Here is a 72,089-nt window from a genome sequence, read left to right on the forward strand (position 1 = left end):
ACGTCAGAATGTCAATGGCAAGATGTCAAAAACTGCTGTTCAAATGGCAATAAATAATAAAAAAGGGACAAAGCTATATATATATATATATATGAAAGCTATACAAATGAAACCTTTATTTATCCCCAATGGGTAATTAGGTTGGTACAGCCGAATTTGAGTCTTAAAATAAAATGTGTATCGCATGGTACCTTAACATAAACCTATTTCAAGAATTTGGTCACAAAGCTGAATGTCCCCAACAGGGGGGGGGGGGGGGGGGGGGGGGGGGGGGTTTGGAGGACTGACATTCTAGATGGGGGGGGGGGGGGGGAGGATACCAATGGATGCCACTTAACAGGATGACTACATGATTCAAGAAAGCAGGTTCACCAACATGCATACCAAGTGTTTTAAAACATCGAGTGTCCAACGCTAGGATCAAATGATGCCAACGAGATACTGTAGTAGATAGCAGGGGTAATTATAAGGAAATGGCCAGCGGTTTGATGTTACCATAACACTTAAACAGGTAACAAGAGGTAGAACACACGGCCACTTCCATACAATTACACCAGTGTTAATACGCCTCCTTGCTTTGATTGAGACCAAAAAAAACAAAACAAAAAACACCTACAGAATTATTATACCAACTATCTCCAATGAAAAGTGCACCCAAATTGTTGAATTTACACTTGAGACCAGCACCAATAAAAAAAAAACAATATTGACATAAGAACATCAAGTATGTGATTTTCAGAATGCCCCTCGAACACAGTTAAGTCTGATCTCTACTAGTTTACTTTTACAGCTAATGGGGGGGGTAACAAAAAAAGTCGTCAGTCAGGGGGAGAAAATGATCATCAAAACGCTTGAGGGACTTTCACGGTTAATTCCGAAGCCTCTTGCACCAGTTGACTAAGGGTTTACGGTGGCTTTGCAGTGAAAACAAAAACGTCTTAGCACCCAGAATAAAGATGTCCTTATTGTGCTTCCATTTCTTTTGAATGTTCTTTTGAATGTACATCTTGTAAAAAAGTTTGTAATCTTGTTTGGCTATGAAAGATCGTTTAAAAGAACAAAAACAAAAAGAATATACCCAACGTTTGTGCCATCATATCTACAACAATACAAACATAAAAATCCTGTGCCATCACAAAGGCATAAGGATACTGACAAGCACTTAGAAGTTAGAAACACTGTTAAACTGCTTTTTAAAAAAAATCTCTAATTAGATATCTATATAAATGACCTAAATTCATGAGATTCCCCACTGCTAAATCTCTTGGTTAAAAATTATGCATAGTTATAAAATATAGATTTACATTACTCCCCCCACCCTGTTAATCAAGACTATAACAATCGCCAGGTTAACTTGTAATAAGTAGTAAAAGGTGTGATGATACTATACAAAATGCCTAGTTATTAGTAAAACTTCAGCGACAGTGTTGGAAGGCAATACAATATTTGCATTTAATTCTGTCTGTTAGTTTGGACTACATATGGGCCAGTCATTTTACAAATGCCTCTACAATGATAACCCTCAACCTCCCATAAAAGCTTATTCAAAATATACCTTATTCCCCAGCAATGTTAAGCTATAAAGATCCATCCGACGTCATTTGCATAAGCTTCTGATGAGACAGAAGGTGCTCTGAGTTCAATTTAACAGAAACTCTCCATTATTGAGTCCAGTCCCTAAGCTGAAACCAAACCAAATGTTACAGGCCTCATTATTCTGTACTGAATAGCCAGGCTGACATCTAGCTCTGACAAACACATAGTAACGAGAACTACTTTGCTGCTATATTGAAAACACAAAAGTGGAAATGAAAAAACAAAACAAAAAAAACAATCACAAAATAAAAACAGGACTAGGGGGTTAATAATAGGTATATGGAGAAAAACAAATCACAAACTTAAATGTTAAAAAATAAAAGTGTAAGTTATCTACATGCATATTCATAAAAAACATGATTAAAATTAGAATTAAGAGGAACTCTTATGAGATTTCATAATGTTCCCCTACGTAGTTTTTCTATGACTTGTATCATCTCCTTTTCAACAAGGCTCAGAGTACAATAAAAATGTCGGGCGCCAGTCCCGATTTTCTTTCCCCCCCTAAGCAGCAAGGGAATTAGGTTACTGATGTGACATAATTCATGTTAGCTAGACAGGGAAGCTGAAAACAAACATTTTGCTTTCGGTTTAATCTCATCAATATTAAAAGCCCTCTTCCTCTAGCCTAAAGTAAGTTAGTATAAAATTTGTATAACAAATCTGATGGGGAAAAAAAACAAAACAAAAAAACAATCCGTTACTTTTGTTGTCACCAGATTTCGCATTAAAAATGTGTTGGTCAACAGTGTCTGAGGACAAATACTGAGGCTGAAAAAACAAAACACCCAAGGAATGCAGGCTGATTAATTATTGGTGGTACATTGAAATGACAGTCATCTCTGTCTCAAATGACACTTCCCTTCACACGGTGCCCTAACACGTGAGAGCTCACAGCAAGTACTGTTGTCCTGATTTGTAAAGTAGCCATTCTGGTCAGTGCACTTTGCTTTGATTGGCTGATAAATAGTATTTGTCAGAAGGAAGAAGAAAATAAAATAAAAATAGAGTTTAGGTTTGTAATGGCGCTGCTCTTCTGTCGATGTCCTCTCCTCCCTTTGACCACCAGGCCCCCCCTCAAATAAAATGTAAAAAAAAACAACAGAAAGAGGAGGAGGAAATATAGCAGGTGAACAGACCACCTGTAATGTAATGACACCGCTCGATGGTTTACAGACCGTACGTGTTCTGTCAGTGTGTACACATCTGTCGTCCTTCTGTAAACAGCTTTGTCCCCCGCAGGTTGCACAATAATTAACAAGTAAAACACTCAACCAAACCCAACCGGTCCCACCCTCTCGATTTTTCAGGAATCCTTTTACCATTTTTACAGCCTTTAACATTTAGACGGGAAAAATGTGCTGTGGGTTTCAATGTTAATTGATGAAGTGACAACCCGGAAAGGTTAGAGATAATGTGTGAGGACCAATGTGATGGTGGTTATCACCTGATACTAAGGACAGTGAAGGCTGGTGGTGGCAGGGGTGGTGGTGGTGAGGAGGAGTCACCTCCTCAAACCTGGACCTGCTTTACTCATGCAAAGTACATGGTTCGCAGTGTGTCTTGGTGGATCTGAACGGCCTTGGCCAAGGCTTGCTGGTCACGCCCGTTGCTCTGTCCGGACGTGTGACTGCCCTCGGCACTGAAATGGGACAGTTACGCGGAGTGTTATGACATTTTGGAAACCGGCAAGTTTCTACTTGCGATGTGACAGACAGACAGACAGGCTGTATGGCTTACCTGTCATGCTCCTTGTCCACCAGGTGATAACGAGCACGGAATGCCACCAGGTGTGCGTAGTAGGCCGGTGCGGGGATGGACACCGAACGGGTGCAGCGCACGTACGTGTGGCACAACTGGTAGGTGAGCACCTGCAGCTCGTCTGACGTGAAATGGTTGTCGTCCCAGAGGACGTGGTAGTGGGATGGCCTGCTGGTACCCTTCAAGGGGTGATGGGAAACAGGGTTAATTTTGTCAGTTTTAGTCAGTCTAGTCACCTGAAATGTCTTAGGTGTTTTTGTCTAGTTTTAGTCCACTAAATATCATACGATTGTGGGCCTTGATGCCGTCGTAATGACTGATTTTACACTTGCTGAAAATAGACGCTCTACAAGCTCACAACGTGTCAAGGTGCGACGCGTTGTGACTCGTGAGCTTGCTATTTTCAGCATGCAAGCAAAAAAGGCTTCTACTGGATCTCTTGTCCAATAGTCACTTCCTAACGGCCGGGCTCCACCGGACGCGTTGCGTCTCCGTCGCGTGCGTCAAAAAACGCACCGGTTCAATTTTAATGCACGCGTCGCGTCTCCGTCAACGCGGGCTGTGGAGCCACCCTTCATTGATTAAAAAGGGAACATTCCCTGACGGTGACGGAGACGCGACGCTGATGCGCCCGGTGGAGCCCTGGTGTAACATTTTTGTCTAGTTTATGTGTTGACGAAATTTAGTCTTAGTCATCATAGCTTAGTTTATTTTGTTTTCGTCAGTGAAAAAAAGGTAGTCGACGAACATCTTTTGTCATAGTATTAGTAGACGAAATCAACACTGATGGGAAAGTACTTTTTTTGTCTCCACTCCGATTTGAAATGCAAATACATCAATAGGTCTTTGCCTGAAAATGCAAACTAAGAAGAATTTGTCCCGATTCGCTCATAGCACTATAAAACCCAGTTTTAACTGTTGCCAATGCGATTCTTACCTGTATGCCTGCGTGACTGCAAAGGTAGAAGTCAAACTCGGATGGGTGAGTGATTTTTGTATCCACTGTGGTACCAGCAGGGATGTTGCCACTCTTGCCAACCTACACAAACAAGCCATTAGGAAAGATACTTCAGCCCAAGAAAGATTATACTATGTTCTACTATGTTAGTTAAATAACAAACATGAATAATATACCACTTAAACCCATTTAGACCTGAGGACGCATCTGTGTCACCTTATAGCTTTGAACCACCATTATTTAGAACTTTAGCGGTTGAAAAATAGCAGAGCTACAATCTCATAGCGCGGGACCGAGTGCCGCGCTACGAACTTGTAGGTCTTTTTGAAAAGTCGGGAAATCTTTGAGTTAAAAACGTTTGCTGTGAAAAGAGTATATATATATTCAAATCTTTGCTTCTGGGTGGTTCCCTGGAACAACATATTTTCAGGTGGGGGTCGGCAGCCGATTACATATAATTTTTGGGGTCCTCCACATGAAATTGTTTGAAAACCCCAGAGGCTTTTCAGAAAACAGTCATGATTTAGAAGCCATTTGTAGAATCGAACTTGGGTCTGAATGGGTTAAAGTCTCAATGGGATAAAGGAAACTTAATGATACACACCCTCTCATTCCTGTCCATGCAGAACAATCTGGTGTGATGTCTCTTCTGGACGACCACAAAGGTGATGCCAGGCTGGTAGTCCTTCTCAAGCTTGATGCAGGCTTCACGGATCGCCAGCAACTCATGCTGAAGGACCTGGACAGACCGACACGGATTCACAATGTCATAAAGGTGGATGCACACTGGAAGCGGTTTTCGGAAAACAGACAAATCCGAAAAACGCAGCAGTGTGCAGGGACCTTACGTCACATCTAAAGAGAATATGTGATCAATTGTGATGGAAATTGGAATCTTGAATAAATAGCATAGCAACATCTTCCCTGTCATTTTGCCAACAGCGATACTCGTTTCTCCAATATGTAGGCTCGGACAACTTATCTAATTGAGATCATCATTTTTGTGTTTGTTTACCTAACATTTGTGATATCCTTAGAATAGTTGGTAACCTGTTGTACCACTCCAGAGGGAGGCATTGTTATACTAGTCTAGACACAGAATGTTGCATGGGTCGGTTCGACAGTGACCCTTAAAAATGGCACAGTTAAGATATCCCAAAACGAAAGCTTCAACTTTTAGAAGCATCTCTGTTGACGCCCTCGCCCAGTGGAGAGGGGTGGGTAATCGCAACAATGTTCCAACTACAATAGAGATGACGTTGCGTCAAGTGTCCAATCTGGTGTTCTGTCTGCTTCAAATAACTTTGACACTGTCGACCAGTCAGTGTGCTACTCGACCCCAGGGTCAAACTGTCTCCTCTCCACGCTATGTACTAGGGAGACCACCTCCCTAGTACCTCCCTACTTCACCTCTGATGAAGTAAAACTACAGGCAGAGAAACAAGTAACAGTTTTGCAAATACGTTCCCACAGCAAAAACAAACCAAACCCCAATGGTAAAAAAAAGCTCCTGCAGTTACGCACATCTCTGACCTGGTTGAACTGGCCCTCGGATATGCCATCACGATAGTAGATGATGCGCGTGGGCTTGAAGCGGGTGGACTTGTAGAACTGGATGAGCAGCTCGCGCACCATGGTGGCCAGGTCCTGGATGATGTCCTGCCGGTGCTGCTGCACGCGCACCGTGGCACAGTAGCGGCTGGGGTGGGCGTCCATGCTCCCCACCACCTGGAGGAGAGGAGAGGAGAGGAGAAGAGGAGATTTCGTCGACCAATACTATGACAAAAAATGTCCGTCGACTACCGTTTTTTCACCGACAAAAACTTAATGGAAACTAAATGAAAACTAAGCTATGATGAAGAAAACGATGACTAAATATATTGACAATTTGGTCAATAAATTAAAAACCAGACTAAAATTTTAGGAGGGACAAGTGACAAGATATCCAGTATAAGTAAAAGACACAAGTCAATTGACACTTGGTTGCATGCTGATTGCAAGCAGATCTACAAACTCACAACAAGTCGCGTAGTTCGAGCTATTTTCAGCAATTATAAAATCAGTCATTATGACGGCATCAAGGCCCGCCAAAATACATTTTAGTCGACTAAATCAACTGTAGATTTGGTCGACTAAAATCGTATATTTAGTCGACTAAAGCTAGACTAAGACTAAAACATTCCAGGTGACTAAAACTAAATGAAAGCTATTGAAGAGACTTATCAGTATGAATAAAACTAAAATCTAAATTTGCTGTCAAAATCAACACTGTTCGCTACAGCTGGTAGGAAAACGCCTAGGAAGAAATGAACATCTGTTCCTTGCTGGGAGCGATGGGGAAGCATGTCATTTATATCACAGTGCATCCTATGATGGATTGCTCTGCATTAACCCAGTCTAGACGGGAACCCCTTTGTGTTTTAACTAAGCATTATGTTATACTTTAGCTATTTTTGAAAAATCGTGAAAATACGGCACAAATCTTTGAATATATATTCTTTCAGAAGACTTTTTGCCTTGGAAGACAGTGGGGAAACGGAGAAGAGATTTAAGAATAGATTCTTTTTGGTACGTTTTGATACATTTGAACGAGTCAGTATCTATACATTCTAACCTTTTCACTGACCCTCACCTTAATACTTACGTGATAAGCTTTTCCCATATTTGAGAAGCATTTTAAGCATTACATCAAGCATTCCTTCATTGTCCGTTTGCATAGGCGTATAGAAAAAAAAGTGTGTACATGACTAATCCCATCCCTCCTTTCTTTCTTAGTGCTGCCGCTGCTGTACAATTGTACTTACAGCAGCGATGGAGGGCTTCTTCCCATCTCCTGCTGGGGGGTGAGTCACATCTGCTCCCAGGAAGATAACAGGCTGCTGGAACACCAGAGGCCTGGGGAGCAAAGAGGGAACCAGGATCACAACACATCAGCACATACACACACAGGAAAAACAGAAGTGTTGTCAAGCCCACTTACAAGAGGAGATTCTGAGCCCATTTTGGAACAATTAATTTCAGGCCCTGCATATAGGCATGAAGATATAAGTTAGGATAAATGTGCAATCTATCACCTTTGCACTGAGTAATGAGTAATGCATGGAATAACGCTAAATAAAATCTCAAGACTGAAAATGTTATGATGTTTTAGGGACCTCCAAAAGAGAAGAGTTGTGTTTGTGTTTTCAAACACCTTTAAGATTTTTCAAAAATAAGCACATATACAAGCTCTACAAGCTGTGAGCTTGTAGATCTGCTATTGTTGAATAATAATAATGACGCAGATGCTTCCCTGGTTTAAATGGGTTAAGTATTCTATTGCTAGTTTGATCACTTCAAATACTCTTTCATCTGAAAATAACGAATGACAGAAAATAGCAGATCTACGAAATAAAAACTAACCTAGGATGACTAAAACTATGACTAAATATAGACAATTGTCAACAAATAAAAACTAGACTAAAATGTTAGGGAGGGACTAGTGGACAAGAGCATATCATGTTTGGTTGTGGTCGTGTGTTGCTTGCTGAAAATAGCAGATCTTCAAGCTCACAATGCCTCGCAGCGTGTTGTGAGCTTGTAGATCGGCCATTTTCAGCATGCAACCAAGTGTAAAATTGGTACTGTAAAAGCAGTAGATTTAGTAGACTATAAATCATATTTTTTGTCAACTAAAACTAGACCAACATTTCAGGCGACTAAAATATGACTAAAACTAAATACAATTTTATCAAAAGACTGACTACATAAAACTAAAATCAAATCAACACTGGGAGTCACACTGACCTGCCCTGCGGGAGGAGGATGTTGTTGACTCCACCCAGCTTGACGTTGATCTTCAGGCAGAGGTTGGAGAGGGTCTGAGGAGTGGTCTTCTGAACATTCTTCACCTGAACACACTGGGTGGCCATGCCCAGCACCGTGTCCCCAACACGCTTCACCTCAGCTATAACACCACCAAGAAGGGGAGGACAAGCACGTTAGCTCACCAAACCATAAGCACAGCGGTAGATATTCAGAATCAGCCGGGAAGGCGTTTTTAAAATCGGCACTGGATCTTCTCGCAGCCCCTTTCACACACAGCGAGCAAAACCTCGGCGATCAAAGCCCGATCTTGTGTCAGATCGAGAGTTGTCGGCAGGCGCCACAAATGATCCCCGACAGCATAATCGGGGGAAATATCGTGCAGTGTGTACGAGCCATAAGGACATGTTCCTCACCATAGACGGGTGTTTTCCCAGGTAGGATCACCACCACCAGCTGCAGGCCCTGGTAAGTGTACTTCAGATGCTTGAACATGGGCTCCACGCTGTCGGCTCCCTGGGCGTACTTGCAGAAACAAGGCTGGCCCTGGATGGGCATCCCTGCGTCCCTAGAGATCTTCCTCAGCTGGTCTGTGAACGCTCTTTTAGGTGAAATTCGGAGAAATTAAAATCATTATCTTTGATGCGGACATGGCAGAACACGTGCCACTCTGTGTTGTTTTCGTCGACTAAAACCAAGACGACAAATGTTAGCCGACCTTTTTTCACTGACAAAAACTACATGGAAACTAAATGAAAACTAAGCTATGACGAACTAAATAGGTTGACAATTTCGTCAACCGATAAAAACTAGAGTAAAATGTTAGGTAGGGACTAGTGGACAAGAGATCCAGTATAAGTAAAAGACAAGTCATTTTACACTTGGTTGCATGCTGGAAATAGCAATCTACAAGCTCACAACGCGTTGTGACCAAGGCCCGACAAAATACATTTTAGTCACCTGTAGATTTAGTCGACTAAAATCTTATGACATTTAGTCGACTAAAACTAGACTAACGTCTAACACTAATACATTCCAGGTGACTAAAATGTGACTAAAACTAAATTAAAACTATTCAAGAGACTAAAATAGAAATTTGCTGCCAAAAACACTGGTGCCACTGTGAATCACTATGCATAGGCTGGGGGGGGGGGGGGACACACAAAGAGAAAATGTGTGTAAAGTCTGTGATAAATGTTAACAATTCACCTTTCCCCCCACCCTGAAAATATAATGACACCAGGTTAGAAAAATAGGGACACCAGGTTGAAAGTCATCATAGAAATCCCATTCAATTTTGGAGATTTTACTTCACAGGTAAAAATGTTAACAAAGTCAAAATGCAATTTAGCCTCTGCTCAAACAAGCTGTCCGTTTAGCATGCCTGCTTGGTGCCAGGTTCATGTCCCAGGGTAGGACATGAAAGGATTGCATGTTCACCGCCACCAGGGGGCGCCAAAAGTCCCAGACCAGAACCATATATATATATAATTTTATATATATTTTTATTTTTTTCAAAAAAAAAAGTCTAAAAAAAAACTAAACCATTTTTTTCTTTTTTACCATGTTATAAAACACGAAAAACACGTCCTTGGCGCTCCAGGACATCATGAAAAAGAAGTTAAATAAGTCCTTGGCGACCATTGAGTTAAAATATTACATTCACAACCTATTTATTCAAAGCACTGTGGAATTTATCTCCATATCAATACAAACGACTCATTTTAAAAACAGTGGACGTAATGGCACATGTTGTGAACAGAGGCAACACTTACTTGAGCAGGAGTTCGGTACACTGTCTCTGCGGGGCAAAGCAAGCGATGGCCCACACTTTGATCTCAATGCCTGTGTGGAACTGCTTGTTCCTCATGTCCCACACTCCCTGGATTGGCGTGGCTATTGCTTTGTTCTGCTTGTGTAAACATCATAAAACCAAAGGCTTTAACCAAGGATTCATGAGACAAACATCGTTTTTGTGCCACTTCAAAACGGTTACATTGAAAAATAAAACAGTAGAATAAGTTGCTACAAATTTACTTTTAGATGGCAGTTTCAAATGGCTGATAAGGACTTCTAGCCCTTCAACACTGAGATTAAATTAGACTAGGTCTGCATTCAAGGTATCCAAGCGTAATGTTGATTTTGTCGACTAAAACTATGACGTAAAATGCATAATTTTTTTCATTGAGGAAAACTAAATAAAAGCTAAGCTACGATGACTCAAACTAAGACAAACTATACTGACAATTTCGTCAAATAAAAACTAGATTAAATGTTAGGGAAGGACGAGTGGAGAATAGATCCAGTAGAACTAAAAGTCATTTTACACTTGGTTGCATGCTGAAAATGGCAGATATACAAGCTCACAACATGTCGCATTGTGAGCTTGTAGATGTTCCATTTTCAGCATGCAACCAAGTTTAAAATCAGCCATTATGACACCATCCAGACTCCAAAACACATTTTAGCCGACTAAAACTGTAGATGTAGTCTACCAAAATCGGATATTTAGTCGACTAAAACTGGACTAACACTAAGACATTTCAGATGACTAAAATATGACTCAAACTAAATTCAATTGTATTCAAAAGACTATGACTAAAACTAAAATGTGTAAAAAACAGTTAAACATACAGTACTTACCCTGCCTCCGTAGAGAATGGAAGGTGCCTGGAGGACGCGGCCGTTCACCTCCGTCATCTCGTCCCTCACCATCACTCCAAACTCCCGGACGTAAGGGTCCGTGTTAAAGTTGGCACTTCTCATCTGGGAGACGCGACAGACAAAAGATAAAAGCTCCATTACTGCTGGGCTGGACTGATGGTGCAGCTCAACTTCCGTGTGGTTTTCTGCAGTATCCGATGTAATCATTTTTTTCAAGTTTTTTTTTAATACTGGAATGACACGTTTTCTATGTATGGATTGCGCTAATCACCGACAGTGCTCTAAAAATGACAAAGGCTCTTTCTGAGAGAGAGAGAGTGTGTGTCTGTGTGAAAGGATGGCTTGTGTGCACAGCTATGAACAACAGGTGTGTAGTGCTCAGAGACTAATTAGGGCCAGGTGTAAATCAGCCATCGCCCACCCTTTTTTGGAAGACTGTGATTGGTGTAGCACTGTCATCTGAGCAGTAGTTTGTTGTGATTGGTCTACTTTGGTGACACACACACACACACACACACACACACACACACACACACACACACACACACACACACACACACACACACACACACACACACACACACACACACACACACACACACACACACACACACACACACACACACACACACACACACACACACACACACACACACACACACACACACACACACACACACACACACACACACACACACACACACACACACCTCCATATTTGGGCATGCCTGACAAATAACTCCATATATGGGCAAAAATGAGACAGACATAATGACTGGGTGCATTTCCAACTTGCATCGTTCCAGGTAGGCGCCAGTGCCCAACGGGCACCGGCGCCTACCTCAAATTCATGGTAAACGTCTCGGACTGAGACAGGGTAATGGCAAGGCTACACACCAGTTTGCTGATTTCGTCCTGCCGGTCGGGTGCCGATCTGGCTGTGGCACGGATCATAGTGGAGGTCTGATTGTCTGTCAGTTTCTTGATGCAGCGCTGCCCCGCCACTATGTTACACACCTGGGATGGAAACACACAGCACGGTCACATTTAAGAAATGCTATCAGCCATGATCTTTTTCCGAACAAGATCAGAATCAACTTTGTTGACACATCAGTTTTACAGTACAAAAGTGGTGAAATTAGTTTTTATCAAATCATTTCCCCCCCCCCCCCCCCCCCCCCCAAGAAAAAACAAGAAGGAAGCGGGGGCAGGGGAGGTAAGGAGAGCAAGGAAGGAAAGAACGTTTGAGGGTTTCAGATTATTTAGAAACTTGGCGCAGCCGTTGGGTTTATCTTTGCATATTTACAAGCTGTACAGCCGTACACCCAAGGGGTCTTTCTTTCCACAAAATATATTTACACGTAACACATAGTACTTGAGACGATATACCTTATGCACAGTACAATACAACAAATATAGAAATAAAGTGTATGTTAACACCTTGAGGGCCCAGACCTATTTAATCCATTAATAAAATGGGCCCATCATTTATAGCGCCCGAACCACTTTTACCGGAAGTTGTTGTGAATGTCTGTGTAGCAGCTAACAATAGCCACACCACTCTAGAGTCGATCGACAACAACGGGAGGTAAGAATAAATCTATCGCGACTAGCGACTGGACAACGGAGCACCGTCTAACACAGGATCTTTTTTCAGAATTAGACGGGATGATTTAGATCGCGAGTTATGAACGTTTTAAGATTTTCGTTTTCGTCCGCTAAACAGGCAGGGAACATTTTCGATGACGTGTCACTGTTGTGCAACACCGAGGATTGGGCAACAAGCGCTCCTAGGCTGTGGAGCGATGCGATCGGTTTTGATATCATTAATCTCCGTCCCGATTATCAATCTCCGTCTGGGGCACTTGACCATGAACTTGAACTTGACTGTGATCTCCGTCTGGGGCCTCTAAACTGTTAAACGGGATATAACACCAAAATAATCACACCCGTGTGAAGTAAGTGGTGCAACTCCGTGTGGGGGTTCCAGACCCACAGGAACGCACCCAGGGTGCCGGCCCGATTCCGGCGAGCCGCCCCGCGTCCGAAACGGTTGAGAAATGACAGAGTTACCGTGTCCCTCTACTGTACAATCTACTGTACCGTCACTGTACTGTACTGGCACACCCAAATCACCATATATACAGTTAATATGTGCGTGTGTGTGTGTTAGGTTGCGCACAGGTGGTGAAAAACAACCATGCTGTTTTCGTGCTCAGACGCACCCACCCAGCCACACACATAGTCACTTAAGGAAGTGGTTGCACCACTTAAAAATAATCGGTTGTGATTATATTATATTTCTATAGAGCATTGCAGTCCCACCCCCTTTCATGGCCCAGAAGAGAATTTCCCATTCATTTTTCCCATAGACGTTTCAAAAAGTATTTATTTAAAGACTTTTAAGCCTCGGACAAAGCCAACTCGGCTCCTGACAAATCATGACAATAAATAAATAAACATGTTTGGGGCCAAACAAATAATTAGAAAGAAGAAAAAAGGGCAAGGTACAACACTTTTTTTGTTTTTGAGTTTTTCTTAGTAGTTCAGCCCAAAGAAATGTGTTTATTGTCATGATTTGTCAGGGGCCGAGTTGGCTTTGTCTGAGGCTTAAAGGTCTTTAAATAAATACTTTCTGAAACGTATGGGGGGGGAAATGAATGGGAAATTCTCTTCCGGGCCGCTCGTCTTTCTGAAAGGGGGCGGGACCAAGACATTCTATGCTCAACATAATATGGAAAAAAAAGATGAGGGATTGTGCCGAATAGATGCTTTACCTCTAGAGGCAGGTAGGTGTGCTTCTGTTCCTGTCCGACCTGAAGACAGGGGAGGTGGGGGTACCGCAGGATCAGCTTGTACTTGTCTTTAAAGTACTGCGCTACAGTGCATTCAATGGTTTGGCCATTCTCTTGCTGCAGGGGGAACCTGGGGGAAAAAAACACAACAAAGAAAAATATGTGAGCTAAAAAAATAATAATACAGCAACTTCCCATTTGCTCCACCAAGCAGTGTTGATTTCGTCGACTAATGCTATGACAAAAAATGTTCGTCGACTACCTTTTTTTCACTGAGGAAAACTAAATGGAAACTAAGCTATGACTAAAACTAAATATATTGACAATTTCATCAACAAATACAAACTACACCAAAATGTGAGGAAGTGACTGAGTACCGATCCCTACGAACTTTACTGTGTGTCTCCCCCCCCCCCCCCCCCATCTCTCTCCTCCTTTCCTGTCTACCTACTGTACAACTATCAATAAAGGCAAAAAGCCCTTAAAAAAACATGTATAAGAATTGAAGGTGGAGGAAGTTAGGACACATGGGGTCCAACCTTGTAACACGTACCATGGCACCACAACAAATAATAATAACCACAATGTATTCAACACCAGACAGCTGTATAACTGCACAGCTTACGATGGTTAATACATGAACAATGGCTGAGCATTCTTACGTCTGGTGGCTGGCTGGTCTCCTGGTCACGTTGCACACTCTATATTTCCTCTTCATCTGTCCACAGTGGGTGATCTCCACCTTCAGTCCTGGACCGTGGCATAGGCAAAGTGGTTAAAACACAACCCTGCCCCAATCGAACTACCCTAGCATGATGTGACGTATCCAGTTTGTGGAGTTAAAAATGTTTTTATTTGCTCTGTACCTTCAGTAATTGTCACTGTATATTTTCACATACAGTAAGATTTAAGCATTTAACCCACCCAGTGCCTCAGGGAGCATTTGGGAATTCAGTGTCTTGCTCAGGGACACGTAAGGCTGGGGCCAGGACGTGAACCTGGGACCTTCTGTTTCCCATATGCATATAATTCATGTAATATATGCATTGCCGCATTTTATTTTAAATAACATTTCTCTGTTGCAAGAGCATAAAAAGAACAAAAGAAAGTCTATTTGTTACTCAACCACTACTACACCAGTCTTCGAGAATTAATGTCTGACAGTCACGTTAATTACAATCATGTAAAAGACCAATATTATGCTGGGAAAAGCAGACCAGCTAAAAAACAAAAACAAAAAACATTCTAATTGCAACAACTTGAATGACCAACCTTTGATTTCCTTGGTAAACTTCACTCGCTGGGAGTCCGTTAAGGGCTTCTGTTGTTCTTCAATGCTTTTGAAATCCAAGACCTCACACATGAACTCAATTACAGGCTGGGCCTTGTAGAACGCAGTGGCCGAAACTGCAACCCAAGATCACAGCGATTAGACTGAGGAGTGAAATAGCTTCCATGAACGGTGCCACAAGCTTAAGGCCGCAGCTGGTCAAAAGCTACTCAAAATCAATGCAGGTATTCACTGACCTTTTCATGTCAAGATCCAGCTGTGTGTGTGTGCATGAGTGTGTGTGTGTGTGTGTGCATGAGAGATTTTCCGTAATTTGGACATACGCTACTGCGTGGTGTGTGTGTGTGTGTGTGTGTGAGAGAGAGAGAGAAAACGCGGCTCGTTAAAAGAGGGGGTCGCGGTTCGTTGGGAACAGATTCTTGTGTTTAGTTTCCTATGTGAACGTGCAGTTTATTTGTGTAGCCTAGTATAGGTTTGTATTTCTTTTAGACAGTATTTGTTTTATTGTTGAGAACGGGTGTGAGAGGAGAGAGAGCAGAGCAGCAGGTCTGACAACAACACAGCAGCCAGACCGCACGGCCAACAAGAGGCAGCTATACTGCTGCCCTCTCTGCGGAGCTCACCTCCCGGCCTTGTGTCTCTTACAAACTACACATTAGCACATTAGTGCTGTATGAAGCCTACCATCAATGTTCAGCATCATTTTCCAAAGGGAAGGCCTGACGGACTGATGGAAGCCAAACCACACCTCCCTGCCGCCGCCAAGTGGGTTGGAACAGCCTTCTGAGGGCGTGAAGAAAGAGCGACCCACTGGGGTGTACCTGTGACAGACAATGGTGGAGGACGCAAAAGCAATTAACAGTTCATTATAAGAACAGAAAGGATGAAAACATGGACAGGTTCAGAGAAAGGAAGGTAGGAAAACAGGGAGTCAGGGACTAGACTATTTGACATTCAATGTTATTTTTCCACAAATGAGTCTTGAAAAATGGGGGTCGTCTTATAATCAGAGTCGTCTTATATTCTGGACAATACGGTATATAGTATTCAATTTATTTATTTTACAATTTCCATGCCACGCAGCCACGATGAGCAGTCTTGACCCTGGATATATCATCACTCCTTTGTTAACATTCATCACATCAAGGATATCTAAACTGTGTATTTATGACACGTTCAAGTTAAAGTTTACTCACACCATGCTTTTTAGCCGTAAGCCCTTAGTTTGAAGAGCCACCAGCTGATTTGGTGACCATTGCATTATAAACTAATAATAAGACTCGTTCAATGTCGTCCTAGGCGATCTGGGACTTATTCTAAATGTCGTTCAATGTCGTTTTTAGCAGAATATGAGTTAAATGGGTAACGGGGATGGCCGAAGGTATCTAGCATATTGCAAGCATTACATGACAGCACAACAACTTGAAGTAACAATATGCTTTTCATTGGTTGAAGAATTATAAATAAACCACGGAAAATCGAGTCGACCGTAGACAATTAGCAATAATGGCTGACCTCATAGAGGGCAAATGTCTCATGACTACGTCCAGGGCCTGGATGGTCTCAAAGGGGATGTTGGGTAGCCGTCCTGAAAGGGCCTCGTGCAGAGCTTGCAGGCTGACGCAAGACACCCACTTTATGGCCACTTTGAAGCTGCGGTCCTTTCCTTCGCCGGGAATGGTAACCTCGAGCTCCACCTGCGCAGATGAGACAAGAGGAGGAGAAAATGATGTTGGCCCTTAACCCATAATTTAAAACTTTATCTGTTGAAAAATAGCAGATCTACAAACTCATGGCGCGGCACCGAGTGCCGCGCTATGAGCGTGTAGATCTGCTATTTTTTTTTTAATCGTGAAAATGTGTGCATTTTTGAATATATATTTTTTCACAGTGAACATTTTTAACTCATATCTTTGCTTCCCTGGAACAACATGTTTTCAGATGGGGGTTGGTGGCCAAATACAGAAAATGCTGGGGGTACTAGACAGTGGTTCGAGAACCACTGATAGAGAATCATAGGATTTTATGAAAATTAGAAGACATTTTCTTCAGATTCTCATTCTATAAATGTCTTCTTTAAAAGATCTGCTATTTTTCAAAATAATGGTTAAAGTGTTTAAAAGCTAAGGTGACACGTCTTAATGGGTTTCTGATGCAAAGTTGTTCTCCCCCCACAAACCGATACCATACTCTTGACTGGCTGTCAGAAAGGAGAGGACGTACTTTCTCTCTGCCTATAGGTAATGGCATGGCTGTGTAGAGATTCTTCCTCCCGTCGTACACTGGCTTTCGATCTCCAAAGATCTGTGTTTTAAAGTGCTGGACCATGTGCTCAACGATTTCACTGAAAGAAGAAAGAAAGACAATTCACCACAATGTCCAGGAAATCACTGCCAACTGAAAACTACTGATCGGGGAACCAGGTGTTAAAAAAAAGAAAAGAAGAATCACTCATTAAAATCAATTTGCTGGACAAATACGTACATTTACACAACAATAATGAAAAGAGAGTATTGTATGGTCACTGAAGGTGGGTACATTTCTTTTACTGCTTTGCCCAGCTTTACCCAGCGGTAAAAGCTGGTCAAGATGGCTCAGATGAGGAGCTTTAAAGTGCTCAGGGTCACTATAGACATGTAGACTGGGTGAGCCGAGGTTCAACTAGCAACCTTCCAATTGTCAGATGGCCTCTCTACCCATGCAGCTACGGCCACCCCATAAGCAATGGACCTGCGAGTATAATATAAGAATAGAAACATCATCAGTATGAAATTTGCATATAGAGAAAGAGAATCCATTTCATGCTCACCGATTGACCCTCCTTGGGCATTTCTCCGGCTTGATGTCAATGTCATAATGGTACACCTCCAGTTTGGGGATTTCCATCTCAAAGAAGTTGGCCTGCAGCTTGATTGTCCTGCCCATGGTGCCAAAGTCTGGCCGCGACGGGGGCTTGAAGACATACTCGGGCACTGGGGGTGAAGGGGGATCTGAATCGGAGGGGTCAAGAGATGGAAAGCAGCGACAATTAAATTAAATGAATATTGTGACGTTATACAGGAGCGGCCGTTGTAAATTCCCAAGGGCTCATCTCAAATGCAGTAAGCCTGGATCATACTCCCTCGACTGTGTACACTTGTGTCGCAAGCCGAAAATAGCCAATCTACAAGCTCACAAAGCGGGTTGTGAGCTTGTAGAAAAGCTATTTTTTGGCGTGTGACACCAGTGCGCAACGATTTATAAATTAAGCATTAGACATTAATGAACCAGGAACCATTTTTGTTCATGTTGGCACTTGTCATCAGAACTCAGTTATTGAAGATAGGTTTAACGTAGAATGAGTGCCTCCCTCTCTTATACCCGTCCTGAACATGAATCATTGGTCAGTACATTTAAGCATGAATAATTCTATTCTAATGAACACTAGATGACACCTTTGAAATCAACTGTTACTTACAGGGAAAAACAAAACAAAAAAACACCACACATTTATGAGAATAATCTATGAGTAAAAAAAAAGTAGCTCTGTGTCAGATTGTAAGTTAACTGGCCAATTGTAGTCAACGCTCAATGTACTGTAGTCATGGTGGTACCCAAAAAGCACACTCCCTAAGGCATGCTATCTTGGTCCTACAGCCCTGTGAACTCAAATACCCCAACACCGATAAAGCCCACTAATTACTGACTATTGAATGTTTTTTTTTGGCTATTTAGTTAGGCGACCATCCAAAATGTATTCAACCGTCAGCTTGGACGGTGGACACACGACAGTGCAATTCTAAAACTACCATAATAACCATAATAAATACCATAATAAATAAGGTCTTTATTTTATTATGACAAATGGTAGAAATGTAAGCCGAGTGGCTATATAATGCATTTTGTTGTCAATAACCGTCCGTGGACCATTTGACATTTATCAACCGGAGGTCCCCAGGGTTCAATCGTTCATGTGGTTAAAAGCACTAAGGAGAAGAATCTTACCAGAGCCTATTGACCCAGAGGAAAGGGGTCTCTCAGGCATCTCGGCACTGGCAGCAGCTAAAGAAGACAAGAATTACATGTTATGGCATCTCACATGATATTATTCCCTTGGCCGTTGCACACAGAGAACGTTGAAAGTAGAATCGTGTTACAGTCAGTTTCATTACCGACAACTTGATGCGTTTTACAAAATGTAAAACAAATTTTTAGTAATATCTTGTGCAACGGAGAAGCGGTGACCAGTGCTGTTGCGTGACTCTTCTTAGGTTTCCATGGTGAACACTTCCTTGCTTCGTAGCCAGAAGGCTTGCTCTCTTATCTGGCTTATCTGCCCCAAAACACTATCGTGCACAACCAAGGGCGACTTCTCTAAAGTCTTATCAATTGCACACACACACACACACACACACACACACACACACACAGTATGATGACCCTCCTAAAGCCACTCATTCTCCTCTCCTAGAGTTGAGAGCTGTTCCCATTCCCAACTATGGTATTCTAGATCCTGGCTACAGCTGGTTTTCTATCCTACAGGGGGTTGCTGATTAGAAAGCTAGAATTACAAGGACATCAAATGAGTGCAATTAACCAACGCTGGCCCGTAATGGGGACTATTAATAATGTTGCATGACAAAGTACAGACGCCTAGTGAATGAATGTACAAGACCTCCTTAGTTCTTCTGCTTAAGATTCCACTAAAGGTTCGCTAATGGCAGTGGTGATGAAGTGTGATGTGTGTATTGATTGATTTATTTATTTATTAACAGTTTGCAGAATTACAGTACATTTCAAGCACAACTCAATACAAAAACTGTTAACTGTGAGTGAGACACCATAAAAGCATTACACTTGTTTACAAGAGGGTCCACCGTTTTTAAATTAATCATAATTGTATAGTGTATAGATAGATATTGTATTGTGGATAGATAGATAGATAGATAGATAGATAGATACTTAACATAAGTGGCTTCAAGTTCATGCAACCGGCCCCTGTCTAGAAAACCTATTCTATAATCTTAAACATAAACAATAAACGGGCAAACAAACAAAACAACAAATTGGCCATTGGCATTTCTAGGAAGCCAGGCAAAACGTTGATGACCATCGCTTCTAACACATATGTGTACATTGATTGCATTGTTCAATAGCAAGCAACTTTCTTATGGCAAAAAATAGGGACGATTATTAGCTTCATGGCCACTATGGCTTGGCGATAGAAGCTTCAAGCTACAAGGGGCTAAGAACGGAGATCAGAGGTTTGATAGCCCCTTGTTTCTATGTGTATCAATGTTCACTCAAACTCTCTTTACATGGGGAAATGCTGATGTTTGTTCAGTCAGTTAATTTTATCCAAATCAATATACTTAATTGGCTAGCTAAACAGCTAACAACAATAACAAGGTCGGGGAATGTGGCAACGCTAGCTAGCCGGGACGTGCTAATCTGCTAGCATCATTTCTGCTGTACTTTGGGGTTGGGGACGACGTGTTCTTGAGCAAGGCAACGATTACAATTCAACTGTGAGCAAAAGGTGCGAAGATGCCCACGTTCAGATCTAACCTAACGTGATGACAAAAGTACTGAAATGTCAATAAGAGAGTGGAATGTGTAACTAACTATAAAGCTAAGTCGCCTAGTAGCAAACTAGGCTGCTAACACAACTTGGGAGGTTTTAGTTCACTTGATCCGCACGAGCTTTTCGGCTCGACAACAATTACGTATTTTTGAACTGGGGGGGAAAAGTGGCGACGCGACTTTAAAGACACATTTTGTTCAGTTGAAAATGTGACCTTAAGTGTCGAGCGAAAGGCTCGTGCGGCTAAAAGTATAATGGAATTAAAGCCTTACCTCCAGGTCCAGGAGCGGAATACATTTCGACGGTTTTAAACTCGTGCCGTGGATGTGCCGATGATGATACTCCACTGTGTTCTTCTTGCCGGGATATTGTCTTCCAAACACATACGGTGCGCGAAATATATTTCTGTACAAAAATAAGCCGGGGTGCTGCCCCGGGGTCCCTATAATAACAAAGTTTTTTTTGGTGGGGGGGAGTTTAATCAAGTAGTAAATAATAATTGCACCACGGGAGCTTTCTCATCCTCGGCACGGCCCCATCCCCCCAACACACACACACACACATACGAACCGACAGAGAGTGATGTGCCGGAATTGGTGACCTATCGAATTCTGTGACCACACCGGTGTGTGTCTTCTTCTTTTTGTTGTTTTACGGCGGTTGCCGGTTGTCATCCAACATTAGCGCCCCCATCTGCTCTGGTACTACTTATTTCAAACGTAGGCCAGTGGTCCGGGGACCACCACTGGTCCTTGAGGGGGTTCCAGGTGGTCCCCAGCTAAATGATGGAGAGTTGGTAACCAAATAGACCCTTATATAGTGTAATTCTCAAGAGTTAAATTATTGTTAAAACAATACATTACTTTAATTTAAAAGAAGTCTACACAATTCGAGAATGTAGGAAAGTTATTATTTTGATTAGGTTATCTCCTATCGTACCAGCATCAATACAGCATGTAGCCTACAAAATGTTGGTTCTGAGAGGCAGGACCACCTGGTGGTCCGTGGCTCAAATGTCCAATAAATAATGGGCCTTATTAATTTAAAAAAGGGTTGAAAAACACTGGTCTAATTGAATACATTTTAAATAACTGCTTATTTCAAACGCACTGTGTATGTTTTCTTTTTCCTTTTTACCTCCTTTATGATGATTTCCTGTTCTTTGGCTATAGAAGTGCATATTTGTACGTCTCTAAATGTTATGATGACTTGAACAAGTTGACCCTCTTGTAAACAAGTGTAGTGCTTTATTGGGTCGTCCACTCACTGTTAACAGTTTTTGTATTGAGTTGTGCTTGAAATGTACTGTAAATTCTGCAAACTGTTAATAAATACTTCAATTCAATCAATTCAATCTTTTTTGGGGCTGGTGGTGTCGCTATTTTGCACAGTCGCTGTCGACTGAAACAGTAGGAGCTGTTCACAAATGTAAGAATGGATACAATACATGCTGTCACTTCAATTGGAAAATATTTGGTTGGTTTTGGGTTGTTTTGTGTAGTTGCAGCCAAGTCACAATGATATGCAGTGGTGGAAAGTAACTAAGTATGTTTACTTAAGTTTACTTAAGTACTGTACTTAACTTAAGTACAAATCTGAGGTATTTGTACCTTTCTTGAGTAATTCCAATTTGTACTCCACTACATCTCAGATCCAAATATTGTACTTTTACTCCACTACATTTATTAGAAACTTTAGTTCATACTAAGATTTTGATTATTACAAAAACAAAACATACATTAACCACTTCAGCCCATACAGTACATTTCGGCCATTTGAAAATAGCAGATCTACAAGCTCACAGCTTTGCAAGCATCGCAACAATGCCCACAAGCATTGTGAGCTTGTAGATCTGCAATTTTCAAAGATTATTATACAAACTTTAAATGGGACATTCTGCATAATTAGCACTTTTACATTTGTACTTTTTAGTATATTTTGAAACCAATACTTTTGTACTTTTACTCAAGTAATTTTTTTGCACCACTGGTTTTTGGATTGTTTTGTGTAGGCCTAGTTGCAGCCAAGTAACACTGATAGGTGTGGTACTGTACTGTACTGTACTGTACTGTACTGTACTGTACTGTACTGTACTGTACTGTACTGTACTGTACTGTACACATTTTACGAAAATGACAAAACAGTGACCTCTGTAGCCACAGAATTAATTAATGCGACAGGTCACTATTTTCTATGTAACATCCCAAACACAAAACTGTGACTCAAGCCCTCAAGCTAGCGAGCAAGGCTGCCAGTGACGTCAGACGCACGCTCGGCGCGCCGATTTATGGTAGAGAAGGGGGAAAAAACGAAAATAATAAACCCATGCACTGTAGCCATTTCCATTCATTACATGTTGCAAACATGGCAATTGTAGGCTAACAATATAAACAAAGTTTAAATTAACAAAGCGCAATGTTTTCAAAAAACACACAGGAAGAAGATAACTATCGCAAAAATGGAGAGTGCTTCCGGGGTTAACAAAAATGTTTTCTGTTTTATTTAATTTTCTCATCAATGGTCAAACCATCAAAGTTATTATAGCTATTGCCTCTAAAATTTACGATTTGTATTAGGCCAGTCCTGTCTCACTGTCCTAATATTTATAATTCATTTCATTTGATTTCTATCCCATTTAAAACAATTAGCCTACATTTTTTTTAAATAGGCAGAAATACATGCCTGTTGATCAAATAGTTGACCACTTAGATTCTTTACTCGAAACTATATGTTCTGTTTGTTACTTTGTTGTAAGCGGCCTGCTATTGATCCCGTGGGGCGGATTCAATTTGTGCTAGGTCTACTACAATTCCTATGAATAATCACTAACGTTGTCGGCCTACCTTTATTGCCGGTAAATTTCCTAATTCAGTTTTGTAGACTGGGAAGAGGCATTTTTTTATTATCGTATCCTATATTATTTAATTGTTTTGTAATAATACAACATTTCCACTGGGTGGCGCTATTCGACCACGGATTATGTTCCTTCAGGCCTCATATGACTGATGTGCTGATCATTGGATTTGTTTTGCGTGTGTGTGTGTGTGTGTGTGTGTGTGTGTGTGTGTGTGTGTGTGTGTGTGTGTGTGTGTGTGTGTGTGTGTGTGCGTGTGCGTGTGCGTGTGCGTGTGCGTGTGCGTGTGCGTGTGCGTGTGTGTGTGTGTGTGTCCTGCCCTGCCCTTATGGGCTTAGTAATAGATTTGCAACACAGTAGCATATTCAAAATTGATATCAATTAATTATAACATGTATATTAAAATCTCCCTAAATGCAAATTTAGGATACGAATCCTTGATAACCTAATATGAAAAAGTAAGTAACTTTACACAAGCTTGTGCTTAATGTAGCCTATTTTGAACACGTCAAGCATCACATTTCCATTCTTTAATTTTGAGTTTAGTTAAATCCCATGGCTCTATAATCTACACAAAATGTTGATTTAGCTATAGGCTACAGTCTACCCCTCCCCCCTATACATTTAAATTAACTTAGTTATTAGCAATGCATCTTGACATGTCTGTCTATAGATTCTGATTTCAACTTTCTGAAAGAAATTCTGACAATATATACCCTATATATAGTGTAGCCTACCAGTAGTCCTCCGGCCACCAGTGGTCCTTGAGGGGGTTGCAGGTGGTCCCCAGCTAAATAATGGAGAGTTGGTAACCAAATGGACCCTTATACTGTAGATCTGTAACTCTTGAGAGCGTAAAATGAAACAAATGGACCCATATACGGGTCCTTTTGGTTTCATTTTACGCTCTCAAGAGTTACATTATTGTTAAACATCTGCATTAGGCCTATAATTTACAAGAAGTATATACACAATTAGAACATGTAGAATAATTGTAAATTTGATCAACATTTGCCATGTAGCATGCATGGCATTGTGTGTCAACATTAACAACATGCTTTAGTTTTGGGTCTGAGAGACTAAATAGCACCAAATGGTGGTCCGTGCGTGGATCAAATGCCGAATTAATAATGGGCCTTGATATGAAAAGGGTTGAAAACCACTGGACTATCTTAAAACCTATAGTCAGTCAGTCAGTCAGTCAGTCAGTCTCTTCAAGTCTGACACCCCTCCTCCTCCCCCGGCCTCAAAGTGTCGCGATAGCTGGAGTGTAGCTGTTGTCTGCGCCCTGGCCAATGGAACCAGTACCTCCCTTCAGTGCGTAAGAGCGCAATTTGGGATTTAACCAAGTCTGTGCTGCGGGGCTGGTTGCAGTCTTCAACAGAGCCCGACAGCGCGAGGAGAGATCCTTCACAATGTCAGTGTAGCCTATAGTCTTCAAACGCATTTGGAGTCACGTATATAGTTCTTTGATTTAAACAATTTTAATTTTTTTTAAACGCTTCTGCCTTCAAACTATGACCGGAGTATTCGACAGAAGGATTCCGAGTGTTAAACCCGCCGACTTCCAGAGCTCCTTTCAACTTTCTACGAGTGCCATGCATCACCCGTCTCAGGAATCTCCTACCTTACCCGAGTCCACGTCCACGGATTCTGGCTACTACAGCCCCGCTGGTGGGATGTCCCACGGTTATTGTTCCCCGAATTCCAGCTCGTATGGGAAGCCTCTCAACGCCTATCAGTACCAGTACCACGGCGTAAATGGATCCGCTGGAAATTATTCGACAAAATCGTATCCTGATTACAGCTCTTACACAACCTCTGCTTACCACCAATACGCTGGGACATATAGCAGGGTGCAGCCACAGACAAGTCCACAAGGTAGGCTACGGGTTCGTTATTATGATTTGATACAACTATAGATTATTGATATTTTTTTGCAATTTTTATAATGTGTACACACATTGACATTGTTATAACAAATAACATATTTACATGGAATGGATAATTCATTGTGGATCTGTAATGTATACATATAGGCCTATAGTTTTATCCCATCTTTAATTATGAACAAGACAAATAGACTATATGTATCCACAATCTTAAAACGAATTAACATTGTAAATTCTGATGGGCAATTTTCTTGCCCTTAAAACATAGTTTGCGTTATGTTGAAATAATAATAGGCCTATTAATAATGACCCTTTTTTTTAATAGTTAAAAAAAAAAAGGATTTGTTTTGCTTGCTGTGGCGAAGTCGGTGAATACACCATAGGCTACATAAATATTTCTTATTTTGAATATATAGGCCTGGCTTACCATTATATACGAAACTATTTTGCACGCGGAATATACATATACATAGCCTGTAATACGTCTCGTCCTATTTTCAACAGAAAAAGACGTAGCAGAGCCCGAGGTGAGGATGGTAAATGGAAAGCCCAAGAAAGTTCGAAAGCCCCGAACCATCTACTCCAGCTTCCAGCTGGCGGCCCTGCAGAGGCGCTTCCAGAACACACAGTACCTCGCCCTGCCGGAGAGAGCCGAGCTGGCCGCTTCACTGGGGCTCACGCAAACGCAGGTGCGTTCATATGAAAACACAAGCCGGTCTTCTTCATGATTTATTCTTTTGTCTTTGCATGTTAGGCTTTATGCGCTCACTGTATACAAGTGTTAATTTCACTCAGTTGGACCATTTGCGAATATAGACACATTAACAACGTGTGGTTGTTGCTTTTCAACCGTAAATATGTGAACGGCCCGTTTGGGCCACCCATCCCGTCTTATTTGTGGTCCTTTTTTGTAGGCTATGCTTTCTCCATTATTATTTGTGTGCGTCATGACGCATTCCTGTATTTCTAAATACTTAATTATTACGTTATAAATGTGAAAATGCTCACGTTCCTTTTAATCTCTTTCCAGGTCAAAATTTGGTTCCAGAACAAAAGGTCAAAGCTGAAGAAGATTATGAAAAGCGGCGAGCTGCCACCCGATCACAGTCCCAGTTCTAGCGACCCAATGGTGTGCAACTCTCCACAGTCCCCGGCCGTCTGGGACACACAAGGCTCGACCAGGCCTCACAGCCTACAGGCACAAAACATCAACACGGCGGCCTCTAACTTTTTGGAAAACTCTGGCTCATGGTACTCCACCGCGGCTGGTGGGTCGATGAATTCCCACCTTCAGACCACCAACTCATTACAGCACTCGTTGGCTCTTGGAACGGGGACGTTATATTGAAAACCCGCGCGGTGTTCACCTCGAATATATATTTTTCCTTCTATGGGACTCGTGTTTAACATTTCAGAGGAATATGCAATGTATTTGATGCCAGTCATAGAAGAAACGTGTAAAATGTGTAAATGTGTGCATGTAATTTATTGCATTTTTGGAAGACTTATTAAACGTTTTAAATGGACAATGGGCTTGCAAAACTTGCAGTATATGAGTTACGACCTCAATGCATTTTCTTATTTCTATCCCAATATTTTGCACTGAAAATCCACTTGGACTCTGAGAAAAGATGTTTATAGCCTAAGCCTTAGGCTATACATATCCACACGTGTCACGGATGTAAATCACAGCTATAACTATCCAGAAAGTGCCATAAATTATATTGGTGGTGTAACTGTAAATAATACCTTTTAAATATGTTTAAGTGGATGCAGCATGTCCACTTATATTTATCTCGCTAGCCTTTTTTTGACAAAAGACAAGGTATAGAGGCCTAACATTTTAAATCATGAAACTCAGGGTGATGTCTGGCATCTCACACATAAGGTCGCTTTGAGTGACTAAATAACTGACGTTAATTAGACACGTCATGGGGCCAAAGAAATATTGGCCCGAATTTTGAGAATACTTCATTTGTCTTGTACAGAAATATGCTGAAAGAGTCGTTGATATTATTAAAATCATGTTAGAACACAAGGAATGCCATGCAAATTTGTTACCACTTCATTAAACAGACATAACAAAACACGTTTATTTATTTTTATTTTGGGGGTAAATTAAATGTGATAGTTATAAGGAAATATAGGCCATAGACTGCAGTCGGGCATGCAACATGCCTACATATTTTTTCTATAGGCCTATCTCAGGTTATAGCTAATTGGCTACAGAAAGTCGCATGTCAATGTTTTTAGATACGTTGGTTAAGCCTTATATTATTAGTATAGTATTCGCTTATAGCTTTGCTGCCACCAGAATTGTATTCAGGAAGAGACAGTGTTCTCCCGAGTCTGAGACTGAGAATCCGCCTAAAGAAATTTGTCTTGGAGCAGTGCAGACAGTCTGCAGTCGTGCTCCCTTTGTGTCCCCTACAATTAGTTGCTTTGAATGGCAGAGAGGAGGCGAGGGGGCGGCACGGAGATCTGAGACAATCCGCATTCCTGTGGGGGTAGACCGGCTCCAAAGCTCTGCCACTCCCGGCCGCAGCCCACCTTCCGAGTAAAATAAAAATCCTACACATTTCACCGTGTTATTAGCAGGCAGGCAGCAGCACTATATACTAATGCTGCCACTGCAAAACCACTAAACAAACCATTCTACTGTGAGAAGAAGTATTGAGGCCTTGAAATTGTCCTAATTGAATTTATCCTGAGAAGAACATATAAGTGCATTCTCACAAACAGACATTTTACACAAAGCATTCCCCCCTCAACTCTCTCTCTCTCTCTCTCTCTCTCTCGTACACACACACACACACACACACACACACACACACACACACACACACACACACACACACACACACACACACACACACACACACACACACACACACACACACACACACACACACACACACACACACACACACACACACACACACACACACACACACACACACACACACACACACACACACACACACCATCTCTCTCTCATGACCATGCACATATACACGGCACCTCTCGCCTTGCCTCCCATAGGGCAGTGCACACGCACACAACAATGCAGTTCCATGTGAGCTACACACTGACCCGCATGGCCATGCATGTCCACCTGACACTGAATCCCCCCTTTACACCTGCACGGGTGTAGCTCGTCCAACCAACTGTAAACTAATCATACAACATTTCGTAACAGATATAGATTACATTTTCACATAAACCCACATGACCACGCAGTAGCACTATAGCGTGTTTGTATGTCCAAATTACGGGAAAACATCTCTCATGCACACACACACGCGCGTGCACACACACGCGCGCACACACACTCACACACACACACACACACACACACACACACATGTGCAGACGTGCACCCAGCCACCCACCAAAACAAACAAACACACACACACACACACACACACGAATAAGTAGGCCTATGCTGCGCCCACAATATATCGTGCACCCACCAAAACATGCACAACACACGCACGTGCGCGCGTACACGCGCACCATTATATCGAGAGCCCCCCGTTTATTTCCAAACGAATATTTTTCCACAAGTCCCCCCTTGTAAATTGAGTCTAAATAATGACAGTTAGCTTTACTGGACAGCTTCAACTGTAACACTCCACAATAATTATTCTCCAGGATTAGGCCTCCATTATCATAATCTGGACATTGACAATTATCTATAATTTGCAAAGATGCGCTTGGTTCTTGATTGCAGAGAGTTTTTTTCCCCCATGCAAGCTCGCCATCACTATAAACAGTGACAGTAATAACAGCTAATTTTGCAGGCAATATATATAGAGCTACCGGGGTGTGCAGACACTCACACCTGGATTTGCTTATTCAACACGAGCAGTAAAACCCCGGTACCGTCGCTGGTGTTTCCCTGTCCCGGCCGTGCTACAAACTAAAGAACGGTAAGCATATAGCCTATTTATCACGTTTCATCTGTTCGTTCGGTTTTGCAGTGTAGAACACATGCAAGTGATATTATTTCTTGACCGTTCATATATTAGGCTAAACTCTGTTTCACTTCCAGTGGCATAAAGCAATTGGAACATTTGACATTGGCCTATATGTAAATGTACTATACGGCAAGGCCCGTAATGTTAATATCGTATTGTTGTCACTTGTCACTTGATCATGCAGGAATCCTTGTGGACCGGTCCTTGGATATCTATATTTCTATTAACAATAAATTGTCTTTGGCTACTGGAATTATTTGTTGATGACTTATGTGTTATGAACATTGTATACCTTATACCTTTATACTGTATCCGCTTGTTATAATAAGTAACTCCACCTATCTTTGTCCCTATCTCTTTGACCATTCTATTACTATCTATCTATCTATCTATCTATCTATCTATCTATCTATCTATCTATCTATCTATCTATCTATCTATCTATCTATCTATCTATCTATCTATCTATCTATCTATCTATCTGCATGCATGCCTGCAGTAAGTTGTCATTATGTCGCATGAAAATAGACATCAGTTGAGTTGATGAAATGTGCTGAACCCGTGAACCGCATATTATATTCAGCAACTGCGCGCGCGTGCATGCGTGTGTGCGTGTGTGCGTGTGTGTGTGTGTGTGTGTGTGTGTGTGTGTGTGTGTGTGTGTGTGTGTGTGTGTGTGTGTGTGTGTGAGAGAGAGAGTTGTGGGGGGGCTATATATACGGTGAAAGATTTGTCAAATTGGTTATAGGTATAAGGAAAGGCAAATGGCCCCCAGGGTTTATGAAAACGGGGTCCACTGCATCTCAGCTCCAATGGGGCATCCACGACCTGACAGCTGTGTGGAGCTTTTCAACGTCGTATAATTTCACATATAATATGGCTACCACCAAAGCGTTCACTCCTCTCAGTAATTTGTATATGAATAACGGAATAATTTTCTCTTTTGTTCATTCTGTGCTACCTCAAATCCAAATAAAGATGCCTTTTAGTATTAAAAGTGGTAGAAAATTACAGGTAATTATCTTTGACGGTAAAAACGCTGTAATCAGCGGGCTACATCAAAAATTACCCTAATTATGCCTGCATTTATGAGAATGGAAAAAAGCCCTCACTTGGATAAAAACCCACAAATTGTCCCAAATATCTCCTTCATATTGAACGCGACTGCAGCTGGGTGCTTTGTTCGAGATCGATCCCGTTGAGCTTGGCATTTCACGTCTTGCATTAGGACAGAGAGAGAGAGTCAGAGAGAGTGAGTGAGTGAGTGAGTGGAGAAAAACATTTCGTCAATGCTTCTAATAATTGAGGCAGAAAATAGATGAGGTGGACCTGGAGCAAAATGTCTTTCGAGGTATAAGAGATGAGCTGCATGTGCACGTGTGCAGGGTAAGTTAATTTCCTCTGGTGGTCAGTGTATTTCACAGATCTATATGCTACTTTACAAAGCAGCCTATACTTTACAAAAAATCTTTACTGTAATGTTTTATATAGGTGAAGAAATGGGCCATATACGCTTAATTGTCTGTATTCTTCAGATTCTATATGATTGTTAGTATGACATGATATGATGATATGAGAACTAGGCTACTTATTTTTAACGGGTATATTTTTCATATAATTTCTTTATGTATAAATCAGGATCAAGAGACATCTGGTTCGAGTCATGGTTTACTCAATCTGACAAAACATAAAAAGTGTATGTACAACTAGAATCGCAGAATATATTTACAAACAGACAAATTGCTCGTTTTTGCATGTATATAGATAGAAGAAACAACCAATCAAATAGTGGAGTCCATGGATCATGTGGCGACAGGCTCCGGCAGCATAGTCCTTAATTGCCCGAATCTGCTAAAGATGTCACTGACATATTTGGTATATTGACAGCCATATCATGTAATGAAAGCATAACAAAGGTGAGTCCATTGAACAGTCTAATATGGTTAGTTCCCTTGTTTTGTGTCACATCGCCGACAAGGCCTGCATGTCCGCGTTTTATCCTTCACGAAAAGAGCAGCCAAGCCTGTCTTGTTGAAGCGGGGGAGTAGGGGGGGTGTTATCTCCCCCTGCATTCAGTCTCCAAGCAGACGGGAATTAATTGTGCGAGGGGGAGGCTGATGGAGATCCAAAAAAGGCCTCCAGTCTCCGACCTTTCCCTGCATCATGCCAGTCTATCTCTGCATTGAATCTTGGTGTGGGGACGAGTACCAGTGAGAGTAACCGGGCATATAACTGTTGGTCGGCATGTTCACTCCTTTGGACGACGCGGAGACGTCCCATATGGGAGGAATGCTCGGAGAGCGGGGGGAGAGGGCGATGGACGCGGCCATGGGGTCGCTCTCGTTTGGGTTGTGGCCCGCCTTCAGCAGCTTCTTGAACTTTGACCTCTTATTTTGGAACCATATCTTCACCTGCACGAGAGGAACACGCAATGCATTATTAGATGGATGCTGCAGTAGAGAACATTAGATGTCATACCTGGAAAAAATAAATAAGTTCAAATAGGCCTATACTATTTCAAATATGATTATTCATTTCAAAATGAATAATAAACCGCAACATTAATAATACTAATAATAATACTACTAAATAATAATAATAATAAGATGGCGATGATGACATAAGGTTAATATATAATATAATATAAATAATATAAATAATAATAATAATCAACAATACATCTAATCATAATCATCAATATATCGATATTAGTATTATTAGTATTATTGTTGTTGTTGTTGTTGTTGTTGTTAATCAAAGTACGAGTGTTGTTGAAATGGCAAACATTTGATTTCAGTACCCAAAGATATACTGTAGTCTAACAAAGGGCATTCAGGCTGATATTGGCATCCTGTAAAATACCTGCGTTTGTGTAAGCCCAAGAGACGCAGCGAGCTCAGCGCGTTCTGGCAGTGCGAGGTATTGTGTTTGCTGGAAACGGTGATTCAGTGCTTGGAGCTGCAAACTGGAATAAATCGTCCGAGGTTTTCTAATCTTCTTTCCTTTCCCATTGAAACGAATTTCTCCGTTTTCAATCACTGTCGTCTTCTGCTGCTCTGCAACAAAAATGTGCAATGTTGTCATTCATAGATATCCGCATCAAACACTGAATGCCAAAAAACAACAACTAAAAAATATATATTGATGGCGGAGATAAGCAATGATTCCCAGAATGAAACTGCATAAAAATCAGTGCATGGGCGATAAAGATTGACAGCTCGCATTGCCTTATCGGCCATGTGTTCAAAATCGTCAAACGCGGTGTCATATTTAGGATATTGCTCGTAATGACATGCCAATTAAATGCTAATTATAAGTTGCAAACCGAATACGCCGCCTAATTCCACGAATAGTTCGTGAGGATTCCACAGTTGTCATTACACCCCGGGCATTAAATGTTTTTGTGGGAACGGAGGGGAGTGTTCTATACAGATCAACAAACCAGGACACCGAAATTTGAAAAATAAAGGCAAAAGGGAAAATAGGTTCGGGATTATTTGATGCCATTTACGCACAATTCTCTCCAAAGTGACCGTCCACCTGCGCGTGGTGATTCGTCCGACATTTTCGTGCGTCATTTTATTTTCATGTTTTATAGATAAAGCGGTGTTTGCCGCGGAACATTACATCACACGATATAGCCATTTTCTCGGCGTCGGTGGAAAGGAATTCTTTCTTACCTGGGCCGTCTAACCGTGTCTGTCCGCCAGTGTTGTTGTGATAAGATGGCAGGTAGGGGCTGTGGTGCGGATGGCTCACGTAGGAGTACGGTAGGGACCTGTTGTAGGAATTGCTCGCGGGGTACGGGGAGTTGTCGTGCTGGTGGTGCGGGTGGGAAGAACCAGAGTGGAGACAGTGCAACGGGTAGTGACCGGCGGCCATCGACGGAGACGAACTCTGCTGTGAGTGAGACTGCTGCTGACCAAACTCCATGAAAGCAGACTTGGACGAGTCCTGAGCTTCCAGACCGTCAGCCATCGTAGTCATGGTCATCATCAAATTTTCTGCCTTGAGAGCCACTCACCCCCCTCTATCTCTCTCTCTCTCGCTCTCTCTCGCTCTCTCTCTCTCTCTCGAGTCCAAATGGGCTTTCTCAGCCGCGCTGTCTGTCTCTCCCTCTCTCTCCGCCGCGAACAGCTATGTCCTAATAACAACACCCGAATTGTCTATAGCGGCGACTTTTTTTCGTCTCCTCCTGTTAATATTCTCACTCAATGTGGCGGAAAGTGGACATACGTTAAGGAAGAGATTTTAAGGTGGATTCTGTTAAAATTGAGCCCTTGCTTCCAGACTTGATGCAGACACTACAAGTAAAATGGTTTGTCTCCAAAGGGCAGCGCCTTCCGATTGGTCATTCAACCTAACGTCATCAGTGCTCTGCGCTTCACGGAGACTTCAGTTCCAGTTAACCCACCTTACCAACTCCCACCGCAGCCACAACAACTATGGGGGAAATAATATATGGCGACAGAGACGCCTAATTCCCACAGACAAGCATCACACGCGCTAATCGCGTAAAACCACCGTCCTTGGGAATCGCCAAGTCGATTTTGTTTTACTTTACCCAAACCCCAAAATTACGCACGACGCGCAACGCGGCGTGCGCTTTAATTTAGCTTAATGAGGAATCTCTCTTTGATGCCCCTCTAGCTCCTTCTGTGCAAGTAGGCTATCAATTCATTTCCAAACTCTTGGTTTCGATGGCGGCTAATGACCATTATGATTAAGGATGCTATAAAATACTAGAACATGTGACACTTGAAAATAAATGCGCCGGTAGAACAAAATCTACTGAACAATTGCCCAATTTGCCGAAATAAACTTTCCTTTTTTTTCCTTTTTTTTTATCCTATATTTGAAACAGGAGACCTCAATATAGTAAATAACACATCTTGTGGGCTGGGTTGCACGGTGGATTTGCAATAATACTCCTTTAGCCATGCAGTCTTATAGCATGTATAAATACACACACACACACACACACACACACACACACACACACACACACACACACACTTTATATATATATATATATATATATATAGTATGTATACACTTTTATTCATCTTTTTAATAATGCTTTCAGATTTAAAAAAAATGAAGTGACAGGGCGATGAAAAAATAATTATGGTCCAATCAAGTTATAACCAAAATCTCTTTGATTATCCACCACCACACTTTGTTAAAATTGCAGCCAGAAAATTAAGAACAATTCGCCTAATGATTACGGACCGGGTTTATTTTGGGAGGGAGGCATAAAAGCTGATATAGCATATATCCCCTAATTATATGCCAGTGTCGCCTCAATTATCCTCTTATCAAAAATGGTTGCCTAAATGCAGCGTTTAGTTTCAATTTTCTCCTTTTCTATAACAAGAACTTGGTACCTTGCTATTATTGCCATGCAGCTAGGGTTGTTATTTACTTTGAGGAGATTTAAAAGTGCACAACCTGCAGTGGGATAATCACTGTACCGCAGTGGACCGGGGCGAGAAGCACTCGGTGCATGCAGTTCATATAAGAAATGCATCGTTTGGATTTGTCCATATGTATTCCTATAGCTCTCTCAGAATAAAATAGCTATTGTGTGGGGTTTTTTGTACGGACACGGGATAAAGGTAAGAATGTTTTTTTTCCCCGCATCATATGTTCACTGCAATTATAGAGTGGACGCTTTTCAATGATTGTATTTGTCAGTGCGAATTATAGTGAATTTAAGGCACAGACCTTGCATACCAGCAGCACACCTTCGTCACTCCTCAGTGATCTAACATAGTGGCTTTATTTCCCAGTCCGGGTTCCAGTTCGACACGCAGGAGAGAAACCAGATCCATACCTTTTCTAATCGCCTTTGAATGGCTAGTACAAAGGCACGGGCCTATATATATAGCATGTTTTTTTTGCAGTGCTGCATGCATGTTTGCCTCTCAATCTCCATACTTGATGAGAAGAGACGCCTTCTCATGTCATTTTTTGTTGTTTTTTGTGTGTGAAGGAAATGGCCTGAAAAAACCTGTGATGTCCGACAGGTTTATGACATTATTGGATGACACGTGTGGATGTTCGAGCGTCTCTTATACGCACAGAGATAAGTGAAGCGATGAAAGGGAGGATGTGTTCGTTTGAATGGAAAGAACATGACATATAGGCCTATAGCCTACTGTATATAGTGCCGCCCTCGCGTCCTTAGCACGTTTGAAATGTTTAAGATGCATTCCAAAGTCATAACTGCGCAATTTGGTGCACGGAGTTATGTTATAACGCCATATTTGTAACATTTAATATTAATGACATGTATAATTAGCCTACATATGTTTAGAAAATAAACATGTATGTTTATGTTTTATAATTTCAGATGAAATTACACGCGGGAAAATGAGGCCTATATTTAAAAATAATCACACCCGTGTGAAGTGAGGGGCGCTAATATAAAGTCTAACTCATGTTGCTATGATTATAGGTGATGTAATGGTGATGCAAAACAAACTCTCTTTATTGTTAATGGCATTTAATGTTTGTGTTAGCGACTAAACAAACATGAAACTCTGTCCATTGTCAATGGCGTTTTTAATTTGTTTAACTAAAAACAAACATTAAACCTGTATATAGGTGCAGGGCTAGCGCCTCTCAATAATAGAGCCGGATAGCATGCAGTCATTACAAAATCATTTGTAATTTCTCAGACTGAGTTAAATTAACACCGAAGATTTTAAAGGGTAGTAAATTGTGTTTGTGGCCACTCATCAACAGCCATGCGGTACAAAGGATCACTTTGATGATCTACATTAAAATATATGAGACATTGCGCCATTTATGTTTTCACCTGCAGCCTTCAATCATGCGGCCTCAGTTAATTCCTTCTGCTTGACCGTGTTGTGGGATTTTATATAAAATGCTGTCTATTCTGTTTTGGATTATAGGCTACAGCCGCTACACTACAGTCAATAGTCAATTTAACAACGCATTAGGCTAATAAAAACAAACAGCGTTTTGTCTACATTATCTAGAAATCATTTTTTATCTCTATAGACAATTGACCTTCAAGCACAATCAGTGGTGGTTTAACAGAAGTGCATGGTCTTTATTTCCAGCTGTCCCATATAAACGCTGATGAATGACTCTTTAAAAATCACTCCAATGTCCAACGATGTGGACCGTGCATGTTGGACGCATCAGTCCCGGGGTTTCCCTGACCCTCATGCGTTGGGGTATAGCCTATATTCCGGTAGACGGAATGATCATATTTTACATGTCCTTTTTTGAGGTAACACGGCGTTATTGGGAATTATCTCCCTCTGCTATATATATAGCATAGAGCTGGGAGATAATTCGTTTTCTCCCAGTAGGCCTAATGATCATAATAACAAGCACAAAATATAAGTTAAAGCTGAAAGATATATTAAGTTAAGGATGGCAAGTATTTTGTTCTCTCTCTGTGTGTGTGTGTGTGTGTGTGTGTGTGTGTGTGTGTGTGTGTGTGTGTGTGTGTGTGTGTGTGTGTGTGTGTGTGTGTGTGTGTGTGTGTGTGTGTGTGTGTGTGTCTGACTCTGTCTCAGTCTCAGTCTCTTCGCTGCATGGCTTCTTCTTCTTGTCTATCTGGTAACATGTGTTAATCATATTTGAACGCTAACATGGAGTTCCCGCAAGTCACAAGTCGTATATTTCTTCCAAATGCCTGGGACTTTGTGGTCGGGTCCGTCTAACAGCTATTGACTAAGCTTTGCACGGAAAGCCACCTCCTTGACTATGTGGGCCCAGCGCTGCAGTGTGCATGTCGTGGTGGTGGTGGACGCCGAGGCAGTTGCTGCCAGTGAAGTAAAGAGACCGAGGGGAGGGCGGTTAAAAATGTCTCCCCTCTCCAGAGCTCAAAACCCACTGGAGCTTCACAGACAGGCAGGCGTCGACGCCTTCCCATCGCTGCCGTGTGAGGGAGGGAGAGAGGGAGGGAGGGAAGGGATGCATGCATACCACACACAGCTGTCAGTGGAACATGGTTCATTGTAATGAGATTCAGAGGGAGCAGCAGCACGCGTCGTCCCCCGGCCCGGTCGGGTCGGGTCCCCCACCAAAACATGATGCACCGAACATGCATTCTCTCTCCACAGCAGCAGCAGCAGCCAATTTATGCATGCAATTTTCACATATATTTTGAGAAAGGAGTCGTGTGTTGTCTTCCTGCATGCGCTGCGAAAGAAACAACCATTAGGCCTATAGGTTTTGTCAAACGCAAACGATGCATGACATTCACAGTCAACACACAGGTGTTTTATATCGTTTTGAATATTTAATTGGGATAGCATTATCCCTTGCAGTATAGCAAATTGGCACATTATATAGGCATACTATTACGCCATGGGTGCATGTGACGTGAGGGCCTTCAGATATAGCCTATAGCGTAAAGCCGAGCGTGCACCGTGCAGTGTGCATGGCCCGTTGTGGGCAAAATGACCACAAATAAACAAGGTCTACTCTTCACAGCCTCTCGTAGTTTAATGGATTCAATTTAGCACGTGGGTGACTCCCACCCCGTGCTCATTAAGACGTGCTTGTTTATAGGCCTGGATGTGGATGATTGGCTTTGCTGTTAGCGCCGTTTACTGACGTGCATGACGCAACTATAACCTATAACCTATATAGGTTTAAACGCCAATATTTCCCGAATCAAACAAAAAAGGGCCAATAAATAAATAAAAATATACAGTGATGTAAATAGGTTTTCAATAATAGTGGGTCCCGGGACCCATGGTGTGGTCTTTTAGATGGTCCCATGGACATTTTATGAGTCCTATACATCAGTACAGAGTAGCCTACAGTATTGCATCCCAGGACCCCATGCAGGGTGATTGCGTCCTTTCTCAATTTAGTTATAGTCTTAGGATGCAGGATACCGGATATTTGCATCAGGCCAAACAGGTTAGGTGCAGAAATATGTCAATCTTCTGTTGCTGGCGCGCGCACCTGCAGTTATTCTGTCAGGCAGGTTGCAATGACATAGCCATTCCTATATCTTTTATGATAGAATATCTATATCAGATACAGTCTGAATAAAAATGATATAGGCCTTTATGAAACAAGTGTTAGGCTAGCCTGCCCCATGGGCTGTCGCGTATAGGCTACTACGGAGATATATTTGTCATTAGGTGACAGCACAGGCGCAGCTAGTTGGTCGGCCTTGAAGGAGAGGATTTCGTTGGGAGATGACAGACAGAATGACCAGCAACAATCGCAGAGGGTATTTTTTTCTCTCTCTTTTCTCCCCCCCCCCCCCCCCCCCCCCCCTCTCTCTTTTATCAGAATGTACTGTTCGTTGCCGTTTATCCCTGATGATAGAAAATTGCGCTGTTGCCAGGACGCTGCCGCCGAAATAGGGGGCAGGAGCAACATTTCCATTTTCCAGTTTGAAAGCCATTGAAATGAATTAGCAAAAAGGAAAAAGGGAAAAAAAGGAGAGATGACCCCGTGGTAAACAAAAGAGGGCAAACAAAGATACCATTTTCTTTGCCTCCTCCGTTTTTTTTTCTCTCACGCGAATGATGGGTTTCACTTCAACAGTTGCAAATCACATGCTTGGCTTCTAATGCAGTCTCTGGGCCCAGAACGACTTCAAAGACCATGATTTATTTTCAAACCCCCTGAAATAATTAGCGAATTTCTCATCTGCAGTCTGACAAGCAAAATAACAGAATCCCTGACAGCATGAAGTAGCACAATGTAAACTTGTGTTTAAATGTTTAAGCATAGATGAGCTCGAGGCTATACTGGCACAGACTACAGTGAGATGTACAGTAGTCTATTGACTCAATGTTGCCATATTTACAGACTATTCAACCTACCACATCTCATGCTGAATATAGTATTGAGCATTTATATGGGCCTATAGTATATAGTAGATTTCATTAAATAGTCTGTGAAAATGGGTTTCATCAGCATCATCTATACACATTATCACTCCCAGGTCATCGCCCTATAGGCTATAGGCCTACTATTAATATTTTTGCTATTGGCTATTATTATTATTATTATTATAGTCCTATATACAATAGGCCTAATAGTCGCCTGTATGGCCCTGTTTTAACAAAGAAGCAGCAATTAGGGTGCATGAGGATTATTATTGTTTTCTTCTACTTCTATCACGCATGAAATTTAATCTCACAATCGAGCATAATTCATAGGGTGTCCTGCATGCGGCGAGGCTATCAATATACGGGCAGATTGGATCAGAAGGCAGGTGGCGAAAACTGAAGCTGCTCTATAAAATGAGCCTGTTAATAGGCCTGCGCCTGTTGTGCCCTATAATCTATACCGCGGCTAATATCATATGACCCTGCCCGGACAAAATAAATGCGGAATATATACATATACGAGACTGAGAGATACTTTCAAATATTCATTCAAATATCATCCCAATATCCTCAATCAATCTTTCCACATCTTTCCATAACGTATAGGCCTGCCTATATAAGATTAATTTGTTTTGTCAAAATGTACCCTGTAATGTTGACTAATATTAATCTGACTAAGTTATAACTTACACGCCACGTTTATATGCATGGGCTGGTGCTGTGGATGTCGAACACAGCCACTTAAACATGTTGCCCCTCGCTCGGTTCGCTGTATAAACATGTGGTATTTATTTATGCTTTGTAGGCTAGCCATATTGGTGGTTTGAAAGGTGGTATAGGCAGAATTAACAATTATGTTAAATAGCCTATATACCTTAATAAATCCTGACTAAAACGTCAAGGGCAAATACAAATATGGCTAAAGAAAACTATGTATATATATAGCCTACACACACAGACACATACACACACAACTTGAGTTAATTGCATTAATTTGCAAGTTCGATCAGCAGCAATGAATCAATCAAGCAAAAAAAAATACTCAAAACAATATATAGGCTATAGTTTAAAATGCGCTCGCCTTTAATGAAAAACCCTCAGCCAAACAAACCACAACATAAAACAAGCACTCTGTGTTCCAACAAGCAACTCAGGAGTGAATGAATGCACCGCGGAAGTGGTTCATACAAATACAATAGCCTGCATTGCCTGCAAAATAAAGGGAGCTTGAAATTTAAGAGCACATGCGGTGAAATGAAGCAGAAGTAATATGCGGAAAAAAATGTCACACCTGGTGAAAAGCTGTGTGATGGACAGGCATGTCTCATTCACAGGGCTGCTTAGGTTCCCATAAGAACCGCAGGAGTTTGTCAGATTATCCTTCTGGGGTCATTGTCTTATATAGCCTTCTACTGCACCTTGAATCACACCTGCCCGAAACTGCATTTTGTTTTGGTTTGCAATGTCAAATATATTGGCTTACACACAATGTGCACATGGCAATTAATATAATGATGCAGTTATATAATAGCAGCAGAAACACTGTCAAATGCATAGTATATAGGCTATAACATTGCAGCAGGTATCTGCCGTGTATCAGGGAACACTACAGCTCAGACAAATAGCTCTTTCAGTTGCCCCCGACAACTCCAAATTTGGTCAATACATTATTTTGTTGAAAACAAACAAAAATAAAGTTAAGCAAATCAGTCCAGTAAGCAGTGGGTATACTGATTATGATTTATGTGAAAAGATATTAAAAGGGCACAGGTGTTTCTGTCCTATATATATGTGTGTTTCTTGCCTGATTAAAAAACACATAGTTAAACCTGCATGGTGTTAATTTAACGCTATTTTATATGAACACATTGCATGGGATTTATTCTCACAAATAAATTGTTGCTGAAATGGCTTGAGCCTCAAATGCCTTGTTAGGCTACTTCATTGGCAAATATATTACCTGGATCTGGATGACTAAAGAGTTAGTTATAGGCAGTCAATATGATGCATGCAGGGGGGTTAGAAACAGAGGATGTTTTTAGAATGCAATTTAGAAACCCTGCACGTCAGCACGTGCGTCGGTGCGTGCGTGTGTGCGTGCGTGCGCGTGTGTGTGTGTGTGTGCGTGTGTGCGTGCGTGCGTGTGAAAAACAGAATGATGTCTGCAGTACACTGAAATGTAAAATGTGAAAGGGAGGAGGAAATTGTAATATTTTATAAAGAACTTGTCTTTTAAAGAATAGACTTGAAATGTTCTGAAAACTCATTTAAATTAATTAATTCTCCTCAAACGTCTTAACCCTAGGCCTAGAACACTAAACATGGGTGATTTTGACCCAGATGATTATATTTTTGCAATTGTATAATGTTGCTGATGTCTGAGGTGGGTGGGTCTTTCAGTACCTTCATGATGCTCAGTGACATCATAGAAGGTAGGTTTGTTTCCCTGACCACATCCCTGGTTTTTCTACAGGCAGGTGTTCAGGTGAATTTCACCTGTGTTTAGTGATAGTGTGATAGAGAAAAATCCAATACACACACACTTTTTTTTCTTCACTGGACCATTCTCATATGTCTTAGGAATGGGTGGACCAAAAGGAGAAGTTCCCAACTTCATTTCTCTCTTTTGTTTTAGGAATATTTAAAAAAGAATATGCAAGTTTTCCATGCACTGATTTTGCCCCCCCATTTTTTGTTTTTTTGTGAAAAGTCATGATGAAATATTAAAGAAGAGTACCTCAAGTTTCCATGTATTGCTGTACTGCAATATATTTGGATGAGAAATATTTTTTATGGAATATTTTATATTGGGTAAAATATTCCCATGTTTAGTGATGAAAAAATATGTTTAGTGTTCTAGGGTTAATTGGAGCATTGAAGAAATCAAACGTTTTGTTCTTTATGTTGTTGGTTTCCTGCAAGGCTAGATTCATAATGTTCTCAAATAGTCTCTTATATCAGTTTTTGGTTTTTTGGGGGTTTTTCTTTTATGCATGCAGCCTCCGTGGAAATATCATTATGCACTTATTTGTAAAATTGCAATATCGTCTGACTCAGTCACTGCATATAGGCTTTCCAATGTCAGTTTGGATACTTGTTGTTCTATAAAGCCTTTAGACTTTGCTATGATGGTGTAGCATGCCGCACATATACCATTTCCATGCACACAAAAGTATAAATCAGGCGCAGTGTGGATGCGAGCCAGTGACTGCTCAACATGCACCTTGCCTATATTAATTGTTGTCTATAAGCAGTGGTGAAAAGTACAAGTGTCATGTATGTACTTAAGTACAATTTTGAGGTAGCCTATTTGTACTTTACTTGAGTATTTCCAATTTGCAATACTTGGACAAAAAATGAGGCAAAATTTTTACTTTTACTCCACTATTTGAAAACGTTATTACTAATTACTAGTTATAGATTGTGATTATTACAAAACATTAGACTATGTGAAAATAGCCGATCTGCAGTGAGCTTGTAGATTTTCAAAAGTTTTTATACATTTGAAAACTTGAAATGGGACATTTCTGCATAATGAGTATAGGTCTACTTTAACTTTTGGTACTTTAACATTTTGATGCAGATACTTTTGTACGTTTACATAAGTACATTTTGAATTTCGGACTTTTACTTGTAATGGAGTATTTCTACATTGCAGTGTTGATACTTTTTCCACCACTAAGTGCCCTTGGGTATGGAACTACATGCCATGGGCACTATATTCTGACCCAATGCAATGCCATATAGCAGACTGCTTTTATCTCCTACAATTGGCATGGTGTGGAAGGAACACTTGAGAACTATAGATTGTAAGTGCAAGGAGCATCACAATTAATATCCTGATTTGATTGGCAATTGGTTTAGACATTACATTACTTTCTTTCTAAGCCAGTATAGTACTTCTTTGGCATTTTTGGGGGGAAATGTCAAACTTGTTTTTGCTCTGAAAACAGAAATAAATAATGCAAGATCATGATTGACACAGGGAATATCTTATCATGTATGGTCAGTTTCCACATCTGCGCTCTAAGGCACTATGGGAAATGTGTAATTTGGTAAATGATATAGTCTGTCTTTGTCTTATCATCCAGGGCATATAGTATAAACCATATTATGCAAGTCCTAAAACAAAGTAGACTGTTCAACTGTTCCCAAGCACTTATGGGAAGAATGGTCCAGGCTTTCCTCTTCTGTCTTCACTGCAGCACAGATTAGCTCAATGGCCAGCCCATGGGGATCATTTCCACTGATGGGGTCATCATTTCATAGTCATTAATTTGTTGCTTAGAAAGCCCTCAGAGCTTAGCTCTTATTTTTCATTTGCGCCGAACTGCCAATTTCAAGTGGAGAGGTTTTCGGACTTTGTCCATTTTTGTGAAATGCAGGTAGGCAATTATTGTGATCAGTGCCCTTGGAAATGCATTACGCCTCACAGGGCTCACTCAATCCAAGAGAGGGAAGGCACAAGGCTATCGTATCAGGCGTATGAACAATGGACACATCTCTCTCTCTCTCTCTCTCTCTCTCTCTCTCTCTCTCTCTCTCTCTCACACACACACACACACACACACACACACACACACACACACACACACACACACACACACACACACACACACACACACACACACACACACACACACACACACACACACACACACACACACACACACACGTAACTGTATACACAAATATGCAAACAACTAGGCTAAGGCTATACATGAACATTATTAAGGCTTGACCACCATGATCACACATCACCTTAAACAAAAACACCCACACACCTGCAGGCACTCGACACTTACAGTTTGACATGCTGTAAATGCACACAATAATTGTACTCTCTTTTACTTGTATAATGGAATATAACAACATCTTGAATCTTGAAAGGGCAATTAATAGATGACTCGTGACAAATACAGCACTACCATTACAAAAATCAGTAGTTCCCAAACGTTTTCATGTCACGACCCCCAAATCGACATTAATTTGCCCACGGACCCCCATTTGAAAACATATGCCATGCAGGGACCCGCATAAGAGAATATTTTCACGGCTCTAACAGTGATCCTCTCAGCCATTTTAATTACAAGGACCCCCAGTGTGACATGCACTAGGCTTTGGACCCCCATTTAATAGGCTTTCTATCTCTGAGACCCCAATTTATATTGTAAAATCACTAGTGTTAATTTAACTGATGGAACCAAATAAGGGTCTATTTGGTTCCTAACTATCTATCATTTAGCTGGGGATGCCCTGGAACTCCCTCAGGGGTCCCCGGACCCCATGCACTTTGAGAACAAATGCCCGACACCCTGCATGGCCAAGCGTCCTATAGACTCCGTCCTGGCTCCCAAGCTGTAGCAGGACTTCTCCGTTCTTCCCCTCAGGCAGGACTACAGTATACAGACTCACTCCCTATTCTCTTTAGATTCCACCACACCCTCTATAGCATGTCTTTGTACCAGTTACAGCCAGGTACCTAGCCTATAGCCTACTAATGACTAATGTTTATTGTTTGTGAATGATGCCAGTTCATGTTCTCATATACTCTGACACCTATATCTTTCATGTCACTTTAAGCAGTGTCCCATGCACTCTACCCGTCCTTCACTGACGCCCTACATATCTCCCCTCTGTGGATAACATGTTTTGGTAAACATCCTCTGAGAAACTGCTGACTGCTCCGGTAATCTCTGGATTCTCATAATAAGAACTGTTGCAGCCCTAGTGGGCAAGACGTCAGAATTACACGAAGCACTCTCACCATTTGAAGATCTCCCATCCTTCAGAGGTCGCCATTATTGACTATTGTAAACCTCTGACCCCAGAAAGGTTTACTTCCTGGTGTCAAAGGGTTGTTTTGATTAGTCATATAAAACAAGTCCGCTGACTCATCATCAGTGGGAGAACTTTCTGATCGCTGTTTTGGACCCATTCTTTCTCCCCAATATAATGGATTATCATTGAAAACGTATACCTCTGGTTTGGACTCCGTTCTTTGTGTCGTGTCACTGATTCCTTTGGGTTCTTCCTAACAAGGTATTTTCACAATACAGTAATGGTACTTGGATACTATTTTTAACTATTCATTTAAGGTATTGGGCTTTTTCTATAAAGATATTCATGCTAAGGCTAACAGTAAAGTTGAAGGTTTATATTCATATTTGGTAAATACATATATTGGGAATAAAGGCTTTGAACACCTATTTGGTATTTAGTTTGAGTATACTCTACATACATTTTGGCTTAATCTAAATGCCTGGTCCTTTATGAGCTATCGATATTACTAATGGGATTAATCCATATCATATACAAATTTTGTATCAAAATGGTGAAAATTGAACCATCACATGCCACTTGCTTCGATCAGCTTCGATGACTCTGGATAACATTAGTCTGGTATACGTGCCTAAGTAGTAAATTGTAATACAGGATTATTCATAAACACAGTTACATTTACAACAACAGTGTACTTGGTCTTAGGTATTTGGTGCTACTGCTAACAAAACATCATAACCTGCAACTTGGACATTACAACTTAACACATAAAACGCCATTGGTGTTGATCTATACGTCAAGGGTTCCCAAACTGTGGTGCGTGCACCCCTTGTGGTGCGCGAACGCCTTCTATAGGGGGTGCGTGACATGAAAAGGGTAATGGCGGTTTTATGGTGTTATATAGCGCAAACAGCAACATTTGGTAAACCACTGTTTTAAGGAGATGTATAGAGCAGCTGCGGGAGTATACAGCAGCTCTCAGTGCAGTGACATTCTTGATTATTTGCCATAATCATATTAAAAAAAGAAATGTATAATTTTCGACCAAATGCAACGAGATTTAGTGTTGGGGGGTGCGTCAGCTAGGTCAGGAGGTAACAAGGGGTGCACGGCCCAAAACGTTTGGGACCGCTGATCTACGTCAATTAATAAATGTTACGCTTAACGCCAATGCCGTAGATGTACGGCAAATGATCTTTTATAGTGCTTTTGATTGATCAAGTCGTAATGCTACTCATGTTAGCTTTGGGTTGCTAGCTGGTGTTGTCAATAACCCTTCTATCTGTATCTCCTATTCCTCGTCCCAGATGGCATTTCTGGTCAAAACAAGGTTTATTCCACGGCCCAGAGCCGACGCTGTGATCCCACTCCATCATGCTTTAGCAGCCCGGACGGTAAACAGGAAGTGATGATGGATCGTCACACACACTAACATCCGGTCAGGGTTTTTGGCTCTTCAACATAAGAGTTGAACGCGGGAAAGTGAATTATATCAAAGTTAAAGTTCATATCAAAGTTATCAATAAATGCTGGCGGACTAGGTTTTAAGAGTTTCAAGATTATGCTTCACTAGCGTACAGCTGTTGCATCAAACGGCTGATGAGTTGGAACAGGATTCGACCATGCGTCACCCGTATGATGCCATGGGACTCCCCCTGCGCCAGGCGACGGTACTGTCGCATTACACGTTGACGAGGACGAATGATTTATGATGCTCTGCCTATCGGTATGGTCGTATAGGGGATCGGGAGTCGAACCCGTGACGCGACTCAGGCTGGATTAGCAGCCTAGGTGCCCGGACCGCTAGGCGCCCAGCCTCCAATATCGCAACTCTTCTATTGGATGGCTCTGGGCAGAACTACTGAACTACCAGGAGTGTTGAAAAATGACAATGGGATTCCCATTGTGTCAAACAGGTGACACATGGTTAGATTTTCCCCAAGTCGTCACAATAGTAGAGTGAGAGTATATTGTTCAAAACTGCGGATAAGAACAGCAGAACCAAAATAATTCTTACAGAACTATAATAGGGCTTATTGACAATTCATGAATTTATAAACAACTGGTTGTCGTAGTCAATTTAGAAATAGAATGCTTGCTGTACAAAAAACTCAGAAATATTAAGACATTAATAATATTGAACAATAACAACAAGACATATTTCATAATATTTATTTTTCTCTTTTTCTTTCCGCAAAATTCCCTTCCTGCTTTGCTCACATCTTCCTCTTGTGTTCCCTTTCCTCTACATGTCCACTCATCAGTCATGTCCTCACCGTCCTCATCCCTATACCCCCTCTTGTGTCCTCTCCATCTTCCTCTTCATATCCACTCTACCTTTCTCCTCAACCTCTCCCTCTACTCCTTAGCCCGCAAACACTACACACACTCTCCTTCTCCCCCTGACCCAATCCCTGTTTCCAACTCTCGACCATCGCCTGTACCCCCACCACCACACACCATCACCACCCCCCCACCCACAACTACCCACCTCCCCTGGTCTCCTCCTCCTCCTCCTCCTCCACCCCTCCCCTCTTTCCCTGCTTGGTTTCCACAGCTGTGGTGAGTGAGGGGCAGATGACCGGAGAATTGGCCCCTGGGAGAGCAGTGAGCCATCCTGGTGCTATTAGGCTCGTGGCTAATAATAGGTGTTTCAGACCGGGGGGAAGATCAATCAGGGGGAATCATGGGGAATGTTCGGAGCGGCGCTTTTTACACATCGGCCCAGATGGATGAAATTACACTTGTCAGTTTTTAGTTGCATTACTCCCAAATTGGTTGTCTGCTGTTTCTCTCTCTCTCTCTCTCTCTCTCTCTCTCTCTCTCTCTCTCTCTCAACTCCCTCCATCTACACCCTCCTCTCTTTTCTCTCTCTTGTTTTTCCCTCATTCATCTGTCAGTGGCCTGCTAAAAGGATTCAGCGGTGAAATCCCTGTCATTTTTGTATTTTGCCTGCTTAGCCTTAGCCCTATGTTGGAACTATGTACGTTGCCTGCATCTGCACCCAGATTAAATCAGTTGTATAGGTCTTGTCTCAGGGCTGGAACAATTCCCTGCATATAAAAGGCATGAAGGAAAATCTGCATCTGACATTTCAAGGTTTGCTTCTTATAGGGTAAAATGTTCTTTATGTATCACCAACAATACACGTTTATAATAGCCATGCATTACTTAACTCAATTTACAAAACTTTATAATTGTTTTCCTCTGCAGCAGCATTGCAATGCCATGTTAAGTAATTATATTGTAATTGCTCTGTGCTGTAATCCATCTAACTGCAATTTCATTTATCCTTAAAAAAAGAAAAGAAAAAAAATCACAACTGAATAAAGTCTGTTGAAATGATGCTGTCTTTCTTTGGTGCTTATTTTAATAATTACTATTTCAAAATGATGTGTATGTTGAACCCAGTATAGATAGAAAGGCACCAGGGAACAATTGACAAAATAAACAATGGATCTGTGCTGCTACATAAGCTGAAAACCAAGGCTCCCCAGTGCAGTTGTACAGTCCTCAGTATAATTCCATAGCTGTATACAGTTCACGGTCAGATAGAAAACTCATGACTAGTCACACATCTGGACAAAATTGTGTGATCTCAAACCAATGCTTCATGTTGGCGGAATAATTCCATCTTGCTTTGTTTTTTGCTGACGCTAGTCTTACAATGAACACTTGCTCAAAGGCACTTTCTCAGGACACACAGCCTCAGGTTGAATTGAACATAAGACCTTTCTGTTTTGGGATGGTTTACCATAGGACATCACAAGCAGCTGACTTCCTTCATTGGATGCCCTGAGGTTTCTACCATAGGGTCACTTACTGGAAACAGGCACAATTAGCTATTATTATCATAATTTATGATTGTTACTATTACTGTTACTATTAGTATATTATTATTATTACTATTTACTATCTTATTATAGAATAATAATAATAATAATAATAATAATAATAATTATTATTATTATTATTATTATTATTAGTAGTATTATTATTATTATTATAAGTAGTAGTAGTAGTAGCCTATAGTAGTAGTAGTAGTAGTAGTAGCAGCCTAGTAGTAGTAGTAGTAGTAGTAGTAGTAGTAGTAGTAGTAGTAGCAGCCTAGTAGTAGTAGTAGTAGTAGTAGTAGTAGTAGTAGTAGTAGTAGCAGCCTAGTAGTAGTAGTAGTAGTAGTAGTAGTAGTAGTAGTAGTAGTAGTAGTAGCAGCCTAGTAGTAGTAGTAGTAGTAGTAGCAGCCTAGTAGTAGTAGTAGTAGTAGTAGTAGTAGTAGTAGTAATAGAAGTAGCAGCCTAGTAGTAGTAGTAGTAGTAGTAGTAGTAGTAGTAGTAGTAGTAGCAGCCTAGTAGTAGTAGTAGTAGTAGTAGTAGTAGTAGTAGCAGCAGCCTAGTAGTAGTAGCAGTAGTAGTAGCAGCCTAGTAGTAGTAGTAGTAGTAGTAGTAGTAGTAGTAGTAGTAGTAGTAGTAGTAGTAGTAGTAGTAGTAGTAGTAGTAGTAGTAGTAGTAGTAGTAGTAGTAGCAGCCTAGTAGTAGTAGTAGTAGTAGTAGTAGTAGTAGTAGCAGCAGCCTAGTAGTAGTAGCAGTAGTAGTAGCAGCCTAGTAGTAGTAGTAGTAGTAGTAGTAGTAGTAGTAGTAGCAGCAGCCTAGTAGTAGTAGTAGTAGTAGTAGTAGTAGCAGCCTAGTAGTAGTAGTAGTAGTAGTAGTAGTAGTAGTAGTAGTAGTAGTAGTAGTAGTAGTAGTAGTAGTAGTAGTAGTAGTAGTAGTAGTAGTAGTAGTAGTAGTAGTAGTAGTAGTAGTAGCAGCCTAGTAGTAGTAGTAGTAGTAGTAGTAGTAGCAGCAGCCTAGTAGTAGTAGCAGTAGTAGTAGCAGCCTAGTAGTAGTAGTAGTAGTAGTAGTAGTAGTAGTAGTAGCAGCAGCCTAGTAGTAGTAGTAGTAGTAGTAGTAGTAGCAGCCTAGTAGTAGTAGTAGTAGTAGTAGTAGTAGTAGTAGTAGTAGTAGTAATAGTAGTAGTAGTAGTAGTAGTAGTAGTAGTAGTAGTAGTAGTAGTAGTAGTAGTAGTAGAAGTAGTAGTAGTAGTAGCAGCCTATAGTAGTAGTAGTAGTAGTAGTAGTAGTAATAGTAGTAGTAGTAATAGTAGTAGTAGTAGTAGTAGTAGTAGTAGTAGTAATAGTAGTAGTAGTAGTAATAGTAGTAGTAGTAGTAGTAGTAGTAGTAGTAGTAGTAGTAGTAGTAGTAGTAATAGTAGTAGTAGTAGTAATAGTAGTAGTAGTAGTAGTAGTAGTAGTAGTAGTAGTAGTAGTAGTATAGTAATATTAGTAGTAGTAGTAGTAGTAGTAGTAGTAGTAGTATTAGTAGTAGTATAAAGTATTAGTAGTAAGAACTCAAGAACGCTCGCCCCGGGTCAAATCCGGAATCTGGTATTCATTTTGCAGCATTGTACTATTTATATTATGTTTAAACAGGTCTATCTATAGTGGATATACCGTTACACATTTTGAGAGTTAATTAGGCAGGGGTGACTAAAACATACAAGTATAGTATTTGCTCAAATGTATAATTAATATGAAATATCCATTTAACCAACAACAAAGTATCACATAACATTATATTTTTGTATTCCTATACATGTCTCTAGTTTATATTTTGGTATAACTAGCTTAATGCCAGTTATCACCAGTTATATGTCTACCACACCATAGACAACCTATATAAGGCAAAATGTTCCAAATTTCATTATGCTTTAAGTAGCACGTGACGTATCAAACTAGGGGGTTTTCATGATTCTGAATCCATTCCAAGTATTAGTTTTGCACGAAAAACACTCCTTGGCCTAAATCCGGCCATAGCCACTTCCCAAATGTGTCCAAATGTGATGACATCATCACATTTGTGATGACGGCTATGGCCGTTCTTAGCCCAAGGAGTGTTTTTCGTGCAAAACTGGAATGAATTCAGAATCATGAAAAAAAAACCTAGTTTGACATGTCACACTTAAAGCATAATGAAATTTGGATAATTTTGCCATATATAGTCCATATGGTCACATAACAGGTGATAACTGCAAGCTATACTGATTTGGAATCAGTTATCATACCAAAATATAAACTAGAGACATGTAGGAATACAAACAATCACACCTGTGTGAAATGAGGGGCGCTAATATATTAAAGTCTAACTCATGTTGATTAGGTGATGTAAAGGTGATGTAAAACAAACGGTGCCAACACAAACATTAAACACCATTAATATCAGTGTTGGCCCCTGCCACTATTATGCAGGCTGTTGAGTGACATCAGGAATGTAAGGCCTCCATTTGTAGCGGAGAAATATAGCTCTATAGATGAAAGGCAGTATAAGTCATGCCGCACATCATCTAGACCATAGCCCCTGTTGTGCTAACTATACTAGCACAGCGTGTCTGTCAGTCAGAGGGGTGACTATGGAGGCTGAAAGCTCACAGCCACAACAGCCAAAGATGTTGTGTTTACCATGTTTTCCTGGCAACATGTCCTCGCATTAGCAATCTTCCTATGATGCAGTTTAACAGCCAGGTCTCTGCATGGCTCAACGGGGGGTGGGTATGGTATTGATATCTCAAAGCACCTCCAGTTGTTGCTGAAGTGACGTTCGTGTAAGAAAATGGCACTGCCACGCTCTTCCACTGAATGGGTATGCGGCGTGACAATCTCAGTGCAGGATTGGCTGTGGGCTAACATCGCCACACTGAATAGCTCACTAAGCAGACATTCTCCCCCCCCATTGAAAATCAATACAAACCCCCAGATGTAAGGGTAATCCTGATCCATAGAGCCTGCCTGATTTGAGATGTTCTTCTATGTCTGATTACACAACACAGCTGACTGAGAAGACTGGCAACAGAAAGGGTTCTTTGACTGAAAGGCCTGGTGACCATGGGGGAGGGAACCGGGGCCCTTCTGCGAGAGAGTGTCTCCCTAGCAACGGGGAGAAAATTAACATTGACATCCTGACTTCCCGGCAAAACTCATCTCGGGGGATTCTGGTAGATATTTCTGTGGTGCAAGCAAGAGAATGATGCTCAAAAGCCGATATGAAGACACACTCCCTGCTTGTCTTCCATTTACATTGAAATTAGTTTTTTTTTTACCCCCCCCCCCCTGCTCTCCACTTCTCAGCTTGTGTGAAGTGAATACAGAGAGTCCTCTATAATGTATGTATTTTTCTCATTTTACTGTGTCTGTGCGTTTCCGTGCCTCTCCTCTGTGTCTCTGTGTTTGCCTCCCACTGCGGTAAACACAACATCGCTATGATAGTGCATGCATTCCGTAGGGCTCAAAACACTGCCAAGGAGACGAAACATTGATTCCCTCTCTCTTCCCCTCTCAATCTCCATTTCCTTGTACCCGGTCCTCTCTGTCTCTCTCTCTCTCTCTCTCTCCCTCTCTCTCTCTCAGTCTCCCTCACTTCCAGCCAAGGTATTCAGCTCCCGTGATTGCAAGCGTGCATAATGACAGCATCTCGCAGGGGCCAGCGGAGGTCCCCCACTGATGCTGAGAGACTCTATCCTGTCGTCACAATGCAGGAAATTTGCCGGCGGTGCGCAAAGCGGAGCCTGGTGAGCCCTGGAGCGGCACCGCCAGAAGCCGGGTCTGGCTGTTTTTTTGTTAATAGGATGAAGTGGAAATTGCGCAGGGCCCGCAACGCATGCAGCATAGGAACCAGCTCGCTGCTTCCTCCCATTACGAGGCCAGGGCGAGTGGCGTGGAAGCATAAGTGTGAATACATTATAAAGTAATGAGGAAACATCCAGGAGAGGGTCATGGGGGGGTGTCAGGCTGCTCCAGAGGCCTCAACGAGAGCTTTCAGTGCACGGCGTGATGGATTAGTCATTCGCATTTGAAGAGCGAGCGAGAGGTGGAGTTCAACGATGTTATACATAGCAACAGTTGCTAAGAGTTGCGGATGAGTTGAGGCCCTTTGCTTTATTTTTTATTTTTTTGTGTGTGTGTTTGTTTGTTTTGTTTTTGTTTTGAATATGTACAGTTGCTTGCCGAAACAAACAATGAATAGAGGATCTGTTTTTTGGCGAGTGATGGCGATGGCATCTCATCACAATACCACATCATATTTATGCATGTGGAAAACTGCTAGCAAGAGGATGATATAGGGCAGAGGTTCCAACCACTGGTACTAATACCACTATGGTTGAGCCCCCCTCTGGTGGTACGCAGAGGAGTCGCCCCAAAAAAGGAAAGGAACAAAAAGGACAAAAGTGGAATGAAATATTTATATTACTACAGGTAGTTCTTCTGACCAAGCAATTGGTTGAAATACCCTATCCAGCCGTGCTGAAATGGGCATGACAGCACACCTACGGATTCATCACATTAGTGCTGATTAGTGATTAGACAGAGTTTCGTCAAAGCAGCAGCATTATTGGCTTAGGAATGGAACAAAAGGGGCAGGTATATACGCTGACGCTCCTGTATTTTAACATCGCTTATTAAGGTGGTACCTTGGAGAGCCAAATATTGAGGAGGTGGTACTTCAGTATAAAAAGGTTTGGAACCAATGATATGGGGCAGCGGTTCCTTTTTGGCCATGCACCCCCTGTTACCTCCCGACCTAGCTGACGTACAGTTGGGTGCCACCGATATTGTCCCTTATCATTTGACCCATTTAGGCCTGACCTCAAAATTTAAAAAAATCCTTCTAAATCCTTTTCTGAAATGAATATTTTCACGATTTTTCAAAAATAGCAGACCTACAAGCTCGTAGCGCGCCACTCGGTGGCGCGCTATGAGCTTGTAGATCTGCTATTTTTCAATAGCTAAATTATAACAATGTTTAAAACACCAAAAGGGGTTCCCGCCCAAAATGGGTTAACTGTCCTTTTGCGCAGATCACGCAAACCTCAGCAAAAAGAAAAGGACAATATCGATGGCCTCCAACTGTACCCCCCCACATGGTAATATGAATTGCATAAGCTATATAGAGACATATATTTCCTATTTATCCACATATATGCACATATATAAACCTGAATTTGGCATATATATATGCAGCATAGGCTATATTCTGCATATACTTGCCATATATATGTTAATTTAAAATAAAACCATGGCACCACCATTAGCCTTTTCATGTCGCGTACCCCCTACAAGGTGCTCGCGCACCACAGGGGGTGCACGCACCACAGTTTGGGAACCACTGACATAGGGTATGTTGGTAAGGTAGGTTGTAGTAGCCAAATTGTATAGTGACAAAGTGACAGTAATGGCTGGAATGTGAGGCATATGTCAAACAAGTCCTGCCATATGAATTTGACATATGGAACAAACCGCCAATCCAGCCTGCATGATCACAGCTGGAATGTCTTTCTTTTTATTTTTTTGAAGACTGAGACAAAATGAAAGTCATGCAGGCTGGTGCCCTGAGAGCTGTCTTTAAGCTTATTGGTCAGGGAGGAAAAAGAAAAAAGGTACACCCATACATAAACCTTCACTCCTTCAATTGAATCCAATATAAAAGCCAAGCATCTTCCAACGTCAGTGTGAATTCACAGTGACACACTTAACTGCCGAGCTGAGTCTTGAGTGCATTATATACTCACTCTGTCAATCACACACCGTGTGCACAGGTCAAATGGTACATTCTATGGATTCATAGAAGGGATGGGGGGTGGTGGTGGCGGCGGTGGCGGTGGTGGGGTTGCTGCCTTAGAGCCACTTTTGGTTTCTCCAGCGAGCCTAAACCCTCCCATTGGCATTCAGCCACTGATGAGCCCGCCGCAGCGCAGCAGCGGAGTCGCCTGATGGAATGCCATGGCAACGACCCACACCTGGCAAGAGTTCATCCCACCTCCTCTCTCGCTCCCTCTCCTCCATCATGCCCCCCTTTCCCTCCATTACCACCACCCCGACCCCCAACACCCGGCAGATGCTGGAACATATTTCCCTCAGACTGACTGAAAGCCCCTGTGAACAAATAATGGGTGAACGCCAGTCTAAATAAAGTGCGGTTTATGAGTTGCGGTCAGAAACCTCTCTCTCTCTCTCTCTCCCTCTGTTTCTCTCTCTTGCTCTCTTTTTAATGTTCTGCACAAAAAACGGTTGCCAACATTCTTTTTTTTGGGGGGTGGGGGGGGGGGGGGGCATACGGCTGGTTGGTGATTATACAAAGCCATTTTTTCCTCTCTCACAGTGAGGCACACAGTCAAATAAAAGAAAGCGGCTCCACACCAGTAGTCTGCATACTATAGGAACGAACAGGGTTCCCAAGCCAAAACAAACCAGTATGTCCCTTTGCCATTTCTCAACCTCAGCTTCGCAGTAATACATTTATTAGGCTTCTTTGCTGAATAAATCCCCTAAAGTGTGCCTAGACTTGCTTGTGGTATCAGTTAATCGACAAACGTCTAGGATCTGGGGGACGTATTAGAATTAGAGGTTGTTGAGATATTCAAACCACCGTTTGATGGAAATGCCAGATGGACATTCATCAAATCAATCAGGGGCAGCGGTGGCCTCACAGTACGTTTTAACAGCGGGCGACAGCCAGACCAATTTTCCGGAAGTGCATAATTTGTTTATGGGACCCGGCGACTACCGGCCACAGCAGGCGAACAGGCGATGGTCGAAATGTGGGTGGAGCAACGTCGCCCGAAAATATACAAATAATTCATCTTTTCGGGCGATAACGGGCGATTGGGCGATGTGTCGGCCAATGCTCGCCCGCTGTTAAAACGCACTGTAAGGGTTAGAGGAGCGCCCTTGTTGCCCAAAGGTTTCCGGTTCAATTCCCCGGATGGGCAGGAAAAATCTGGGTCGGGGAGTGAATGGTCATCACTCACCCAACACCGCTGAAGTGCCCTTGAGCAAGGCACTGAACCCCCAACTGCTCCAGTGGAGCTTCTTAGTGGTCGACAGTATAAGACTGTGGTTGTACTGGTCAGCTCCCATGGGTTTTAATGTGTATGTGTGTCTGTCTGTGTGTTTCTATGTGCAGGGCGTTGCTAAAAATGAGCGTGTTCAGCTACTACCCTGGGTAAATAAAGGAGAAAAAAAAATCAAATCAGTGGATGACTGCTCCTGAGTTCGTCTTAGCAGCACTAAGGCTGTATTGTCAGAGAAGATGGGGACCTATTATGATTATAAGGATCTGTCTGTACACAATGTATACACTTAATGTGCACTACAGAACTTAATGTACCTTTCAAGTTGTTTCAACTACAAACTGTCAAACTACATTTGCCATTGTCTTTTCTCAAAAGTATGTCTACCATAATGGAAGTCCTGGAGGTGAGTTAGGCATTACAAGTTTTTGCAGGAAAATAATCCTATAATCTATATTCTGTTCATTCAGCTAGGTCAATGAAAAAGGTAGGATATTGAAATGTTGTCACTCACTCAACACTGAAAAACCATTGTCAAGTCCAACAATCACTGACAACGCTGTGAATCTTTGTGTCAGCCAACAAAACAGAAGATCTAAATGGCAAGTGACTATTTTCACTTAGTTCCCTGTTGAGTCCACACGTTCATAAATATTTCAGCTATAAGACTTGGGTTAGTAACCCATGATTAGTGGCTGGGTTGATGCTATGGTTTGGTATATAGCCCTTAGTCTCCACGTCTCCTGGTCTGGCAGCTTTTACAGGCCTCATTCTGTCCCCCCAAAACCCCAAAATATGGAGTCCATGGCTGCCAATTCTCATACCAATAGAAGTATCAATATGGCTGCTCCTAAAAACTAGATTCAGGGTACAACCTGTGAAATTTAGCAAGAATAGTAGTGTGAATCATGTTTTTTACAAACTATTATAATTTTTTCTGTTGCACCAATAGTACTTCATAATGGTCCCTCATTTCCTTCCATATTAGTTAAATGCATGCTTAAACTCATCATTATACTAGCCGGGGTCTCTCAGGGCACTGTACTAGATCTTCTGGTATTTCCCTCCACAACCTCGCCCCTAAATAGCCAATCTAAAAGCTCACAACAACAACGTGTTGTGAGCTTGTATAGGTCAGCTATTCGCGTTGAATGTTCGCCCCCAGAATAGGGGCTGTCAAGTCAAGTGTTTAAATGGTTCTACATTCTTAAAATATTCCTTTTGCTAATTATGCTACCTAATGGAGGTGGCATGCATGTCACAGTAAAGTGAAGCATAAAAAAACTCAGGTGTGGAGCAACACCATTGTTACTAATATAGTGACATTCATAGGTTTATAGTCACAAACACGAACAAACTTAACGGTAGGGTAAAATATGCTTTTTTTAGCTCTATATTCAGATTTTAATCGATTGCTATAGAGTGTTTGTTCAGTAACAGGGCCGTCTCTCCAGCTCTTTAATAAACTTTAAGACAATATAACTTCAAATGGGTCAGCAATTTCAGCCGAGAATTAAAGGAGTGTTCCGCAGTTAAAATTCGGTATGAGTTTTCTTATTACACTTATTTCTACAAGGAAATATCACTTAGCCCCAACCTTTAAAGGTATATGTATAGGAAAATATTGTTTTTGTGAAGCAATTAAAGGAGTTTGTGGGCACTTTTTAACGAGACATGGGTTAAAACCAGATTCAGCTACTGGCAGTAGGCCTATTTCTGGCAACAGAGAGCCGCGAGATATTATGGTTTATGTAAAACCACCGTATGTCCTCCAAGTGCAAGGGGAAGGTCTGTTAGATCAACAATTTTAACATACCCTTTGTTTATAGGCTGAGGGATATAGGATATAGATTATATCACCATTGTTTGCAATGTTAAAAAGCCAACTTTCTTTTTGTGTTTCAATAAAGCATAATAGCATCTTTCAGACAACTTTAAAAGTAAAAGTAATTTGATCAAGACAAACCAAAATGCTAGCCAAGCCTCACAGTAATTAATTCCTCTGGTCAAGTAGCATTTTTCTGTGCTCCAACACATTTATTTTTTATTTTTTTAACAAAAGAATATAATGAAAATGTATTAAGACTTCTGAATTGACAATAGGCTGTTTTCAAATTTTACATGCTATTTTTGTATTTTAATGTATTCTTGTATTTATTTGCTTGTTGTTGTAATGCTTTTTAAGGTGAAACTAATTTATATGTTGCCTTCTTAGCCAGAATGTGTTCACCATGGTTACTGCAAATGAATGATGAAAATAAATATGGAATTTGAGTCCCTTTGGTTCTTTTTGGTAACTTTTTGCTTAGTAATGAATGCACACTATACAGCATGGTTCTCAACCAGAGGTCCTTGAGGAGGTTCCAGGTTCCAGCTAAATGATGAGAGTTGGTAACCAAATGGACCCTTATAGATCTTTAACTCTTTTACTTTAACAATAATTTAACTCTTGAGAGAGTGAAATGAAACCAAATGGACCTGTATGGGTCCAATATGATGTGCGTAGTTCTTTATAGTGTGTAGTGTGTAGTAGTGGGGGGGGTCACATAAAATGATCTTGCATAGGGCCACCTGACTGCTAGAACCGGCACTGGTGGGTGTGGTTCAGAATCGGGGCCCACTGAAAAATCTGCCATTCATTTTTTCCCATAGAGATTCACAAAAATATTTATATCAAATTATTGTAAGACTAGAATCAAGCCATCCAGGATCCTGGTGAGGTGAGTCATGACCATAAAACCTTTGATTCTGATAAAAAATAAATAAAAACGCTAAACAAAGGGTAGTTATTAAATGTAGTATATCACATAATAAAATATTATTTTGTATTTTCTTTTCACAGAATCAAAGGTTTTATGGTCATGATACACCAGGATCCTGGATGGCTTGATTAGGCCTTAGAATAATTTATATCAATATTTTTGTAAAAATTAAAGATTAATTGGAGAGTTTTCAGTGGGTCCAGAAAACCAATGCCCACTGCTCTATTAAGCCAAGCGGTAGCACTGGCGCCTCAAGAAAACACTTTCTGTGGACACACAGCCTCTGTTCGCTGGGACGTTTCTGAAGTGTCCGGAGTCCGGACTTTATAGCGACATGAAGAAATACTAGCCTATGTGGCGGCTGTGGCTCAGGAAGTAGCAGGTCGTCCAATGGTCCATGGGTCGGCGGTTTGAATCCCGGCTCTTCCTGTCCACATGTCGAAGTGTCCTTGGACAAGTCACTGAACCCTACATTGCCTCCAATGAGTTGGTCAGTGTGAGCTTGACACCATTGGTGTGTGAATGTGGGAAGTGAGGATGCTATGAACCATTGTAAAGTGCTTTGAGCACTTGGAAAAGCGCTATGAAAATGCAATTCATTATTATGTGACGTAGAATACATCCACTCATGTCAGGTAGCCTTCTTCTGGATCTTTCTGCTGGGTATCCCACTGAACTGGACAATGTTGAAGTACAAGAGAGCCCCGAGAAAGTTTAGGAAAGAGAAACCACACACCAGGACAGTAAACAAATCGGGCAGCTTGGTTGGAGGGACTAGAGCTATGCTGGCAAAGCTCAGAGCAGCCATCGCACCGACGCTGATGTAGAACGTCCGTCTGACTATGAAGGCCACATGGAGTCTGGGTAGGAAGGACAGCCGCTTGCTGCAAGCCCCTAGTCTCAGCTCGTCTTCGGAGCAGCGCTGCAGGGCCGACAGCAGGTAGGTGCTGAACACGAGGAAGGCCAAGGAGGTCACTGCGTATGGAACCAGCAGACCATCCCTCAGAAGCAGAGGCAGCATGCTGAATGTAGAGGCCTGAAGGAACCAGATGGCCATCAAGGGCAGGTCATTCAAGAGGAGGCAAACGGACAGGGCAGGCTGCAGGATGGACTTCTCGTGGACGTGGTAGGAGAAGAGGAAGAACGCTAGGGAACAGTTGACCAGGGCCAGTTTGAACTGCCAGAATGTGGGCTTCGTCAAAAGCCGAAGAGAGGAAGGCAACACCGCCAGGAGAGTGACGGCAAAGCTGAGGTAGATCTGGGAATCCGTGGACAAGACGGTTCTGATCTTCGTCAGGACATTCAGGCTGCACCATGCGTTGGCCACCTTATCCTCAAACAGCCCTCGATGCACGGGAAAGATCCTGCGGACAACCTGCGAGGCCTGGCCAGGGTCAGACAGGAAGGGCAGCCAGCAGAGGCCAAAGGTCACCAACACTGTCACGGCGATCCTCACCAGCAGGAACAAGCCTGGTCCCGTAAGGCCCCTCTTCACACACTTCCCCAGCAGGTAGCAGAAGAAGGGCAGGGCATGGTATAGCTCCATCTGTTTATAGTTGATAGCCAGGGAGAATGCCAAGGAGCCCGGCACGTCCCATCCCAGACCCAGACCGAGCACCCCCCACAAGGCCAAGCCTAGGCTCACTCCGTTGTATTGGAAGTGCCCGTAGTCGATGAGAATTAGACCAGGGTAGAGCAGGAAGCAGAGGAGAGTGCAAACCTTCATCCTGAAGGATCCCTCACATAGAGCAAGGCAGTATATAACGACCGCGGGGATGTAAATCAACAGATCCGCGAGGAGGACCGTGGCTCTCATGAACACCTTGTGTGCTTGGCTTTCGTAACCTCTTGATGTGTGCAGCGCCACCCATTCAGGGTTCATTATCTTGGCCACATGAGCACAGAGCAGGCTGTGATAGGCGGACAAAGGAGGGTAGTCGAGGCCCCAGTAGTCCAAGTCGTTGTCTGTAGTGTTGAAGTACCACTCCTGAACAGGGAGATTGTAGGTCACTTCTTGCCAGTGTCTCTGAGCTTCATAGTCACCGAATTTGGGTGTATTGCCTGCTCCTGAGTAAGAATTCAATGAAACCCCCCATCGTACAGTGAGACATAGCATAAGACAAATGGATACGAGACTCCACGTGTTCATGTCTTCTTCAGCAGGGCAACATATAACACTCAGTGGTGTCCGGTGAGCACTTAACAGGGATGTCTAAATCTCTGACACGATAATTGTGTTGTAAGGTCAAATATCGCAGATAATATCTTGGGTTGTAAGGCCAAGTATTCTATCTCGTACAGGAGGCGATGGAGTCTCTCGCGAGGAGCATTGCCAGTAATGCTCATGCTTCCCTCTAACCTCAAAGGCAACAACCACTCTTTATTTAGGGTCGGCAGATTGCTTGTCATGATGACGATGCCAGTCGTCCATATCCATATATGGAGTTTCTACATTGACCTGAGACTAGATGTCTCTGTCGTCTCCATGAAAGGAACTCTTGTGAGAGAGAGTGAGAGCTGACAGTTATTTGGACGCATAAGTCTGGAATCTGTTAGTTACTTGGATGTCTGTTGCCGAAAACTGCTGTATGCAATTCGGGCAAATTATACCCAAATATGGACATTCCTGTCGTCAGTTCAAATCGGTTTCCCGTGTCTATTGTCAGCAGTTTCAGTTGTGAATGATGTCACATTCCTATATCTGGACATCCAATGGAGGAGACAGTGAGGAAGAAAGGGTTAGGTACGGAGGGATGGGAGTTTGGTGACATCAGGCCAGAGTGTGTTCAGCGAGTGATACAGAGAGAGAGAGAGAGAGAGGGAGAGGGAGAGGGAGAGAGAGGGAGGGAGGGATGAAATAGGTATTTCACCCACGCAATAATCCAGGCAATGCAGTGCAAAGCACCACATTTTCAGCTTGTACCCTAAGTCAAAGCGGAAGCCCAATAGTATGGTTGTGAATACAAGTGTCCTAGTTTCATAATTACTTGGTGACCAACTTACCGCATACAATGGACACACAGATGTCTTATAATACTCTGAATTCTCTAGCTGTTTCATAGAACATGAGAAATTATTTTAAAACATGTTTAGTCTCTGAGTCATCTATAGGTACTACTATAGCTACTCGTCTATAAAACATCATACAATGTGTTTTATCAGGGACAGGAAGTGCACAGCAACTGGACAGGTGGTGAAACTGGGCCACAGGTATAAGATTGTATAACAAAGTGTTTATTGTTGAAATAGGTTATATATATCTCTGCTGTCGGGAAGAAACCACCTAGCTCCAAAATGTTCATTTTTCAGGAAATGAAGAAAACATTATATTTTTTCAAACAATGCAATACTGCCTCATCAAAGTTGCTATTGTGACTTTATATATTGTCAATTACTTGCAACTGTCTGCTTTAGCAGCCAGTTTGAGGGTCCAATGGAGTTAAGAGTTCTGTTTCCCGAAGCGCTTTTTTAATACTTTTCATTGGTTGAATATGTTTTTTAACCAAAAAAAGACGGGTGATATATATATATATATATATATATACAGGTATGTATATATATTTTTTAAATATATTTTTGGGCTTTTTCTGCCTTTATTGATAGATATACATTAGTCTGGCAGGAAATGGGGAGGTGACACGCAGCAAAGGTCGCCGGGATCAGGATTCATGCACTGCACTGCACTGCACACACACACACACACACACACACACACACACACACACACACACACACACACACACACACACACACACACACACACACACACACACACACACACACACACACACACACGCGCACACACACACACACACACACACACACACACACACACACACACACACACACACACACACACACACACACACACACACACACACACACACACACTGACCTTGTTTCTTTCGCCATGATTTACGTCCCTGCATCCATGCAGTGGGAAGAGGAAAACCACATGATAAGCCATCAATCAGTCTCATATCTATGCAATGTTTGGTAGTATTTATTATGTACTTCCAATAACCACATGAACTATATTGTAACTTGCAGGGCCTCCTGTGCAGAGACGGACAACTTGTACATGTTCTGTGATTTCCCCAAATGCCGTAACTGATCCTTGTTCACAATCAGCCAAAAATAGCAATAAACCTGGGTCCTACTGTATATGCAGCCATAGACATGAGTCAGTGGCTGTGCTTTGAATCTCTCTGTGACAAATTGTGCCGAATGAGAAATAAGTCGTTTATTTAAGTGGTTTTATAAATAAATACCGGTAGCTGCCTTCTACGTCCAAGTTTATGGAGGTTTACGAAGGTCTGGATTATATCTGAGCATTGTGGCATTCATTTGAATGGCACTGAACTCTGAATTACAGTCTTTCATATATCCCGGGAGAACATTTCCAGATTACTCTCCAGAAAATTAAACACAAATTTAAATACTTAATTTTATATTTAAGTGACAGTTAATCACAACTGGCAATTTGAGAGGTTGCATGGTGTGTGCAGATTATTATTATTATATCACCCCTGTCCTGGCAAACCTTCACTGGCTTCCGGTTGTATTTAGAATTGATTTGAAGTTTCAGGTTTGACTTTGCACCACCAGAGTAAAAACTGACTACCTTTGCACATGGGTCTAAAATTACCACACAGACTACATGAAGATAATGAGACCGACTGAGAGAAAGGAAGGAATTAGAGAGACAAAAGCCAGAACACACATCATAGATGATGCACACATTTATTTTATGTTTGTGTACATACTGTATAGTTTCTCCCTGCATGCCATAGCAAGAAGAAGTAGCCAGGATTTAAACCTAGAGTGAGAGGAGCCAGAAGTGTTAATGAGCATTAGAAAGCTCTTAAAGCATAATCATCTCCACAGACCTCAGCTCTGAGGTAATGCCTATCACATGGCCAGTGTTGGCACTCTCGCATCTAACCACAACCCTTCTCTCCCCCAGGCCTGGAATGATGCAACCAGAAAGCCTGAAATCAACCCACCCAGACAGCACACTGTAGCAAAGTCTCATCTGCAATGTGATATAAATATACTAGCGGGAAATGTGTGCTTTTTCTAGCTTTCTTCTTGGATCTGCACAAGCATACACTGTTTTAAGGGTTGATGCTGGGAGCTTTAGGTGAGGGTTCGCGGCAAGTACTGAGAAAGCAAACACATTGCCGTCCACTTAAATCCTATTCAAAAATGTACACTTAATTACATGCCCAAATTAGGAAAGCCAGGGTTAAATCTCTAAGTTATACCCCATAGTGGATTTGTTTTTGTGTCCGGATGTCCTGTCCAGGACAAGCTTCAGATGTGCCTCCTCAGGAGACTTGGCTCAGATCTGAACCCATTTGATTTGATGTTGGGAGCCTGTTGCGACCGCATGCCCTTGCTGACGTCGACCCCAGGCAGGGTTCAAACCCACAACCTTCCGCATGCAAGGCATATGCTCTAACCACTACACTAGGGTGGCCGCCTGTGATGCAACATTGTTAGCTAGAAGAGATCATTTCTCTTTGGCGTGCGAAACCCCTGGTTTTGAGCGGTGCCTCCGCTCCATCACGCAGCTATGTGTGTCTGTTTGTATATGTATGTGTAGTTGTGTACGTGTATGTCCGAGCACGGAAAGCTGAAACATGGTAACTCTGTCACTTCTCGACAATTTTGGACGCAGGAATTCGGCTCGCCGTAACCAGGACCCCCCCCAACCCCCCCCCCCCCCCCCCCTCCCCCTGGGCCCGTTCCTGGTGGTCTGGATGTTGCAGGGACCCCCTGGGGACCCCCATGCGGTAACTCTATCATTTCTTGACCGTTTCGGACACGGGGCGGCTCGCCGGAACCGGGCCACCCCCTGGACTTGTTCCTGGGGGTCTCAATGTTACCGGGACCCCCCGTGGACCCCCACACGGTACAGTTGCACCACTCACTTCACACAGGTGTGATTATTCTTTGTGGGTTCAATTAGTGAGCAGGCTATGAGATGACTAAATGATGCAAGGAAAAATGAGTGTGGATGAACAGAATGACTACTTCTTCCAGTCTGCAATAAGAAAAATCACACCCGTGTGAACTGAGCGGTGCGGGCTGCTCAACAACACCGCTGCCTGGCTGCAGTTTACTGTTATAGAGCTCAGTGTGGCCCTTTTAGGCTGCTCAACAGTGCCAATTTAGGTCACCCAGCGGTATTGCAGCTGTTCGTACCTCAGACAGACCCCAAACAGACCCGCTTATTGTGTGTATTGCATATAGTCTTTTTCTTAATGCTGCATTCCTTGGCCCCTCTAATCGCTATTTATATATACCGGTATATATATTTTTTGTACAAATTTGTTCACGTACCAAGTGACAGATGTGTTCCCCATGAGTCAAGGTACATGTGTAAACAAGTTCCATGGCTTTGGCCAAACGAGGCCTGAGTTATGACTGTTCAAAGTGCCCGTTATCGCTGCTTGCAGTTATATTTATTTTACAAATTTTCACATACAAACTTCTCTTCAACTGGGATTTCAGATAATGATCCATAGATTGTGTGTAGAACGTCCGAACGTTTCACGGAAATTGCTAAAAAATCCAGGCAGAAGGTTTAAGCATTTTTCAAACTGCTCAAAATGGCGGAACATTTGAGGACGGAGCTTACTGGTCAAAATGACAGATGTGTTCCGCATGAGTCAAGGCACATGTGTAAACAAGTGCCATGGCTTTTGGACAAACGAGTCATGAGTTATGCCCGTTCAACGTTTTCATTTAAAAAACATTGCTATAGCGCCCCGCTTTGGCCAATTTGAGTAAGACTGGTTTCAGTGCTATTTGGCATGACCCTCTACCATACTGTAAAGTTTCATAAGCATATGATGCTGCATGTATGTATTAGGGGCAGAAGAAGAATTTTCATTAAACTGCAATATCCATTGGCTCATAAAACCTTATTTTTCACTTAAAAACAATGTAGGCTCCCAATTTCTTGTCGATATTGGTCCAAAATTTGTGTGTAGAAGTCTTCTTGAAGGATCCCGGTTTTTCATATAATTCAAAATGGTGGGAGATCTAAAGGTCAGAGGTCAAAAGTCAGAACACGAAAGTTATCAAAGTTTTCTTGCTAACGGTCAAACTCTGAACAGCTATGCCTGTTCAGAGTTTGCATTTTCAATTGAGTGCTATAGCGTCACCATTTGGCCAATGGTCGTGGGTTTTCGTGTCCTCACCATTTTTGGCATAGCCCTCTACCATATTGTCAATTTTTGGCGGAAGAAGAAGAAGAAGAACAAAATATAAATGAACTCCTCGCATCAGAACAATGGGATTTCATCTGTGGTCACTGGTCTGTGGTTATTTGATAATTGTCCAAATCCTCTGAAAGCAAAAATGAAAATACATGGCTTGTTCTTTTCTAAGCACATTAGTATCATGTGTGTAAGGGCGGGGATAACTAATCTTCATCACAACAGGCGCATGCTTACGTTACACTCACTACCGTTAGGATTTATTAGCTTTCAGCGGTAAATTAAACAAGCCCCAGTTTTACATAACCACCTCAAAATGGCCGTTATAAATTATCACACATTAGTGGACGCCTATGAGACAAACACTGCACCCTTCCCTTCAGCAGAGTCAGGTACAGCCTGGACAAACATCACTCTGTCCAGTTGATTACAACAAATAAATATTACATGGAGAGGGATACATCTTTCGTGAGAGTATACATGGAGCATCAGGGTACAGTTATGAATCGGACCAAAGAGAGTGCGTGAAAAAAAAAGTCATGTCAATCTCCATGCGAGCAGCAGGGCGCCGATATAGTTGGCTTTTCTGACTCACTCGTTCAAACTTTGTTTTACAGCACTGACACGCACCCATGACAAGCAGCTAAAGTGCTGCCTAATAAATATTGCCTCCGTTTTTATGCCTGCTTTGAGGTAGCCCTAATTAACCAGGCACGGCACGCACTGCGCAATGACATATGTCCCAGACGGAGCCAAAAACAACACAGCCCTTGTGAGAGGATGGAGTATAAGGATGAGGGAGAAGGCAAGGGCTTTTGGTGCGTGCATGTGAGTGCACGAGCATGTTGCGGGTGCTGTGTGAGTGAGTGTGTGTGTGTGTGTGAAAGGGCCACAGCTAGGTTTCTTAGATATTCAATTCAAAGTGAGCCTGCACATTTGCATTGAGACCGAGTCTGGGTTTTTGGTGGTGGCTCCCAGTGGAGAGGGGGAGGGGGGGGGGGGGGGTCAAACGAGAGGAGCCTGCTTCCATGTGAGGGAGGCTGCGGAACAGCCACCTGTGCAAAGAGAGGAAGAGGGGAGGCTTCAAGGAAGATGAAGAGAAACAGGGAGGAAAAGAGCAACGAGAGAGAGAGAGAGAGAGAGAGTGTTTAGCAGTGTTATATTTGACAGGACATATGTCAGCGGGGTCTAGAGGCCTGCAGCTGCGTTGTGCTGTGTAGGGGTGGAGGATGGGGAAGCCATACCACACCATGTAGCCACGGAGAAGAGATGGAGGGCTGAGCAAGCACCATTAACCCAAATGACTCTGTCCAGGCATCCAAGCGAGGAAACGGGCAATACGTTAGCATGGGGGCTTCTGGAGCTCAAGGGGTCTGGACTGTGTGCATGTGTGTGTGTGCGTGCGTTCATGCGTACGTGCGTGCGTGCGTGCGTGCGACGTGCGTGCGTGTGTTTGTTTTGGGGAGGGGGATGGGGGTGTAATCAAGCACGCTTATGCTTCTCACACACCTGTATCAACCTTTCTGACGAAGGGTTGTTTTCACTGCCCCCTCTTCTCAAACTCCTCTTTCTCTTTTTCACAAGTCCACTCTGTTATAGCTCTCCCCGGTACTGCTTAGTGCAGAGACCCATGCTGGACTCGTCCTCGGCTTTTGCATCATCAGCTTAATCCAGAGTAGAAACCTCCTAACTCCATTTTTGAGGTTTTTTATCTTATCGTAATTGACAATATATAAAGTCACAACACCAACTTCGATGAGGCAGTAGGCTATTGCTTTGTTTTCAAAATATATCAATTTCCTGAAAAATGTATATTTTTAATTTCCTGAAAAATGTGGTTTCTTCCCGACAGCAGAGATATCTAATGGTCTACTAACACGACTAAAAACAGAACATTTCCTTTCATGTGAGAAGGTTTGGTTGAATGCTGCAATCTGCCAAATGGCGAGCATGCAGTGGTGGAAAGTTACTAAGTACATTTACTTAAGAACTTAACTGTACCTTATGTACCATGTTTTTGAGGTTTTTGAGTTGTACTTGTACAACTTGTACTTGTACTTGAGTATTTCCAATTTCAAATACTTTTACTTCTACTCCACTACATCTCAGAGGCAAATATGGTACTTCTCCACTACATTTATGTGACAACTTTAGCTTACTTACTTTGTAGATTTTGAACAGTATTACAAAACATACACTAACCACTTCAGCCCTATATTGAAAATAGCCGATCTACAAGCTCACAATGCGACGCAATGCGCATTGTGAGCTTGTAGATCGGCTATTTTCAAAAGATTTATTTATTCATTTGATAACTTGAAATGGGACATTCTGCATAATGAGTAGCCTACTTTTACTTTTGGTATACTTTAAGTACATTTGGATGCCAATACTTTTGTACTTTCACTCAAGTACATTTTGAATTCCGGACTTTTACTCGTAACGGAGAGTATTTCTATATATTGCAGTATTGATACTTGTATTTAAGTAAAAAAAAAAAGAGTACTTTTCCCACCCACTGATGGTGAGTGGCCCTCAACTGCAGGACTTGTGAAGTATTTGTGCTGGAGTGTATCTCCTGACAAGGAGGAACCAGGGGAAGTTATGATAATGATACATATGGACATATAACTATATGTGGCCATGCAAGTCAGCCCAGATGTTTTCTGAATGCCCCCTGGGCGGTGTATACCCCCTTGAGAAACACTACTTTCCATCTTCTCCATATAGTCTTTAAATGTTACCAAGGTTACCTGAATAAATGAGTTAATATTTTTACTAAACAGTTAAAACTCTTTCAATCAGTCAAAAATGCACGTTAAAGTGTTTCAAAACACAACAATAAAATAACCTTATTTGTTTTGTGTTGGATTACCTATATACTCTAGTAAGTACTTGCAAGCTGATTTTCATATCATATTGCAATGAATGGAATCGCTTTCTCAGAAATGAAAATAAAAATACAAATGCCTTTGAATAATGGAAGGCAGCATACCGCGAGTCCTAGTCAATGGGCTGAACATGCCATACCGCCGGTATGATTCCTAAACCAACTTGGCATAGGCGTAACTGTAGCGCAGTTCCCTCTAGATTTGAGAAAGTTACCATACATTAAATGGACATGTGGAATGACATGAAAATGGATCTTGGCATGCTGAAGTTGAGGCAACATAGCCAACCAACTGTATTCCCTATAGTTTCATATGTCATAATAATTCTGCCAGATTTGACAATCAAAGCTGTGCAGGATTCCAAGAGCCGAACATGTTGATTTATAACAAGCTGCAATCCATAACTTCTTTGTCTTGCCCAGAATTCGAACCTGGGTTGGACTAAACGTCTGCCACGCTGCCAATAAGGAATCCCCACTTGGACAGGGTACATATTTGCTTATGAGATTCAGGCAGTACTATGTGTCAATCAGTGTTTGTCTACATCAGGGTCTAGATTTCTCAATTTCCCATTGTAGATAGGCTAGATGTTATATTGAATTTTCAACCTACCTTCATGTAATTGGTCGTCACCAATGTTCATGATAAAATGCCACAATCTTTTTCTACTCAGTCTGTGTCTCATAGGAGGGCTGTGGGCAGTTCAGAAACCCGTCCACCAGTGACATCATCGATGGGGAATCCAAGCTAATAGGAAACTGCAGGCTTTCTATTCCTGAATAGTTGCAATATGATAATGGAAGCCATCGTTATAAATCACGATAGTAAAAATCTAAATATATATATAGTTTTTAAAATCATGTTTAAAAATAATTCTGCCTAGCGATGATGTCACTGGTGGACGGGATTCTGAACTGCCCACAGCCCTCCTATGAGACACAAACTGGGTAGAAAGAATGTGTGGTATTTTATTATGAATATTAGTGAGGAGTCTGAGGACCAATTATATGAAGATAAGTTGAAAAGTGGTGAAGCGGTCCTTTAACATACAAAATAAAGTATTGTTCATTCAAATAAAGATTGCAGCTTCAATTTGTCCAAGTTTCAATGTGAAGAGTGACGGTTGAATCTGTTGTTTGCCTCCTATAGCTCAAACTCAAACCTCTATATTTGCATCTACAGATAATATATCCTTACATTTCACCATGAGACGGAAATGTTAATCCAAAACAGTGACTGCTTTTAGGAAACCGAGACCTAACTGATATTTCTTCCACAAACAACATCAGTTAAGTGTGGTTTAATGGCCTTGAATCTCAATCACTGCCGTTGCTCTTGACTAGACATGACGTCAGGGCAACAGGTAATGTAGGCCTATATATCCTGGTCAGATCTGCCTGCCTTTAATCATTCAAACGTTGTAATGTTGTGGTCTGCCAGTGATTCATGCAGGAAGGCCTCCCTCTGTGTAGCGTAGTCAGATAATAAACCATCATTGGAACCTTTTTATTATGGCTCTTCATAAAGATCTAAAGATCTAGATACAAAGAAACCCACGTGGGTCGTGGGTTTCTTTGTATCTAGATCTTTAGTTCGAGTGAAGAGGAACGCCCAAGAACAATTCTTCTGTTCTTATAGTTCTCCTCAGAGTTTCTTTCTCACTGCAGGGATTTAGACCTGAGCTGCGACGGAACCCATGTCTCCCACTCACCAAACCAACACACAATAGACCCTATGTTATAGAGCTCAGCCCGATTGCCAGTGTTGTTGTAGATCAGTGGTTTTCAACCAAATGGACTATTATAGATCTTTAACGTAAAATGAAACCAGAGTTACATTATTGTTAAACATCTGCATTACTAAATTCACAAGAAGTCTACACAAATAGAGAATGTGGAAGAATTGTTATGTTGATCAACATTTGCCTGTTGTTTCTCATTGTGGACAAAATCGTATCCAATGATAACAAAATAATCTAAGTCTTGGGTCCAAGAGGCTATGGATCTCCACAAATGGTGGTCCGTGCTCAAATGCAGAATAAATAATGGGCCTTAATATGAAAAGGGTTGAACACCACTGTTGTAGACGGATCTTGTCTGGGGCACGACATCTAGCCCTCAGCTTTTGGGCCCTTCACACTATACACGCGACTCCGCTCACGATACGCTCAACGACGCATGTCTTTCATGTCCCTCACCTCCCTCGTCCAGGTCCTGCCGACTACGCCAGATGTAGTGATTTTTTTTCAACAATGTATTTATTGATTTTTCTTTTTTCCACACAAATGACAATACAATACAGATACAAATGTACAAGACAATCACCCATACAAAGAAAACAAAAACAACAACCAAAAACCAAATAAAAACAAACATAACAACAACAGCACTACTCCTCTTCAGCTTCTTCCATTACATTTGACAAATTATTGTTCTTGATATATCGTATAAAACGACCGCACACTTCCTGAAACACTTCTTGTTTGTCCTTAAGAATGTATGTAATCTTTTCAAAAGGTAAACATAAAGACAGTTCCCTGAACCACTGTATAGATTTAGTCCCAAACTGGGATCTAACCCCAGTCTCCCACTAGGCAAACTGACGCACAACCTGCCAATAGAGCTGAGCTTGATTCGAATTGGCAGAGTTAAGTTGTTGTGCATGGGACCCGGGTCTTATCTGGGCCTGGGCAAGTAAAGTACGCACTACATTACACTCCGAGGAACTCAGATAGGGGAACAATGATAACATGTTGCCCCTGACCACGAAATTGAAGGAGGTGGGACAGTACTGGATACTGTAGCCTACATACAGTAGTTTCGTAAAACATGCATGTCGTCTCCGTGGTCTCCGTGCATTGTTGTAAACGAATGTGACTCTAGGGAGCATCGACGTTTTGGGGTATACGAAAGACTTGGCAGTTCATTCAGATATAGATTCGAACTGTACGAATTACCATGAGGCCTCCTGCCCAAAACACAGTTATAGCCTCTGTCGACAAATTCACTGTTCTCGTTTTCGCGTCCCTCCCCTATCCCTCTCTATCCAGTATCCATGTATCCCTGCATGTTGGATGGCTCGGCGTCAGCCACACCAGTTATTCTCCTAATCCTAAACAGATTGGCTTCCGCCACGGGAGAAACCCTCAGTCTGGCCGTCTCCTCGGCGCTCACTCCGCAGAAACCCCATTAATCGGCAGCACATGGCGGCGGCGCTAGGTTATGGAACGGATTATGGGCCCTCGGCGACGTATGTGGTCCGCTGGCTGCTCTGCGAGGGCTGCCTGATGCATGGTGGCATTCGGGGACACACTCCCCATAACGACCGGAGAGAATTGATCGCCGCTGTTCTCGCTTTAACAGCCTCTCCCCCAACTCAAGTGTGTGTATGTGTATGTGTGTGTGTGTGTGTGTGTGCGTGCGTGCGTGCGTGCGTGCGTGCGTGCGTGCGTGCGTGTGCTGTGTGCGCGTGCGTGTGCGTGTGTGTGTGTGTGTGTGTGTGTGTGTGTGCGTGCGTGCGTGCGTGCGTGCGTGTGTGCGCGTGCGTGTGCG

General features: G+C 42.0%; 4 protein-coding genes across 10 annotated transcripts; 1 reads left to right on the forward strand and 3 right to left on the reverse strand.

The window, feature by feature from the left end:
• Positions 1–315: 315 nt before the first annotated feature.
• Positions 316–20,969, reverse strand: ago2 (argonaute RISC catalytic component 2). 7 transcript variants are annotated; one of them, XM_079522688.1, is made up of 20 exons: positions 20,705–20,969; positions 18,854–18,910; positions 17,679–17,859; positions 17,093–17,213; positions 16,385–16,566; positions 15,554–15,690; positions 14,851–14,985; positions 14,241–14,328; positions 13,561–13,708; positions 11,681–11,800; positions 10,763–10,885; positions 9,895–10,028; positions 8,536–8,720; positions 8,102–8,261; positions 7,120–7,210; positions 5,849–6,043; positions 4,920–5,054; positions 4,295–4,396; positions 3,337–3,536; positions 316–3,238 (listed from the first exon to the last, which is right to left on the reverse strand). In XM_079522688.1, exons 1-20 carry the CDS (start codon positions 20,727–20,729, stop codon positions 3,130–3,132), a joined length of 2,628 nt encoding a protein of 875 aa, XP_079378814.1. In that variant the 5' UTR covers positions 20,730–20,969; the 3' UTR covers positions 316–3,129. The 7 variants fall into 7 exon arrangements, with proteins under 7 accessions (XP_079378814.1, XP_079378812.1, XP_079378813.1 ...); XM_079522686.1 differs by having other exon boundaries at positions 5,840–6,043; XM_079522687.1 differs by having other exon boundaries at positions 9,895–10,031.
• Positions 20,970–24,670: 3,701 nt separating this feature from the next.
• Positions 24,671–27,216, forward strand: dlx5a (distal-less homeobox 5a). Its single transcript, XM_079522471.1, has 3 exons — positions 24,671–25,167; positions 25,683–25,867; positions 26,209–27,216. The coding sequence occupies exons 1-3, from the start codon at positions 24,804–24,806 to the stop codon at positions 26,524–26,526; spliced, it is 867 nt and encodes a 288-aa protein (XP_079378597.1). The 5' UTR covers positions 24,671–24,803; the 3' UTR covers positions 26,527–27,216.
• Positions 27,217–30,813: 3,597 nt separating this feature from the next.
• On the reverse strand, positions 30,814–33,389 carry dlx6a (distal-less homeobox 6a). The gene is made up of 3 exons (XM_079522327.1): positions 32,839–33,389; positions 32,021–32,214; positions 30,814–31,569 (listed from the first exon to the last, which is right to left on the reverse strand). Exons 1-3 carry the CDS (start codon positions 33,152–33,154, stop codon positions 31,330–31,332), a joined length of 750 nt encoding a protein of 249 aa, XP_079378453.1. The 5' UTR covers positions 33,155–33,389; the 3' UTR covers positions 30,814–31,329.
• A 25,660-nt stretch (positions 33,390–59,049) lies between these two features.
• Positions 59,050–60,567, reverse strand: LOC306938079 (dolichyl pyrophosphate Man9GlcNAc2 alpha-1,3-glucosyltransferase-like; the record flags this gene model as incomplete). The annotated part of the gene is made up of 1 exon (XM_079522095.1): positions 59,050–60,567. One exon carries the CDS (start codon positions 60,565–60,567, stop codon positions 59,050–59,052), a length of 1,518 nt encoding a protein of 505 aa, XP_079378221.1.
• Positions 60,568–72,089: the final 11,522 nt, after the last annotated feature.

Source organism: Electrona antarctica, assembly GCF_951216825.1.
Source record: "Electrona antarctica genome assembly, chromosome: 15".
In the NCBI taxonomy this organism is placed as follows: domain Eukaryota; kingdom Metazoa; phylum Chordata; class Actinopteri; order Myctophiformes; family Myctophidae; genus Electrona; species Electrona antarctica.

Coding starts and splice junctions, on each gene's coding strand:
- dlx5a (XM_079522471.1), top strand. CDS start 24,804: ATGACCGGAGTATTCGACAGAAGGATTCCGAGTGTTAAACCCGCCGAC. Junction 25,168..25,682: donor GCCACAGACAAGTCCACAAG/GTAGGCTACGGG, acceptor TATTTTCAACAG/AAAAAGACGTAGCAGAGCCC. Junction 25,868..26,208: donor TGGGGCTCACGCAAACGCAG/GTGCGTTCATAT, acceptor ATCTCTTTCCAG/GTCAAAATTTGGTTCCAGAA.
- ago2 (XM_079522682.1), bottom strand. CDS start 20,729: ATGTATTCCGCTCCTGGACCTGGAG. Junction 18,911..20,704: donor TTCCGCTCCTGGACCTGGAG/GTAAGGCTTTAA, acceptor TGTCTTCTTTAG/CTGCTGCCAGTGCCGAGATG. Junction 13,709..14,240: donor AGACCAGCCAGCCACCAGAC/GTAAGAATGCTC, acceptor TTTTTCCCCCAG/GTTCCCCCTGCAGCAAGAGA.
- dlx6a (XM_079522327.1), bottom strand. CDS start 33,154: ATGATGACCATGACTACGATGGCTGACGGTCTGGAAGCTCAGGACTCG. Junction 32,215..32,838: donor GACACGGTTAGACGGCCCAG/GTAAGAAAGAAT, acceptor TTTTTGTTGCAG/AGCAGCAGAAGACGACAGTG. Junction 31,570..32,020: donor TTGGGCTTACACAAACGCAG/GTATTTTACAGG, acceptor CCTCTCGTGCAG/GTGAAGATATGGTTCCAAAA.